The sequence below is a fragment of the Podarcis filfolensis genome (assembly GCF_964270895.1).
Source record: "Podarcis filfolensis genome assembly, chromosome: 6".
Taxonomy (NCBI): Eukaryota; Metazoa; Chordata; class Lepidosauria; order Squamata; family Lacertidae; genus Podarcis; species Podarcis filfolensis.
The window spans coordinates 93,149,717-93,221,805 of NC_139609.1; the positions used below are offsets into that span (position 1 = coordinate 93,149,717).

At 47.0% G+C, this 72,089-nt stretch overlaps 1 protein-coding gene across 1 annotated transcript; it reads left to right on the top strand.

Annotated features, from left to right (window-relative positions):
- The first annotated feature begins 28,056 nt into the window (after positions 1 to 28,056).
- On the top strand, positions 28,057 to 37,322 carry SOX18 (SRY-box transcription factor 18). The gene is made up of 2 exons (XM_083620226.1): positions 28,057 to 28,860; positions 32,543 to 37,322. The coding sequence occupies exons 1-2, from the start codon at positions 28,359 to 28,361 to the stop codon at positions 33,421 to 33,423; spliced, it is 1,383 nt and encodes a 460-aa protein (XP_083476352.1). The 5' UTR covers positions 28,057 to 28,358; the 3' UTR covers positions 33,424 to 37,322.
- Positions 37,323 to 72,089: the final 34,767 nt, after the last annotated feature.

The window sequence follows — 72,089 nt, forward strand, 5'->3', positions numbered from 1 at the left end:
GCATTTTAACAAGAAACTCCCGGATCATAGAATCATAAAGATGACCACTAGGATCATCTAGTCCAACTTCCTGCAATGCAGGAATCTTTTGCCCAACATGGGACTTGAACCCACAACCATGAGTCTCATCAACCACTGTGCGAACCAAACTACAGCTGTCCTTCAAAGTTCACACTGCTGTTCTTCAATGAGCAAGCCTGTATTAGAGGAAATCATGCATTAGAATGCACCTGTTTGTGAAAATAACATGCATTACGTTCAGGGCAGGCATAGGCAAACTTGACCCTCCAGATGTTTCGGGACTACAATTCCTTGCCAACAAAGGTCCGTATAGTTAAGGCTATGGTTTTCCCAGTAGTGATGTATGGAAGTGAGAGCTGGACCATAAGGAAGGCTGATTGCCAAAGAATTGATGCTTTTGAATTATGGTGATGGAGGAGACTCTTGAGAGTCCCATGGACTGCAAGAAGATCAAACCGATCCATTCTTAAGGAAATCAGCCCTGAGTGCTCACTGGAAGGACAGATCCTGAAGCTGAGGCTCCAATACTTTGGCCACCTCATGAGAAGAGAAGACTCCCTGGAAAAGACCCTGATGTTGGGAAAGATGGAGGGCACAAGGAGAAGGGGACGGCAGAGGATGAGATGGTTGGACAGTGTTCTCGAAGCTGCCAGCATGAGTTTGACCAAACTGTGGGAGGCAGTGGAAGACAGGAGTGCCTGGCGTGCTCTGGTCCATGGGGTCACGAAGAGTCGGACATGACTAAACAACTAAACAACAACAATACAGTAATACTTTTGATTCAATCTTAGTCATCCTTAGAGTAGACCTATTGAAATGAATGGGACTTCCTGTTCAGTCGAGTGTCTTTTATCTTGGACCCCAGTGGTCTGAAGCAATGGGTCAGTACATTTGGCTGCTAACCAGAAGGTTGGTGGTTCGAGCACACCCAGGACAGAAGTGGGCAGGATTCCTGCATTGCAGGGGGCTGGACTAGATGACCCTCAAGGTCCCTTCCAACTCTGCAATCCTATGTTTCTCTCACTCTCAGTATGACAAAATGTGGATGATGATTCACTATGGCGAGGCAGATTTCCTTTGGTGAAAACACTGCATTCGTGCAGCTGGTGGACTATAGATTGAAGGGTATCAGAATAAAATATGCTTTCATTAGAGCCCTCATTGTGGCAAATCCCTTGCATTGCAGGGGTTGGACTGGATGACCTTTGGGTTCCCTTCCAACTCTACAGTTCTATGATTCCATAACCTCTGATCTATCTTTTATCATGAGCATCAACTCCCTTTGACGTTGCAGAGAGCATTATTCATCTGCAGAGGGGTTCGACTAAACTTTAACCTACAGAACATGGTGCTTTTTTGTTCGGTGGGAAGATTCCCCCCACCCCGCTCCCATATGAAGGAGGTTTTTTGCATTTCAATGGATTTTCCTCCCTAAAGCGAACATCGAAAGAACAAACTGACAAAATATAAACCCATCCTTCCAGCTTAATATTTCTAATTAATGACTCTGCAATACGATCCGTCAGAAAGATCCTTGGTTCCATCGCATCCTTATGAGTCAGACAAAACATGGGAGAAGACAGGGTTGCGGGGAGGCAAAATTAAAGAATTAAGCCCCCTCCACCCAAAAAATGAGTTTGATGAAAGGGATGTAAGAGCCAGCCATCGTAGAATAAAGGTTTTCAGACTGCAGCCATCTGCAGTGAACCAGTGAGGTAATGGTCTGTTATAAGTTATAACACATCAAGGACCTCAAGCACTGGGGAGGAACAGAAAACCTTTCCCAGATGGAGGCATCCCAGATTATTTAGATCACACACATCTGAACAGAGGGGAGAGCTCTCCCATTCTTTCCCCCTGCAATCCTGGCTCCATTCAAACAGTGCTCCAGGCAGATGGATGACCTCCCTTTTGGCATTATTATTTTTTTGGTCAGGCCGTTGTATTTCTAAGAAAACCAATGACACGGGCACTTCTTTTTTTAACGCATGCATGCATTTTGCGTATTTCATCCAAGTTGCATGACTCTTTGTTCCATACCAAGTGGGTTGCTTGCTTTTAGCAAAATTTAGAAGGGTTTCTACCTTGGTGGGTTTTGCAAAGAGCAGTTGCAGGAAGAGTGACGATGACTTTGAGAACAGCAGAAGCAGCTGGGAAGGGAGGAGTTTGGGGGTATTTTTTTAAAAAAATATTTTATAAGTTGTGTCTCCTTGTTTCTCAGTTTGATGCTTTTACATGGTTTTGCATGCTTCATGGTATTTTATGCATTGTGCCTTGCTGTTATTTTTATTGATAACAGTTTATTAATTTTATTGTAATTGATGTGTTAACTGATTAATTATTATTGCTGATATTTAATCTTACTGTTTAGGGACGCGGGTGGCGCTGTGGGTTAAACCACAGAGCCTAGGGCTTGCTGATCAGAAGATCAGTGGTTCAAATCCCCATGAAAGGGTGGGCTCCCATTGCTTGGTCCCAGCTCCTGCCAACCTAGCAGTTCAAAAGCACGTCAAAGTGCAAGTAGATAAATAGGTACCGCTCCGGCGGGAAGGTAAACGGCATTTCCATGCACTGCTCTGGTTCGCCAGAAGTGGCTTAGTCATGCTGGCCACATGACCCGGAAGCTGTACGCCGGCTCCCTCGGCCAATAAAGCGAAATGAGCGCCTCAACCCCAGAGTCGTCCACAACTAGACCTAGTGGTCAGGGGTCCCTTTACCTTTACCTTACTCTTACTGTTTACTATTATATTGTAATGGATTATTGAATATTGCTTTATTTGATGTATTGGATCAGATTGCTATTACGTGTATGATCTTTGCTGTCTATTTTGTTGTTTCCTCAGCTTGTATATGACCTTGTGCATAGTAAGATAGAAAGGTGAATTAAAAGCGAAATGAAATGAAATGATGAAGGTGTTGGCAAGAACAGTGGCATATCGTGGGGGGCTGTGGTTTTTTTGAGAGGGCTCAATCAGGCACCCCAACAACAGACTCCCTCTTTGAGGTCAGATCCATGGGGAGGGAAGCCACGCCTTCGGGGCCTAACTCTGGCGCCCGAGGGAACTGTGGAGGCAGCTTACTCATGCAACAGATCAACATTGCCAGCCAGTCCCAGCTCCACTCTCACACCTCTCCTCTGCTGGGCTCCGGCCCACGAGGGTCTAAGTGTGCCCTTGAAGCAGTGGCCAAAAAAATACATTTTGTACATTATTTTCACTGGTACACGCATTCCCATACTGTATGTGATTTAAGCATCGTTGTACACATTTCTTGGCTGGAGAACTGCGATGCAAACTGCAGAGAAGTGTGAATGTGAAAGGAAGGCTGTGTTTCAAATCACAGATTGTTTCAGAAAGTGCAGATTGCGTAGATTCACCTTTCAATGTGAACCGAATCAAATTGCTTCCACACCCCTTGGTCCCGCCAATAAGAATAGGACAAAGAACGGGGGTGGGAAGAGTGGGTGTGAGGGAGCCCTGTTGCAGGATTACAAGAGTAGAATCATAGAACTGTAGAGCTGAAAGAGGAACGCGGGTGGCGCTCCGGTCTAAATCACTGAGCCTCTTGGGCTTGCCGATCGAAAGGTTGGCAGTTCGAATCTGCATGACGGGGTGAGCTCCTGTTGCATTGTCTCAGCCTCTGCAGTTCGAAATCACACCAGCGCAAGTAGATAAATAGGTGCTGCTGCGGGAAGGTAAATAATAATAATAATAATAATAATAATAATAATAATAATAATAATAATAAATTTGTTTATATCCCGCCCTCCCCAGCCGAAGCCGGGCTCAGAGCGGCTAACAACAATAAAAGTAACACAGTTTACATAAAATCACAATCAATTAAGTGAAATGCATTCTGAAATCAATTCAAAATCAAATTAATGGCAACCATTGGGCTAGAGTTCTGTGAGGATTACCGAAGGAGGGGGTCAGACTGTGTCTTGGCCAAAAGCCTGGTGGAACAGCTCTGTCTTGCAGGCCCTGTGGGACTTGACATCTTTCCGCAGGGCCTGCAAGACAGAGCTGTTCCACCAGATCGGGGCCACGGCTGAAAAAGCCCTGGCTCTGGTTGAGGCCAGCCTAACCTCCCTGCGGCCCGGGATCTCCAAGATGTTTTTGTTTGAAGACCGGAAGGTCCTCCATGGGACATACCAGGAGAGGCAGTCCTGTAGGTATGAGGGTCCTAGGTCTAGGTCCTAGGTCCCATGGTGTTTCCGTGTGCTCTGGCATTCGTCACGGTGTTCTGTTGCACAAGAAGCGGTTTAGTCATGCTGGCCACATGACCCAGAAAGCTGTCTGTGGATAAATGGCGGCTCCCTCGGCCTGAAAAGCGAGACGAGCGCTGCACCCCATAGTTGCCTTTGACTGGACTTAACCGTCCAACCTTTAGAGTTGGAAGGCACCCAAGGGTCATCCAGCCCAGCCCCCTGCAATGCAGGAATCTCAACACGTGGTCCCACATCCAATTTGAAGCCATTCCAGACCCTGCTATACAAGCAGAAGTGCTTGTGTGCACTTCCACTGACGGAACTCAATCCTTGATTCCTGCCCATCTTCTGGAAGCGACCAGATTCCTAATAAGATGGTGAAAATGAACCCCATTTCTACCAATATAGTCCAGGGGTGCTCCTGAATCCATCTCTGTCACTAAAGGCCCAGTGACCTCAGTGGCTAGCTGTGCATTTCGCCAGCTTTGGCCAGCAGTAAAAACCACTTTTGTGCACCCGTGGGTAACTTTCAGGCTGCAGTAGTGCATTGCACTCTGTATCACTCTGTGCATTGCATTCTGGCCTTTGACATTAGTCTGGAAGCTGCAGCTGGTGCAAAATGCATACCTTCCAACACAACATGGCCCAAATCCAAGACTCCATCTTCTGGGTCTGAAATCCTGCCTAAGTTGCGTGACCCGGGTGAGTTTGTGGACCCGGGAAAGGCATGGTGCCCCAAAACACACATTTTGGGACACCGTGTGAGATCACAGACTGAGATCTCGGCAGGAAATTGCACAAGAGCAAGGTGTTCAAAATTGCCACCATATTCTTGTGTGGAAAAACAAGATGTGTCAGTTTTTTTCTGGGGCACTTGATGGGTATGAAAATGCAGCCGCTTGATTGCTCCCTGGAGCAGACTAACCACCGTGCTACAACTGTTTGAAAGAACTGCAAGCTAAGTTCAAGGAGCTGGCATCAAGGTACAAAACCCTGATTCAGCCTGGGAGCAGAATACCTGAAAGATCATCTTACCCCTTGTATACTAAGTGGATCACTGTGCTCCTCAAAAGAAACCTGTTCCACATGGCATGAGAATAGGGCCTTTAGGGTGGGAGCACCTAGTTTTTTTAATTCCTCCCATTGCCCAGGAGACTGGTGCCATCTCCACTGCCTTTTTGGTACCTCTCTCAGAACTTGCTTTTTCGACAAGCCTTTCCAGTGGAAATCCTTTTCCCAATCTGCATCTGTATTGGATTTGAAGTTGCTTTTTTACATGCAAAATTGCTTTCAACTGTTTTTGTGCATAGAGTTGCTTTTATTGTTGATGTTTTCACTGCGGAATCGCTTCAAGATATTTTATGGGAAGTGATTCATAAACAGAACGGAATCAAGTGCCACTGTTATGCTAGCCCCTCCATGGCCCTGACTTGCGCTGCCCAATTTTGAATTTCTGCAGTTTCCAGCAAATGGTCTTCAGATGCATTACTGTCTCCAACCATGGAGGCAGAGCATGGCTATTGATGGCTACCAGTCATTATGGCCTTTTCCTCCAAGAATTTGCCCAGTCCTCTTTGAAAGCCATCCAAGTTGCTGGCCATGTGAGAGTGAGTTCCACAGTTTAACAATGTCCTGAATGAGTGTCCACGAGTTCTATTGCTACGATAGAGTGAGAAAAGCATTGCTCTACCCACTTTTATTTTTATTTTTTTATTAAAGATTTTCTTGATTTACAAAAGTGTTTGCAATGTCTCTCTCTCATATTTTTTCCCCCCATGTAACATTTTTACAAATCAGTTTCATTTGTTGAGACATTAGGAAGAAAAGGGGTGGAGGGGGGGAGATGGGGGGGTCAGGTGGCGATGTTTCTATTTTACTTACTATATGTGGGGTTTTGTGTCAGTGTTGCTTGTGCCGGTTCTCTGTTGTTCACTTGTGTTCCTTTGGTGGTGAGAGATGTTGGGGTTGGCCTAGGGTGTGGTTGTTCATTTGTGGCTGGCTGTGGTGGTCTTTGTTTTCATGTGTGAGTGGGGTGGGTGGGTGTTTTGGATCAGGTTAGCCATACTGATTTGTATGCTTTGTATGTGATATGTATGTGATTGTATGATTTGTATGTGATAAAGGGGAGCCATACCAGTGTGAAGGTGTCTTCTTCTATTTGTCCCTGTGTCAGTTTCAGTTTATTGGTTAATTTTTCTAGTAGGGCTTTTCCCCATACTATTCAGTACCATTGGTCCATGCTTACTCCTGACAGGTCTCTCCAGTGTCTGGCTATGATGCTTCTGGCTGCTGAAAGTAGGTGGGTTATGAGTTCTTTGTGGCGTAAGTGGGCATTATTGTCTTGGAAGATGTTTAGTAAGGTCAATTCTGGGGTGATTTCTAATACTTGCTTGGTTATTTTACTTATTTTTTGTATGGTTGTTGTGCAAAGTAGTTAGATTTTGGGGCACTCCCACCACATGTGGAGGTATGTGCCTGTGGAGGTGCACCCTCTCCAGCATTTTGGTGAGGTTCCTGGGCATATTAGTGCTAGTTTTCTTGGTGTTAGGTACCACCTGTAGGTGAGTTTTAGAGTGAGTTATTTTCTTTTCGTTGATATGGATTTAAAGGGGGGTTTAGACCACATTTTGGTCCATTGCGTGGGGTTAATCTCATAGCCTATGTCATCCTCCCATTGTTTTTTGATTGCGTCTAGGGACTCTACCCACTTTTATAACCTTCTGTCGGGTCTCCTCCTCCTCGCCTATTCTCAAGGAAGAACTGGTGGTTCTTTGCCAGGTTTTCATAAACCTTCTGAGTTCCAGTAGTCTAGAAGGCCAAGGACAAGGAGTTGAAGATTGCCTGCATGCTTTCAATGAGGGATGCAAAGAGGTACATTGGGGGCTGCCCACGTTTTGAGCACACAGAAGCTGTGATGGCCTGGGAATCTGATTCAGAGGCTGAACCGGAGGAATCCCAGCCTGCACAGGAGTCCCTGCCTCCAGGGCCGGCTGAGCCGGGGCAGGGGCTTGAATCTGAAGGCCCTGCACCTGTGCCGGGTCCTCAGGAACAGACACCAGATGTATCCACTCTGGCTCCAGAGGTGATTGAGGACCCATTGCCTGCAGGTGCGCCTCTCCCAACCCTGTCAGGGGAAGGTGAAGCTGCCCCTAGGTCCAGTAACCCTCCAGCCTCTCCTGAGCTGCAGAGGCTCAGGGCAGAGAGGCGGAGGGAACTAAGTTCTCTCAGGAGGAGTGCTCGCCTTAAGGCCGGGAGAGGCGGGTCACTTGTGGGCCGGGACCGCCCCTGGCCTCAGAGGAGATAATGGCCAGTCAGCCCAGTCCCAGGTTGCGGGAGCAACGTCGTTGGAAACCTGTTTCTGCCAGCACCCAGACCTGTTCTTCCGGAGTTCCTGACCACGCCCGGCTTCTTGCTTTGGACCCTGCTTCGCCCTTGGTGGACAGTCTCATGAATGAATTGCTTGTTCCACACTGTCTATTGAAGGAAAAGAAAAGGAAAAAAAGACACTGACCTGCTCATAAACTGTGAAAAAGTTTTACAAATCAAAAATATACACCAGAGCATCTGATGTAAAAAGAGTAACCAACTCCTGCTATGAGGGAACAATGAAACAATAACTGTACGGTCAGTATTGCAGATTTAATTTCCCAGGACCGGACTCTGACCACGCCTCTCGGTAAACCCCCCCCCCCAGGTCCAACACAGAAGCAGCCAGAGCCTTTGTGGATCGATTCATGCAGGGTGAAGCTCTCCCAGACCCCCTGGCAACATCTCTGCCTCAGGTTTCCATCTCAAAGGACTCGGTTTCCGCTGGAGGAAGCTTGAAGAGTCATAAAGCGGTGAGGTCAGTGTTAAAATGTCCTGACATTGTGTACGTTTCCTGAATGACCCTCTGACAATGCCGGCCGTGAGAGACCCCTCTGCTGCTGCTGCCAGGAAGAGAGCAGAGCGCTTCATGGGACAGACTCGGCGGAGGACAAAGGTTACGCTGATGCCACCAAAAATTGCCTACAGAGGCTTTGCATCTGGCAAAGAGGTCTAGTTCATCTGGCCCTTTAGCAGAAGTAAGGAAAGCATCCATTGGAAACCAGGGGGCATTAAAACATGGCACTGAAAGGATAACCATGTCAGCAGCAGTGGGGCATCCCTGCACAGAACATCCTAATCTAGGGTGCCGCTACTGGGGAGTCCCTGCATCCAGTGGCTTGAGAAGTTATTTCTGCAAATAGTAAAGGTAAAGGGACCCCTGACCATTAGGTCCAGTCATGACTGACTCTGGGGTTGCGGCGCTCATCTCGCTTTATTGGCCGAGGGAGCCAGCATACAGCTTCCGGGTCATGTGGCCAGTATGACTAAGCCGCTTCTGGTGAACCAGAGCAGCGCACGGAAACGCCATTTACCTTCCTGCCGGAGTGGTACCTATTTATCTACTTGCACTTTGACATGCTTTCGAACTGCTAGGTTGGCAGGAGCAGGGAACAAGCAACGGGAGCTCACCCCGTTGTGGGGATTCGAACCGCCGACCTTCTGATCAGCAAGTCCTAGGCTCTGTGGTTTAGCCCACAGCGCCACGGATAAAAGGTTTTGGGGTGGGGTGCAAATTGGCATCTCCTCTCTGCTGTGTTTCCAGCCAGCCACCCACCCCTCTCCTCCTGAGCTCCAGCAGACATTCACTTAGCAAGGAAATGCTCTTGAACATAGAGCTATAATCAAGACAATAAATTGCATACTGAAGCCAGCTGCTTTCCTCAGCATGGCCGGTTGAGGAGTCCTGTTCATGCCTTTGGCACGCAGGCCGCATTGCGTTGAGGTAATTCCTTAATGCTGAAACCAACAACAACAACCAAAAAAGAAAACATGCTTCTGGGCATCTGGAAATGGTTGCTGGGAGTGTAACACTCTCCTCTGGAAATGATGTGTTGTCACTGCCGTAAATCCTCTCGAGCCTTGCAATAAACAGCAAGAAAACAGGCTGGTTGAAAAGCAGGCTGATGCACACATCCAGGGCTGCCTAATACCTCCCACAGTCACGTTGAAGCGACTCCGTCCAAACCACACACACATACACACACCAAACACCCTGGGTCTATTTTTCAAAGAGGTGGTAAATCTGTGTCTGGACTGTACCATTCCAGAGTGTGCGGGGGCGGGGTGAAATATACTCGGAGTCGAGAGTGGATTTCATGCTCTTTATTCAGCTCATAGTGGTGAGGAGGAATGGAAGTTCCCCCAGGATTTCTGCTTTATATACATTATTTGCACAGTGGGCCCCATGTGATTGGCTAATTCCGGGATTCACCTGTAGGCCAATCAGGTTGCGGATTAACTTCCACCTGGTGCTGGATTGGGTGGCTCCTGTGAACCAATCAGACTGCTGCATTCTGAATCCTATTGTTCTAGGGCCAATCAGACTGCTGCATTCTGGATCCTAGTGTTCTAGGGCCAATCAGACTGCTGCATTCTGAATCCTATTGTTCTAGGGCCAACCAGACTGTTGCATTTTGGATCCTATTCAACTCAGCACATAACACCAGGAGAGAGGAACAACATGGCCGACAGGTCCTCCATGCGAGAAGATCCCTTCACATGGAAAGCTAGCTTGGGAGAAGGGCTTGAGCCTAGCCTTTGCTTGAGATGCCAGGCATTTCCAGACAGTCACTATTTTTAGTTGGATTCAACTGCAAAACTGGCAAGTCCAGGATGTGCAGCTAAAGTTTATTTTGGGGTCTTGTGCAACAAATCAACTCCCACCCCTCCCAGACTTTTTGCAATAAGGAAAGTGATGGGGAAAGGCTCTAGAAAGCATGAGATAACATTTGCTTGATGCAACGCCACCTAATCTTCCCACAAACAAATCAGAATGAGCATTCAATAGAAAACCGGTGCTGTCTAATATCCCCACAAACTTTTTGCAGACAGATCAGGATGAACGCTCAAGAAACATGTTGTCTGGGAATCGGGATGCAAGATGGCATCGTTTTCCATTCTGCCCTCTCATATGCAGTATTGTTTCCTTCCACTTCAGTTCGTTTTCTTTGCTTTATTTAACAGGATCTATATCCATCATGGGACGCGGGTGGCGCTGTGGGTTAAACCACAGAGCCTAGGACTTGCCGATCAGAAGGTCAGCGGTTTGAATCCCCGCGACGGGGTGAGATCCCATTGCTCAGTCCCTGCTCCTGCCAACCTAGCAGTTCGAAAGCACGTCAAAGTGCAAGTAGATAAATAGGTACCGCTCCAGCGGAAAGGTAAACGGCGTTTCCATGCGCTGCTCTGGTTCGCCAGAAGCGGCTTCGTCATGCTGGCCACATGACCCGGAAGCTGTACGCCGGCTCCCTCGGCCAATAAAGCGAGATGAGCGCCGCACCCCAAAGTCGGCCACGACTGGACCTAATGATCAGGGGTCCCTTTACCTTTACTATATCCATCATAATCATCGATAACCCCTGAACAGTTTCCTCCCTCCCTAACTTTCACTTGTGTACCTCCAACCTTCTTCCCATGTCCCATCTTCCCTTAGTTTATGTTCTGATTGTTAAAAAAGGGATGAAAGACTTTCTGTCTCCATCTCTCAATCACTTCCCATGTGAGACACTGCAATAGCTGCATGCCAGGTACAAAGGAGACCCGGGAAATGAAATCTTCCTAGTTCTACTCACATTTGTCGGTAGCACTGGGGAAATTGTATTTCCCAGGGCTCCTTGAACCTGCCATGCAACTGTAGGGGAGTTGGGAAATAGAGCTTACTTTCTGATAAACTCATTTGAACATCCCAGAGCTCAGCCCAGTGAGAAGTTCTCCTGAGCATGCGCTCTCAAAGGAAATGCATGGATGCCACAAACTCCCACTTAAACTACAAGCAATCCTTCATACGAAACCATCTGGTCCTATTTACCATTTTATTTTCAACGACACATAAAGCTTTCCTCTAAAACATGACCTCAAATAGCTCACAATCATTATTTTTGAAACTCATTTATAAAACAACCACCCAGAAAAAAAATGGAAGCAAAGTTGCTTTTTGGGGGCTCTGTTGCCCCTGTGCTTAAAATATCTTGAACCTTGAGGCCAGAGCAGCCATCTGGCTGGGATGAAGGCTGCCTGGCAGAGGCTGTGTTGTTCTTTATTTCCTTGCTTGCTTGCTTGCTTTTCCTTCCTTTCATTTTGTCCGAGAGCCACAGCCCATAGCTTGTGCGCCTTTTTCATAAACTACACAGAAGGCCGCACAACACACGACCCCAGCAAATGCAAACATGAATGTGGTGTCTGGGGCATTTTCAGGGACATTCAGCTGGTTGATGAGAGAAGGAAGGGATACGTTTATCAATTTTGATTTTAATTAATTTTTATAATGTTTTTAGAATGTTGCACTATTTTAGTGTTGTTAGCCGCCCTGAGCCCGGCTTCGGCTGGGGAGGGCGGGATATAAATAAAATGTATTATTATTATTATTATTATTATTATTATTATTATTATTATTATGTCTTTACCCACCCAGAAATCCCCCTCCATGACACTACTCTGCAAGCTGTTCCTCATCCCAGGCTTACTTCAGGCCTTAGAGCCCGGATCAGCCACATAGAGAGTCGTGGTTAAAGTGCCGGACTAGGACCTTTGGTAGGGTTGCCGCATGTCCGGATTATCCTGGACGAACCTGGAATACTGCAGTCGGAAGCAGTTTCTGGGCAGAAATCAGGGGAAATGTCCTGGAAAATCCGGGTGTATGGCAGCCCATGTCGGCAATGCCATTTTTGCCATTTTCCACTGTTTGAAATATGGCAACCCTACCTTAGGAGACCAGGTTCAAATCCCCCATTTGGTCATGAAGAAGAGGAAGAGTTTGGATTTGATATCCCGCTTTATCACTACCCAAAGGAGTCTCAAACGGCTAACGTTCTCCTTTCCCTTCCTCCTCCACAACAAACATTCTGTGAGGTGAGTGGGGCTGAGAGACTTCAAAGAAGTGTGACTGGCCCAAGGTCACCCAGCAGCTGCAAGTGGAGGAGTGGGGAAGTGAACCCAGTTCACCAGATTACAAGTCTACTGCTCTTAACCACTACATCACACTGGCTATCTCATAGGGCGTGGATAAAACAGAGAGGAGGGGGACTGTGCATGTCACTTTGAGCTCTTTGCAGGAAAGGTGAGACATCTTATAATCACTGAATTGTAGAGTTCAAAGGGGCCTCAAGGTTCATCCAGTCCAACCCCCTGCAGTGCAGGAATCTCAGCTAAAGCATCCAGGACAGATGGCCAGCCAACCTCTGCATGGAAGGAGAGTCCATCACCTTTCGATAGAGACTGTTCCACTGTTAAACAGCTCTTACTGTCAGAAAGTTTTTCTGTATATTTTAGTCGGAATCTCTTTTCTTGTATCTATTAATGAGTGTGATTAATAAAATTAATATTATTTAGACTCTATCTTTTTAAAAGGGCCATTCTATATAGTTAACTGCAGGCAGTTCTACTATCCTTCTCTTTCCAACTTCTTTCTAATCCAAAGTGGCCACAACTGAGCGGAATGACTAACTGGGATTTGAAAAAAAATCATTTATTAGGTATTATTATTTTGCTGTTTCTCGTGGCCTGACTCAGCTGCCTTGAGAAACAATCCGGAGCTCAGGAGAGATGGAGGAGAAGGGGGCAAGTGTGTGTGTTTTTGTGTGTGAGAGAGAGCACACACCGCACCATAAAGCATTTTTTGTTTCAAAGAGCGCTAAGCCATCGAGTCTACCTCCTGGGCAGCCACACTTCCTCTAGCCAAGGCGTGGCCCTGGCTCTCGGAGACACAAGAGTCTATAAAGAGAAACGCGGTGTGCGCTCATGGAGTGTTTGTTGGAGGGGGGGCAAGAAAGAAAGGCGAAGCGGGATCGGCGACCCCAATAAAAAAACCTGTGTATATTATGCAGATTGAGAGAGGGAGAGCAACAGGCCCCTGGGCGGCCGTCCAGCTTGCCAGACGCCAGCTCTGCTGAGGAGGGTGATGGGAGAGGTCACCCAGATGGCTTTTACAGTGATCTTATCTCTGCCCAGGGATATCCAACATTTCCTCCCTCTGTGGAACGCTGCAAATACAAAGGGTGAGAAGCTCAGGGTCGGAGGCAGACGGCTTGCTTCCCTGCCCCCAACGCTTCCCTGTGTCCCGTCCTCCTCCACCGCCGCCAGATTTCGCCGCCCGTCTGCCTTTTCTCGCTCTCGCCCACCTGTCTTTGTTCGCTGGCTTCCCTTTGTCCAAAGTGGGCTCCCAGTGTGTGTGGACAGCATCGAGCGCGGCTTGTGTGTCTAGACACTGGGGGTTGGAGTGGAGCGCAGCGGAGCTCAGTCCCCAGTGAAAGTTAAGAGGTCGGCCTGCTGAGCTAATTGTTAAGACACGGGGCTGTGTGTTTATGTCACGCCCCGAGCTCACTGTCCGAGAAACTTGGACCGCTTTCCCTCTCTCTCGGGGCGGAAGGCCACGTCGGACGAGGGCGGAGGCCGCTTCGGGGGCCATTCACGTAGCCAGCCCCACTGGGCTAAACAATCACTGACCTTTCGACCTGCGACTATTTCGGCTCATTTGGGTGGGCCTGAGATAGTCGCTTTGGGCGGTCAAAGGCCTGAAAATGCTCGGGTTTGCATAAATGCGAGTTTATGTGGCACAAGCACATCACATCGCATGTGGCCAGCATGACTAAACCGCTTCTGGTGCATGGGCAACCCAGCCAGATCGGCGGCATACAAATAATAAAATTATTATTATTATTCAAAGTGTTGGTGCTGACCTTTAAAGCCCTAAACGGCCTCAGTCCAGTATACCTGAAGGAGCATCTCCACCCCCATCGTACTGCCCGGACACTGAGGTCCAGTGCTGAGCGCCTTCTTGGTAGTGGCACCCGCCCTGTGGAACGCCCTCCCACCAGATGTCAAAGAGAAGACCAGACTTTTAGAAGACATCTGAAGGCAGCCCTGTTTAGGGAAGCTTTTAATGTTTAATAGACTATTGTATTTTAATATTCTGTTGGAAGCTGCCCAGAGTGGCTGGGGAAACCCAGCCAAATGGGCGGGGTATAAATAATATATCCTTATTATTATTCTTATTATTCTTATTATTATTATTACCCAAGGGTATGCACCGGGAAAGGGAAAACGACTTCCGAAATGCTGTTGCACCAGGACCTGATGGAAGACAAAGATTCATAGAATTGTAAAGTTGGAAGCGATTCAAGGGTCCTCTAGTCCAACCCCCTGCAAAGCAGGAATTTTAGCTAAAGCATCCATGGCAGATGGCCATCCAACTTCAGCTCAAAAATCTCCAAGGAAGGAGAGCCCACAACCTCCCAAGGGAGACCGTTCCACTGGTGAACAGCTCTTACTGTCAGAAAGTTCTTCCTGACGTTTATTCGGAATCTCCTTCCTTGTAACTTCAAGCCATTGGCTGGAGTCCTACCCTCCAGAGCAGGAGAAAACAAGCTTGTTCCTTCTTCCATATGACAGCCCTTCAGATATTTGAAGATAGCTGTCATATCTTCCCTCTGCCCCACTTCCTGTTGCGTACCCTCCAACACTGGGGTCAAATGGAATGGAACTGATGCGTTTTCACACCATATAAGCTGAGAAGCTATCATTAACAGCCTTCAGTTTCTGGAACAGACCCCACCAAAATGGCCAGATTCAAGATCTGACCCTCGAAACTGGTTCACTTTAACCAGAACCTGGGAAACCACCCCAAACCCTCAGTGAATCAGAATCCAGCAGCAGCCTCAGCAATTATAGATCTACATATTGGAGTTTTGGGCACCCGAAGGAAATAAAGGGAAGTAACTGAGGACCAGTGTGATACAATGTACTGGTTGGCAAAAAGATGGGAAACTTGCAACCCTCAAACCTTTGTCAGACTCCAGATCCCATCATCCCCAGCCAGCATAGGCAATTGTGAGGGGTGAGGGGGTTGTGGTCTAGCAATGTCTGGCAAATCACAGGCAAGGCCCAAACATAAAATCCCAACTCAGCCACAAAGCTGACATAGTGGCTTTGGATCATGTCTTAGCTGATATGGTGCCTCTCAAGGTTACTGGACTCCAACTCCCATCATCCATCAGCATTGGCAATTTTGGCTGGGGATGATGGGAGTTGTAGTCTGACAGCATCTGGAGACCACCACATGGACTACTCCTATCTTAGTCCAATCTACCTCACAGGGTTGTTGTGCTAGGATAAAATTGGGGATGGAGGGAGAACATGGTGTGCTGCTTTGAACTCTTTGGTGGAAATGCAGGATGTATATGCAATTAACAAAAACTAAAGTAGGGCAGAGATATCTTTGGATCTGAATTTATGGATCACATTCCCAGTGACTGGCAAATGTCCCATCTTCATGTGGTTTGCAACATTCCTCTCTGTGACTCAGATTACTTTTTTTTCCCTGGAGGGATTTGCCAGATATCTGTGACATTCAGTGGACAGAGCATGATTCAGTCTGCTTTTTACACTCACTCATGTTCTGGAGCTGTCTAAGTCATCTCCTTGCTGAAATAGGAGAGGCCCCATCAGTATTGGCATTCGGCCGGCTCTCAAAAACGCTATTTAGACAAGCATTCCCCTGTTCTCTGGACTTGAACCTCCTGTTTTAATTGCTGTTTTAATTGTTGCGCTGCATTAATGAGCTTGTTTTATTGCAAATTGTGGGTATTTATTTTAACATTTCAATTAAATGGTTTTATTGGGTATTTTAATTATATGCATTTCTGGTAACTGCTTTTATTTTCTTAATTAATTATTCTTAATATACTGCTTGCTTTGGCAAATAAGCAGCATATTAAGAAGAAGAAGAAGAAAAAGAACAACAACAATTTTTCCTTATGTTCAGCATTATGATATACAGTCATACCTCATGTTACGTTTGCTTCATGTTATGTTTTTTCAGGTTGCGTCCCGCAGCAACCTGGAAGTACCAGAAAGGGTTACTTCCGGGTTTCACCGCTTGCGCATGCGCAGACATGCTAAATCACTCTTTGCGCATGTGCACAAGCACCAAATCGCACTGCACACCTGCACAGATACGGCACTTCAGGTTGTGGGCTTTTCATGTTGTGAATGGGCCTCCGGAACGGATTCTGTTCGCAACCAGAGGTACCACTGTAATTCTATTGCTGTGTTCTGTCTGTGTAAGGTTTATTTTTATGTAAACTGCTTAGAAATGCTAATGATTAAGTGGTATATAAATTCTTTAAATCAAAGAATTTACCATGGTTCTCTGTGGCAGCTCTAGAGTCTGTGGTCTGCTATTCCTATCCCTAGTGATGTATGGAAGTGAAAGCTGGACCATAAAGAAGGCTGATCGCTGAAGAATCGATGCTTTTGAATTCTGGTGCTGGAGGAGACTCTTGAGAGTCCCATGGACTGCAAGAAGATCAAACCGATCCATTCTGAAGGAAATCAGCCCTGAGTGCTCACTGGAAGGACAGATCCTGAAGCTGAGGCTCCAATACTTTGGCCACCTCATGAGAAGAGAAGACTCCCTGGAAAAGACCCTGATGATGGGAAAGATGGAGGGCACAAGGAGAAGGGGACGACAGAGGACGAGATGGTTGGACAGTGTTTTCGAAGCTACCAGCATGAGTTTGACCAAACTGTGGGAGGCAGTGGAAGACAGAAGTGCCTGGCGTGCTCTGGTCCATGGGGTCACGAAGAGTCGGACACGACTAAACAACAAAAACAACAACAACAACAACAACAACAACATTCCTATCCCAGACCTTGGCATTGGCCTCATAGTGTCTCTCTGCAGTCACCTAATCATTTACCTCCCATGCTCCCATCAAGGCACTGTCTTTTCAGGGGTCTGGCAAAGAGCAAAGGTACTGCAACACAGTGAAACACAGAAGCTGACCATCTCCATGAGAAAACTACAGCATGGTAGAGTGATAAGGAAAAGTCGCTACACAGTGAGCTTTTCACTATTAAATATGGTGTGATCTTGAGTTCCCTTCATTCCTTCTCCCCATCTTGGAAAGTAACCTGATTTACTGATCCCCTGCCCTTCACCAGCAAGTCCCAGGGAGGGTTACAACAATTTAAAATTCAGAATTAAAAACCATTAGAACAGTTGGCAGTCACAGGAATAGGGTGGGCTCTGAAAATACACATCTCAGGGGCCAAAGGCCAGAAAAATAAGTGCATCATCAGCCTTTGCTGAAAACTGTACCGTGATGAAGCCAGATGCTCCTCTGTGCAGAGGAAGTTCCACAAAGCTAGCTTTCTGAAGAGCTCAGTCCGGTAGAGCGTGAGACTTAATCTCAGGGCTACGGGTTCAAGCCCCACCTTGGGCATTGCAGGGGGCTGGGCTAAATGACCTTCGTGGTCCCTTCCAACTTTACAGTTCTATGATTCTAAGAACTTAGGTTCTTGGGAGAAAAGCAATGACAAACCTAGACAGCATCTTAAAAAGCAGAGACATCACCTTGCCAACAAAGGTCCGTATAGTTAAAGCCATGGTTTTCCCAGTAGTGATGTATGGAAGTGAGAACTGGGCCATAAAGGATGATTGCCGAAGATGCTTTTGAATTCTGGTGCTGGAGGAGACTCTTGAGAGTCCCATGGACTGCAAGAAGATCAAACCTATCCATTCTGAAGGAAATCAGCCCTGAGGACAGATCCTGAAGCTGAGGCTCCAATACTTTGGCCACCTCATGAGAAGAGAAGACTCCCTGGAAAAGACCCTGATGCTGGGAAAGATTGAGGGCACAAGGAGAAGGGGACGACAGAGGACGAGATGGTTGGACAGTGTTCTCGAAGCTACCAGCATGAGTTTGACCAAACTGCGGGAGGCAGTGGAAGACAGAAGTGCCTGGCGTGCTCTGGTCCAGGGGGTCACGAAGAATCAGACACGACTAAATCACTAAACAACAACAACAAAGAACTTAGGTGCTTCCAGAGAAAATATCCTCTTTGGGGCAACCACTACCTGAACTTGGTGAAACTACCAAGACAGTCCCCAGAAAGGTCTGTAGGGAAGGAGTCAGTCTTTCAGATATTTGGGATCTAAGTCATTGGCTAGACCAGGGGTAGTCAATCTTTCTATACCTACCGCCCACTAATGCATCTTTCTTGATGGTAAAATTTCCTTACCGCCCACCAGTGCTCGATGGAAGGAGGATTCAGCTTGTGCCATAGAACCCCTTCCCGCCCACCTAGAATCCTGAAACACCCACTAGTGGGCAGTAGCGACCACATTGACAACCCCTGGGCTAGACCTACCCAAGTGGGCATAGTTCTCTTCCATTGTCCTTTAGGGGTAGAATTTTCCTGCCTATCCGCATCGGCTACTGTTTTTTATTGCTTTCCAGATCTCACAAGGAAAAGCACAGCTACAACTTTTGCTGGAGCAGCACAACTGCATAAGCTCATGATGGCCAATGCGTGGCACTCCCACCCCCACCCCCAAGGTGAACCCTTCGGGGGGTCTTTTCCTGTCCCGCTTTCTAAATTTGCAAAAAGACATCCTGCTTTTATCGGCATAGACCTTCAGCTGCGATTAAACGAGTGGAGTGAGACAGATATAAACATTCCCATGAAATGGCCTTTGCATGCCGCCATGCCTCATCTGCAAGGTTTCCCTCCCAAATCTACATCTTTCTATATTTATACCACCTTGTCCTTTGGTCAGCAAAAAACACTTCCATGGCGTGGAAAGGAAATAAGGAGTCGATAGGAGATTAGAGCTCTCTGCTCTTCAAGGATGAATCGCCACCTAGAGGCACGAAAATTGACTACCAGTTCTTGGAGACCTCACTCAACGCTGACGGCCGACTTCTAGTGTTTTCCCCTACATTCAGAGAATGAATGAATCAGCAAATTAATATTTATCGTGCCTACAGTTTATTAAGCCCTGCATTCTATACAGTCCTGCGGCTTACAATAAAAATACATTGTGCAAAAGGAAACGGGGAGGAGGAGGGGAGAGGAAAACAAGTAAAACAACGTTGATGTAGGTAAACACACCCAAGCACACATCTAAATGCAATCATTTTGATCATTGTTGCGCTGTGCCAATTTTTGCTGCAAAAGATGCCCATCTGAAATGACATCTTTTGCTCTCCTGCTCTCCCTTCCTGAACCAAAACTGAGCTGCACAAAGGCTTGTTCTCTTTAAAGCAGGACAGCTTTGATCCACCTAGTTCAGAACTGCCTACAATGACTGGCAGCTGCTGTCTGGGGTTTCAGACGGGACATTTCCAGCCCTACCTGAGGATGCTGGGGATTGAACCTGGGACCTTCTGCATGCAAAGCAGGTGCTCTGCCACTCGACCACAAGAGGCCCCTTTCCCAACACGGACACTTGATGCCATAGAACCAGGCAGAGGGCCTTCTCGGTGGTGGCGCCCTCCCATCAGATGTCAAGGAAATAAAGCACTATCTGACTTTTAGAAGACATCTGAAGGCAACCCTGTTTGGGGAAGTTTTTAATGTTTGATGTTTTATTCTGTTTTTAATTTGTTGGGAGCCACCCAGAGTGGCTGGGGAAACCCAGCCAGATGGGCGGGGTATAAATATATTCCTACTAATATTGTTGTTGTTGTTGTTGTTGAATGATAGAATTGTAATAATAATAATAATATTAATAATAATAGTAGTATATTATTTGTACCCCGCCCATCTGGCTGGGTTTCTCCAGCCACTCTGAGTGGCTTCCAACAAAGATTAACAATTGTAAGGTTTGGAAGGGACAAAGGGTCATCTAGTCCAACCCCCGCTATGCAGGAATTACAGCTAAAGAATCCCTGACAGATGGACATCCAACCTCTCCTTTTAAGCAGCAGCGAAAGGTAAAGGTACCCCTGACCGTTAGGTTCAGTCGCGGACAACTCTGGGGTTGCAGCGCTCATCTCGCTTTATTGGCCGAGGGAGCCAGCGTACAGCTTCCGGGTCATGTGGCCAGCATGACTAAGCCACTTCTGGCGAACCAGAGCAGCGCACGGAAACGCCGTTTACCTTCCCGCTGGAGTGGTACCTATTTATCTACTTGCACTTTGACGTGCTTTTGAACTGCTAGGTTGGCAGGAGCAGGGACCGAGCAACGGGAGCTCACCCCATCACAGGGATTCGAACCTCCGACCTTCTGATCGGCAAGCCCTAGGCTCTGTGGTTTAACTCAGGACTGAACCACCAACCTCGTGGATGCAAACGTGCTCTACATCTCCCTACCGACCAGATAGGATCTGAAGCAGGAGAGGGAGAGCGCATCCTGTGCGCTCCAACCAACATTTAGAACTCCCAAGACAGCAAAGAAATGCAGAGAGAGAGAGAGAGAGAGAGAGAGAGAGAGAGAGAGAGAGAGAGAGAGAGAGGCAGGCTATTGTTTTGTTTAGGGTTAAATGCAGATCGGATTTTCCCAAATCAGTTCCAGACATAACACACACTCGCGCTCCCCAAACCATAGCGTGCAATCTCCCACCGCCAGTCTCTTGCACAACCCAGTGCCCCCATTCCAGCCAATGCAAAGTTTCAGATTTCAAGCTGGGATCTGGGGTGTGTTTGCAGACATTGGTGTGGGGCGGGGGGGAGCTATTTTTTGGAAGGAACTGGAGAAGAGAACCTTTGCTTGCGAAAGGCATCCTTCGACTGCCTCTCCGAAGGGAAACTCCGAGGCAATGCAGATTTAACCCGTTCCCTTGCAGTCTGGAGGTGAACCGCGGCAACGGCTGCAATAACACCCCGCTCTTCAAAAATCCCAGATGCTTTTCCTTCGACACCATTCCCTTGCTATCAGCGAGGGTGGCAACACGCGCAAAAACACCCCTTGCCGAACTGCCATACATTGCTATAATGGCAACTATTTGACACAGCTGATTAGTTTTATGATACCGGCTCTTTTGGGTAGACCTGTTTATCTGATCGGGCCATTTCCACGGGGCAAAAGAGATCTGAAGTTTGGAAGTCTTTAAGAACCCAAGCAGTGACATGCTAGATCACATCAGCCCAGCCTCCGGCATCCTGTTTTGAAGAGTGCCAGCCAGATGCTTCTGGGAACCCGCAAGTAGAGCATGAAAGCGGCAACAAAAAAAACTCCCCGTTGTTTGCTCCCCTGCAGCTGCAATCCCAGAGTTATGTTGCTTCTGAAGTTGGGGCTCCGTTTAGCTAGAATTCATTTAGCTCCATGACTCTGGCTCCCTTTAAAAGCCATCTAAATTCTGCAAAACCATCACAATCTATGCCAGACGATATCTCTACGCACTCTTATCACAGGGAGCCCCCGCCCCGCCCGAAGCTAATTTTCTCTGCCTTTCACAAGAGCAATTGGGTTTGGAAAGTTTAAGCAGCACATTACTTGATTTTTAAACCACACCAGGGGATTTTGTTTCGCTTTTAATCCTAGGCACGTAGGGAGGGGGATTGTGAGGAGGGACACACTGAATCTTTGATACATGAGGAATGGAATCACAGAACCATAAAACTATAAAGTTGGAAGGGATCACAAGGGTCATCTAGTTCAACCCCCTGCAATGCGGGATTTTTTTGCCCAGTGTGGGGCTCAAACCCACAACCATGAAATTAAAAGTATCAAGCTCTGCCGACTAAGCTACTAGAAGCTTTTTTAAAAAATAAAATTAAATTAAATAAAGCTTTGTAGTTTGAATTCTGTGCACTTCCTGCCTTCCAATGGAAACACAACACATAGTCAGAGACATGAGTGCCAGCTTGGCCACACGACTGTGGGTCCCCAGGGCTGTGGATGCCATGCAATGTGCATGGCCCTAGCACCATAATCTGTGGGTGCCTGGCTCCTTCATGGGGAATTTTGTAGGTGCTCAGGTGCCCGGGGCCCCAGGGAGTTGGCACCTTTGGTCAGAGAAAACGTGGTGGGTTGAGGAGGCAGCAAGAGCTATTGCACTACACAAATGGCATCTCTCCTGTCATTTGGCAGTGAGAGAAAAGGCATTCCGCACATGCCCAGATGCACATTGTTATGATCAAGGCTGCAACCTTTAATTGATTACTTGGTTAAGCAATTTTCGAATTTATTTATGAATCAACTGAAAATGCATCCCCCCAAAGTAGGAAGCATGGTTTTGTTTCTTTTCGTTTAAAAAAGATTATTTTTAATATAAACTTTTAAAATTTGTAGGTGGCAAGCACTTTTGCAGAAAAGGCATCATTCCGCCCCCCCCCCTCACTCTGACACAGGAGGTGATGCCTCTACCGAAGGCAGCTCCAGCTGCTACATAAACCTGGGCCACGAACAGCAACACCTTTTTCTGTCAATGCAATTTTAGGCAAACGTATCTAGTCGATTAAGCAATTGACTTTAATTTTTGTATCTGGGCCCAGAGCCCTGATCAAACATGGTGGCATGATGGGATCAAGAAATAATAATAATAATAATAATAAATTTTTATTTATACCCCGCCCTTCCCGGTTCAAAAACTGGGCTCAGGGTGGCTAACAACAAATTTAAAACACTTAATTATAAAAGCAGCATAAAATACAGTATAAAAACATGAATAACAATAAAATTCAAAATTCAAAAATCAGTTTAGGGGAAATAAGCTTTAGATAATCCCCAGGGCTAGCTGGCTGAATTGGTCCTACTTGGGCCAGCGAGGAGGCCAGGGAAGAATTAGCTGTGGGGTCTCAGAGTGGGTCATCTTCATAAAAGGGGAGGGGGAGGGAAGAGAAGATAAATAAAAGATCAGGCTGAATTCAAATTAAAGGCCAGGTGGAATATCTCTGTCTTACAGGCCCTGCGGAAGGAGGTTAAATCCTGCAGGGCCCTGGTCTCATGGGACAGAGCATTCCACCAGGTCGGAGCCATCACTGAGAAGGCCCTGGCCCTGGTGGAAGATAGTCTGACTTCCTTAGGGCCTGGGACCTCTAAACTATGGTTGTTCATGGACCTTAAGGTCCTCTGTGGGGCAGACCAGGAGGATTCCCACGCAGTCATTACATTTTAGCTTCTTCCTTTTGATCTCTGGGTGTCAGCAGCCATCCTGCACTCCCTTCTTGCAGGCACAATCGGATGCATGTTCATTCCGAAGTGGGTCCTGCTGAATTCAGTGGGACTTGCTCCCAGGAAAGCATGCATTCCAAGGGTTCCCGTGCAGATGAGCGCAAGCGCCATCATGACCCACCAAGATCAATGGGGCTTTTGGCCCTGACCTCAAATGGAGGCAGGCAGCTTCCTGCAGCACACTTCAGCTGATAAGGATATCCTGGCTTCTTTTTCTCTGTCCTGAAACAGCAATCCATTTCCAGAACAAGGGGCCCAGAGGTGAAAGTCTGGAAAAGGGACATAGCTCTGTGGCAGAACTGGGCTGGGCGTGCAGGAGGTCCCAAGTCCAAACCCCGACCCACACCCACCCCCTGTTGATCTACCCACACGTAGGTGAGGAATCATATGATTATATGCTGCCTTAGAGTTTTTAATTTGATTCAACACATGTAGCTATTATTAATATTGATTATTTTCAGTTGTTATCCTTGAGAAACGTAGAAAATAACAGGATATATTTATCCGAAAGTCTTCAAACTCACACGGCCCTTTAAAAATTAGGTAAGGAACCAAATGTTATATAATACAGTTTTATAAATTATAATGTATGATAATTTAGAGTTTAAATGTATTTTCATGTAATATTTGATACTTCCAGCTGATGAAGGTGAATACACTGAAACAGGGCCCTGTCCTGGTTTCTAATCCATAACTGACTTCTGACTTCTGCTCAATGATTGAAACTAAGACCTGCACGACGAATTTGGACTAACATTAACTTATCTCTACTCATAAATTCTTATCTCTAATACATATTTTTATGAAGGGACACAGGTGGCGCTGTAGGTTAAACCACAGAGCCTAGGACTTGCTGATCCGAAGGTTGGCGGTTCAAATCCCCGTGACGGGGTGAGCTCCCGTTATTTGGTCCCTGCTCCTGCCAACCTAGCAGTTCAAAAGCACATCAAAGTGCAAGTAGATAAATAGGTACCGTTCCAGCGGGAAGGTAAACGACGCTTCCGTGCGCTGCTCTGGTTCGCCAGAAGCGGCTTAGTCATGCTGGCCACATGACCCGGAAGCTGTACACTGGCTCCCTCGGCCAATAAAGTGAGATGAGCGCCGCAACCCCAGAGTCGTCCGCGACTGGACCTAATGGTCAGGGGTCCCTTTACCCCTACATATTTTTATGAGTTTGAGTTTGTAATCTCTATTTGAGTTTGTAATCCTTGTCAGAATACATACTTTTGAATGGATTAGTTTTTGTTACTATTGACTATTGATTTGCGAATAGGGACCACTCCCACCGCTGAAACTTACATTGGCCTGAGTTCTTGGTGTGCTTTTTTCCTGATTTAAAGAAGCCATCCCGGTTTCTGATTTGATCCTGGAATGTCCCACTTTGCCTTAGGATGTCCCTATTTTCATCAGAGAAATATTGGAGGCTATGGAGTTATCCAACCCCTGAGCCGTCTGAAGGCAATCTTGTACAAGGAAGGTTTTTTAAAAATATATATTTAATGTTTTATTATGTTTTTATATATGTTGGAAGCTGCCCAGAGTGGCTGAGGCAACCCAGTGAGATGTGTGGGGTATAAATAGTAAAACTATCATTATGGAATGGGACGTCCCTATTTTCATCAGAGTAATGTTGGAGGGTATGTGGGTCCAACCCTCAGCATCTGTGGAACTCCCTGCCTGTTGACAGGCAGGCGCCATCACTGTGTCCGTTTAGACAGCTGCTGAAAACTTCCTTGTTTCAGCAGGCCTATGGATTTGGTTACATCTTCTTTTTAAAAATAAAAAAATGAGTGTTTTATTGTGTTTCTGTTCAAGTGTTTTAAACACACTTTTATTTTTAATTATTTTTAATCAAAGATGTGCTTGGGCTATACATTTAATAGTAATAAGAGAGTGTTAAGGGAGCACCTGTGTAAGACAGCCAGTATAGAGAAATGGTTAGTGTGCTGGACTAGGACTTGAGAGATCAGGGTTCAAATCTCCACTTCCCCAATCTCCATCTGTCAACCTAATCTACTTCACAGGGTTGCTGTGAAGATATAATGGGGAGACAAAGAATTGTGTACACCAACTTGAGCTGCTTGGAGGAAATATGGGGTATAAATATAAATATTGTATAATGGGCTGGTCCCTTGCTGGTCAGTGTAAGGTAAAGGTAAAGGGACCCCTGACCATTAGGTCCAGTCGTGACCGACTCTGGGGTTGCGGCGCTCATCTTGCTTTATTGGCCGAGGGAGCCAGCGTACAGCTTCCGGGTCATGTGGCCAGCATGACTAAGCCACTTCTGGCGAACCAGAGCAGCGCACGGAAACGCCGTTTACCTTCCCGCTGGAGTGGTACCTATTTATCTACTTGCACTTTGACGTGCTTTCGAACCGCTAGGTTGGCAGGAGCAGGGACCAAGCCACAGGAGCTCACCCCGTCATGGGGATTTGAACCGCCGACCTTCTGATCGGCAAGTCCAAGGCTCTGTGGTTTAACCAACAGCGCCACCCGCATCCCTGCTGGTCAATGTAGCCAGCACTGAATGGTATAAAAATACTCAGGATAATGCAGCTTTCTGTGTTCCTGTACAACCTCACCTCTTAACCTGGAAGCCCTTCCCCTTTAATTCACCAGCTGCACACCAATTTTCTGGGAGCCTCTGACATTCGGAGGCCCACTGCCTTCGACAGTGGAAGCAGAACAAGCCATTGTGTCTAGTTGCCAATGATGGCCTGGCCCTCCTTGAACTTGTCCAATCCTCCTTCAAAGCCATCCAAGTCGTTGGCCATCACCAAATCATGTGGGAGTGAGTTCCACAGTTTCACCATGTCCTGGGTTTTGAGGGACTGCAGTGCTGGAAGGAGGCACATTCTGACCAAGGGATGAAGGACCATAGAGAAACTCCAGGGAGAACATCACTCAAAGGAGGAAAACCAGCTTGGCCTCATCCATCAACCGGGGGATCAGGGGCTGCAGGCTTGCACATCTCTTAGCATTCCTGCAATCTGGTGTAAACTGAGCTCGGAATCATTTGACTGAAAGGCGGGATATAAATAAATAAATTCAACAAATAAATAATAAACATGGGGGGTTGGGGGGATATCGGGTTGTTGTTTTTATTTTGATTATATATTTTGTGGTTTGGTATTTTGATTTTGTTGTGTGAACCACCCTGAGATCTATGGGTATAGGGCGGTATATACAGTGGTACCTCCGGTTAAGTACTTAATTCGTTCCGGAGGTCCATTCTTAACCTGAAACTGTTCTTAACCTGAAGCACCACTTTAGCTAATGGGGCCGCCCGCTGCTGCCGCACTGCCACCGCACGATTTCTGTTCTCCTCCTGAAGCAAAGTTCTTAACCCGAGGTACTATTTCTGGGTTAGCGGAGTCTGTAACCTGAAGCGTATGTAACCTGAAGCGTATGTATCCCGAGGTACCACTGTAAATTCAATCAATCAATCAATCAACCAATCAATTCCAGGTAGAGCTTCACCCAGCAGCTCCGGAAATTTACAGTACAGTCCTGAGCATCTCCAGGAAAGGAAAGGGGGAGCAGCCCCCTCCAAAAAAGATTGTGAGATTCCCAGTTTTCATTTTTTAAAAAAGTGTTTTTATCATTTGTAGTTCCTGAGACACGAGATAGATTGTCCAGGTACTATTCTTCTCACTTTGGTGGGGCTTGCTGTCTTCTCTTCCCGTTTTATTTTGACACCTATGAGCATAATCCTAAAGCAAGTCCCACTCTCACTTAGTAGGCGCATTAAGACCCATTTATCCCCTTGCACTGAATTGCAGCGTAAGCGTACATTACAAGGACTATCCATCAGCACTTAACGCGATTTGCTTTACAGCAGAGGTGGGGAACATCAGGCCCCGCCCCCTCCGAGGCCACACCTCCTACTAGCCCCTCCCCCTCCCTGGCTAACATTCGCCCTTGATCTGTGACACTGCCTGAATGGAACCTGCCTGCTTGTCTGGATGGAGGGGTGTGTCTGTGTACAAACGAGCCTACCATACAAAGGTAACATTTAGATTCGTGGCCTCGCCCACTTTTGCCTCTGGCTCCGCCCACTATTCGCATGTGGCCCCCTCCAGAAGGAAATGCGGCCCTCGGGCCGGAAAGAAAAGATTCTGCGGCCCTGCTTAACTAACGGAGGTTCTGTCCCCTGTCTAACGGACCTGCCCCGAAGAGCTTACAATCTAACTTTGCTTCCAGCAAGGAACCGCGTCTGCGCGCACCGAACCACCGTGAAAAGACAGCACTTTTCAAACCGTTTCCAGACCCCCTTTCAAAGAGGGGTTTCGGCTCCTCCACCTCCTCTCCCCCCCCCCCACCTGCACTGAGAATCACCCCCACCCAAGCGAGGCTTTCTCCACGCAAAGCGACCTCTCCCGACGCTCTCTTGCAGCGTTTGCCTCGACCACGTGCGCCTAGGAGCCAACTTTATTTGGCTGCGGCTTTTCTTCTTTTCCAAAGGGTGTGCGTGCACAAAGGGATTATACACATACAAAAGAGGGGGGGTGTTAGGAAATCAAAGCAAGGCTAAACAAACCACCCCCTCTCTCCCCACCCCCCGGCCAGCGGCACCCAAAAAAATCCCTGTCGCCCACTTCGCAGGGGGACATTTGCGTCTGGCTAGCTCGGAGGAGGCGCTGCTGCGCGCCTGAGGTTTGCGCAAACGGAATTGCCTCGCCAGGACTTAATCCGACAGGAGGGAGAGGAAAGTCGGGGGAGCGGGGGGAGCAATTTCCCCGATTTCCTTTGCCGAGAGGGGGGAGCGCAGAATGAAACGGCGCGTCCATCGCCCTCCTCCGTCGGGGGTGTTCCTAGCGGGCCCGTCTAACCCCTCCTCCTTTCCCGTCGCCCTCCCTCGGATGGGAAGCGCAGCCTTTATAATGTGGCCCCTCCGACGGGAGCATCCTTTCCAGCGCGTGCGTCTTGTCCTCCTTTTTTTGGAGGGGGCGAACCAAGCCACAGCCCTTAGCTCGGGCCGAATCCTGCCTTCTTCTCTGGTTCCTTTGCGCATTTCGAGCCGCTGATTCCTTCGCTCGCGTCGTCTTCTTTCCTCGGAGAAGGGAACCCGATTCTCTTCTTGTTGTCCGTTTTTTCCTTCTTTTTCTGCTCGCCTTGTGATCCCAAAAGGTCCGTCTAGCTGGAATGAATATATCTGAGCCTAGTTTCTGTAGAGAGGAGATACCCCAAGCCAGAGGCGACTTTTCATGGGGAGCCGTCGCGGGAGCAGCCGCTGCGCCACCGCCGCCTCCGCCTCCGCCGCCTCCACCTCCTCCCGCCGCCGCTGCCTCTGATCCCGGGCGCGCCTTCGCGCAGCACAGCCGGGCCGCCGAGCCCGCCGTCTCCAGCCGGACCCCCAGCCCGGAGCCGGCCTTCGGATTTCGCCCAGGCGCAGCGGCGCCCATCGGGGGAGGCGACCCCGGCGGCGCGCTCTTGGGCACCTCGGCTGCCTCGAGCCGTTCTCCCAGCCCCGACGCCGGCTATGGCTACGGCGCCGGCTCGGGCCGTCCGTCCGACGGCAAGAGCGCAGAGGATTCCCGCATCCGGCGCCCCATGAACGCCTTCATGGTGTGGGCCAAGGACGAGAGGAAGCGGCTGGCCCAGCAGAATCCGGACCTGCACAACGCGGTGCTGAGCAAGATGCTGGGTAAGCGGGGAGTGTGAGTGCACTGTGGGACTCATTGCCACCAGATGTAGGGATGATGACCACCAGGAGCTAAGGTGGCTTTCGACAGATTCACAGGGAAGCGGAATGTTAGGGGAACAGAACCTCTGTTAGTTAAGTATTTTTGTTGATTTTTATTGATTTAGGGGGGCAGCCTCCCCCCCCCTTAGTCAGGCTTGAAAGGCTTCTCCCTCCCTCTGAGAGCACACTCAGGTGTTGAAGGGAGACCTGGGGTTTGCAGAAATCCTTTTTAGCAACCTATAATGGGGGCCCTCCAGAAAAGACCCTGCAAAGACCAAGCATGCTCAGTAGCAATGGGGTGATGAGGGTTTTGGGGTGGGGGGGTTGACAACTGGAGTGGAAACTATCCTAGAGGAAGACGTAACTAGTAATCTAGACTCCTGAGCAGAGGCGCCTCTCTCTATCTCACACACACACACTGCAAAATTTTATTGCAGGTTCCACTTATTAGCCATACCTGAGAAATGGAGCTTGCATGTTCCAAGGCAGTTTACCTTGGAGTAAGATTGGATGCTGGGGGCAAACAGGAACGGAGGTGGCCACTGCCTTTTGTTCTGCTGGTGGGCTCTGTGGGGGCATCTGTCTGAACAGTGCAGTTCTTATAAGGGTCAAAAAGGAGTTTGGGAGAGGGGAGAGTAGCAGCCATGAGGAAGGAAGCTCTCTCTCTCTCTCTTTTTAAATTTATTTTGAGGAAGCTGTCTCTTATGGTGCAACCTTTCTCATGAGCCCCTCTCTGCAGGTCATTCGCGGTACAATCCTGCACATGTGTACCCAGAAGTCAATTGCAGTGTGGCTCGTTCCCAGATAAAGGGCGATAGGATTGTGACTTTAATCCAGAACCATCCGTTGCACCTACAACAAGGGAAGCACTAGGGCAGATCACTTCCCTCTTGCACTATTACTGCACACGCTTGCAAATGTTTCTCACAAAGCTGAGAAAGCAGCCAAAGACAGTCATTTTTACATCAAATGTGCATTCTGGCCAAGCGTGTGGTTTTAAAACTGAAATGCATTGGGTGTTATTCTATGAAACGTTGCTCTCAGTCCCCTCTTCTCCCGAAAGGATACAGTTCAAAGACTAGAAGAATATTTTCCCTTTGCACCCCTTTACTAATTTCACTTCTTTGGGATAAAAAGATCCACTGTCAGTGAGTGATAAGAGACCCTGAAAGATGAACACATTTAGAAGCTTTTTGGCTTCTGTCGCTTCGTCTGATGATGCAGGACATTTCATCTTCATTTGGGAGGTGTGTATGGGGAGGGATGCAGGGACACACACATAAGCAGAGAGTGGGAAGAAGATTGCACATAGAAGGGTCCCCAAGAACCCGAGATACAAAAGGTAACGGTCCGTCTATCACATTTCTATCACAAACCCAAATTTATACAACGTAGGAAGCTGCCATATCCTGAATCATTGGTCCATCTATCTCAGTACTGTCTACACAGACTGGCAGCAGCTCTCCAGGACTTGGGGGGGGGGTCTCTCCCAGCCCTATCTGGAAATGCCAGGAATTGAACCTGGGACATTCTGCATGCGAGGCAGATGCTCTATCATTGAGCTATGCCCCCACCACTCATTCACAACAACAAACCGCAAGCTTCTTGTGCTAATTTTATTGAAGGATAGGCTATTAGGAGGAATAGAGAGAGAGTGCAGCATTCATGTGTCGGCATGCATTTGTTTGACTTGGTTGAAATAAAATATCTAGAGGGACGCAAAAGGGCTGTAGGGTTCATTGGGGGAAGTGTTTGTGACATCACAAGCACTGGGCAATCAGCACTATGCGCTGCAGCTTCTATTGCAGAAAGCCAGAACTGGTTTCTTCTGAGCTCAGCCCTGGGCAGGGAGTTCTGCATCTGTACTGAGTTCAGTACAAAGCTAAACAGCAGTCGCTACATCCGCAGTAAAACCATGGTCAAATCCACCAAAATTTCTTATTACATAGGATAAAAAGTGATTATCAAATTTGCAACAAATAGAATGGAAAGGGGTTAAGTAACTTGTTCCATTTGTGCAAGCATGTATGCTTTCACAATGGAACTTCCTCCCTCAAATTTGTTTTGGGGGTTCTCCCAATCCACTGGGGCAGATTTGGAGAGGGCACAGGATGTGCACTGAGGGGACAGGATAGGGGAGTTCTGTTGCATAAGCAAAAATCCTTGCACTAACAGACTAAGCACATTGGATACCGCCCAGACAAAATGCCATTTCCCCTTGTCCTTGGAAGCGGTCAAGGAAAAAAGAACTCATTAGTTCTCTTATTCCCCCACCCTTTCCTGAACACCTATCTAGAAACGAGAGACACAGACTCCTAAATAAGAATTTCATATATTATATACCTTAGCTACCCATCCCCTTGCAAAGTGTCCAGGGTCCTCTATCCTATGCATGGATGTTAATTACTATGGGATAGAATGTGGGAGAGAGCCCTTTCTAAACTGAAAGCCTATTGTTCTGCAATGTGGGTATCACATTTGCATTTCAGAGTAAACAAGAGAAATACAAAAAATCACTTGCAAAGAAGCTGCCATCACTATGGTTGTGTGAAAGCACCATAATGCACTCTTATCAAAAATCTGCACTTTGGTTTCCCCACTCTTTAACTACCTTGTTATTGTGTGTGTGTGTGTGTGTGTGTGTGTAAGGAAGAGCAAGGGAGAGAGAGAGATGTTTCTAGTCAAAGTGGAATCTCCATCACATCAAAAATCACAGCAGGGTAGGAACTTTATCAGAACCCATGAAAACGTTCCAAAATAGTGAATGCACTCTCAGGTTCTCCAAAACACTCCATCGGACTGGATGATAAGCTTGATCGCCTTCCCCACACCCTATTTTACTTGGCATCCAGGCTGATGAGATAGTTCACCATCTTGTGACATCTTGGATGGTCTTAATAATGTTTTTGTGGATTTTGGGGTTCTTCTCATGGATCATACCAAGAGATCACGAACATATCAGGGACTTGGAGCTATGATCTCCCAGAGGATCTACTGTACCTTCTTGGCATAGTCTCTCTCTCTCTCTGTTTGTTTGTTTGTTTCTCTCTCTCTCTCTCTCTCTCTCGGGTCTGCCAGGGTTAAGACACATGGTGAAAAAATTGGAATCTAATGTCCCCAAGGTGGACAGGGGCTGACGAGATGCCCTTTTGGTGATTGGACATATATGGTTTATAAACAACAACAGCATCCTACTTCACAATGTGAGATACGTTAATGCAAACATTTTCAGCAGGAGGCCGGTCCACTGTCCCTCAGACATTGTGGGGGGCCAGACTATATTTTGAAGGGGGGGAAATGAACAAATTCCTATGCCCCACAAATAACCCAGAGATGCATTTTAAATTAAAGCACACATTCTACTTAGGTAAAAACACGCTGATTCCCGGACTGTCTGCAGGCCGGATTGAGAAGCCAATTGGGCCGAATCCGGCCCCCACGCCTTAGTTTGCCTACCCATGCATTAATGCGAATACTGCCTATTGTTTAACGGCCTTTGTATGCTGCAATTATTACGTGAGCAATAGTTTGGGCTTCTGAAGCAGGTGAAGGACTCGAACCCCTGATCTGCTGGAGCCCTTAATTCTCCCCCGTTTCTGCTGTAGCTTCATGCCTTTGTTTTTCCTTTCTGGACCCCCTCCAGGCCAGTCGTGGAAAGCGCTCAGCGCCAACGACAAGCGCCCCTTTGTGGAAGAGGCAGAGAGGCTGAGGATCCAGCACCTGCAGGACCACCCAAACTACAAGTACCGCCCCAGGAGGAAGAAGCAAGCCAAGAAAATCAAGAGGATGGAGCCCAACATCCTCCTGCACAACCTCTCCCAGCCTTGCGGCGACGGCTTTGCCATGAACCACCGGGCTGGTGGTGCCATCGGGCACCCGGGCCATGCCCAGCCTCCTCCGCTCAACCACTTCAGAGAACTCCGCTCGGTGAGCTCTGATATGGAGAACTACGGCTTGCCAACCCCTGAGATGTCTCCTCTGGACGTCTTGGAGCAGACAGAGCCTGCCTTTTTCCCTCCACACATGCAGGACGACTGTGGCGTGATGTCTTTCCGAGGCTACCACCACCACCCTCCTCCTCCTCCTCCACCTCCCCAGATGGACTTTACCCCGGAGAAAAACCTGGGGAGGAACATGCCCATGGGCTACCCGCAGAACCCACCTCACCTGGCTGATGCCATGAGGACTCCCCACCCACCTGGTATGTACTACAACCAACTATGCGCTGGAGCCACCAACGGGCTTTCTGCACACCTGGGCCAGCTCTCCCCGCCGCCCGAATCTCACCACCTTGACGGCGTGGAGCACTTGAACCCCAACGAGCTCTGGACAGAAGTGGACCGCAACGAGTTTGACCAGTATTTGAATATGAGCAGGACTCGTCCCGATCCTTCGGGGTTTGCCTACCATGTCTCCGTGTCCAAAGTGACTCCACGGAGCCTCTCCTGCGAGGAGAGCAGCTTGATATCGGCCCTGTCCGATGCCAGCAGCGCTGTCTATTACAGCACCTGTATCACTGGGTAGGGCTGCACTTGTATGTTCAGCAAGGGGAGAGGGGTTCAAGGCTGAGCCCAGTTTAACCGTCATTTCCCTTCCCCCAGGGAACCCTGGGAACCTGCAAGGGGGAACCATGGGATCTTGTACCTGAATTCCGTCTCCTAACCACAATTCCCAGGACCCTTTGAGCGAAGCTGTGCCGGTTAAACCAGTATGAATTTGACGGAAGCTCAAAACCTACACATACCCTTAGGAAAGGCATGATGCGCAGGTGCTAACCTCTTTTTTCGTTTGCTCCAAATGAGAGCAGCTTGGTTTCCCATCCCTGTGGGGCACCTTGTCCTTCTAACAAATTTATTCTTACCTGCTGAGAGACAGCCCAGCTCAGCTAATGTGCCCGTCCTTTGAGAAACAAGGGCCAATCTGCCAAGGAGTGAGCGAAAAACATCTGCAGGAACTTTGAAACTGTTGCTGCGGAGATTTACTGCAGAGAAACTATTTGCCCTTCTACTGTTGCGTCCCAAGCAGGGCTTGGGAACCTCACCCCTGAAGCTTGTGGAGTTTTCTGCATTTAAGGCCCTCTTCAAACTTAAACAGATTTTTTAATTATTATTTTTAGTGTCCACTGAAGGTCATTCAGCATAAACCCATGAGTGTCACTGTCAGGATTTTTCATTCTCTCCCGTGCCGCAGAGCATGTGTGACGTGTGCATGTCACAAATGTGTTTGCAGAGCAGACATGTGTTCATCGTACTCATCTGGGACTGGATGTGGCCGGCTCGACTTTGCTCTGTGTGAAAGAGCCCTTAGATCCCCTGCCTAGCACATTTTGAGCTGAAGTTGGGGGGCCAAAACACAGGACCCTGCCCTCTTCCTTGTTCAGCGTAATGTGCAAATCATCTCAGAGTCCCACTGCAAGACCCGACATTCATCTAGCTGAGATATATATCCCCACAAGTGCCTTCTGTTGCATCAGCCTTCCAAACCCTCTCCCCTTGCCTGTCAACATTGCAATATTTAGATTATCTCATTAAATGCATTGCTGGGGGTTTTTTTGTTTTTAAAAATAATTATGCTGAACCACTGATATACTGTATTGCTATGTAGCACAACGAGATAGACTGTTGCAAAGCAGAAGGAAACTGAATTCATAGGGTGCCGAAATGTGTGAGGGCAGACAGTTTTTCTGGACCTTTTATTGCCCCGGAGGGAATTACCGTGGGTGCAGCTTTTCCTCACGCCTGCAGCATTATAAAATGACAAGCCGCAAGTTGCTGAAGTCCTTTCCCTCTGGATTGTTGGAAAAAGTTCAGGAGCCTGGTTCTCTGGTGCATTTGATCTCTTCCAGTGTTTAAGATGTCTGTACTGTAAGTTTGCGTAACTGGGGAAGCAGGGTGGGGAGGCAGTGGCTCTCGACATCTGGGGTTTTTCTTAGCAGTGAAGCAAGGTTTGTCGTTCTTCAAAAGCAGGCTAGCCGCCTGACCCGGAGCTGAATTGCAAGCTGTCCGATTTGAAGTCCTAGAACATGCTGGGATCTGGTGGCGAGTGAGCAGTCTGCAACCCAACAGAGCACATGGCAAAATAAATAAATAACTCCTTTCACTGTCATGCTTCTGCGTTGCACCCCGAGGGCACCGTCGTGGGGTAAAGCTATAGTCATGCCTAAAACAGGTTGGATTGAACTGGCTTTTGCAGGAGGGGAAGCACTGACGGCAGTGCTGTTTGTGCATCAAGGCAGGGAAGTAGCCAAATTGTGACGAGGGAGGGTTTTAAGCCTGGTTAAAGTGGTATGAAGGGAAAGGCTTGAAAAAGCCGTAAAAAGTAAAATAAAATTGACAGATGGTCCTTTTAGGCTGGCATAACTTTACCCAGATTGTGCCCGTTCACTTCAAAGCCGGCCCACTGATTTCAGTAGCTTCCAAGTATTTTAGAAATCCATTCTCGAGTTAATTTCCCCCGGATGCTTTTTCATATAATTTCATGTAATTCCAAGCATCCCTATCAGAAAGCTCACAGAACCTGCTTCGACTCAGCTTCCCTGTGAACCTCTGCGTAAATCCCATGGAAGCAGCTCTGCTAAGCTTTGCCCATGTAAACCCGTCATCTTTGCAATCACACTGATGGAAGCGTTGGGGTGGAGGTGCATTTGAAGCTGCCATGTGAGATCCGAGCCACTAACCCACTGCTGTCTCTGGTGGCCGTAATTCAAGGGCTCAGGGCAAGAATCTTTCCCCACTCCTCTGGGATCCTGTAAGCTGGTGGCACCCAGGACTGAAACTGGGACCATCGTCTTGCAAAGCAGATGTTCTGCCACTGGCCTACGGCCCTTCCTGAAACATAGGCAGCTGTTGCAGACCAAGTCAGACTACTGGTCCATCTCGCTCAGTATCGCCCATGTTGACTGGGTTTCAGAGGGGAAGCCTCTGCTGGGAATGCAGGCAATTGCACCTGGGACCTTTTTTCATGCAAGCAGATGCTTTGCTGCTGAGCCACTGCAGCCCCTGTTTTCAGGATGGAGGTGTAACTTCCAGCCTTCCACTTTCCCCAAGGTCTACGCCATGCCTGGAGAACCAGCATTTGCAGAGTTAGGTTATTAAGGCTTAAGGAGAAGCGAGTCAGGGCTTATCCACACTGACCTACGCTCCGCATTCCTAGGCACAGGTCCACACTTTCCAGGTCTGTGTCCAACAGCTTTTTATTAATATTATTTTTGCTTTCCCTGCGAAAACCCGGTCTTTACCACCGAATCAGAGCAAATGGCAATTTGCAGAAAACCTGAATTGCCATTTGCTCCTAATCAGCAGTATGGATCCAATTTTTGGGGGGAAAGCAGATGGGAGAAAGAAAGAGAAAGAAAGAAAGAAAGAAAGAAAGAAAGAAAGAAAGAAAGAAAGAAAGAAAGAAAGAAAGAAGCACTCTGAAATGGACTGGGAAAGTTCAACCCTATGCCTAGAAAGTGTGGGGTGTGTGTGTGAGTAAGGATGAGCCCTAATAAGGTGTTCAAAACCGGGAGTGATTCTTTTGCAAATGATTGTTATGGGACAGAGACTAGTTTAGGGGTGCCAAACAGGCACATTTTTCACTGTATCAAGATTATTATCTTTCATTTGAATCATAGGACTATATTTTTACTAAGTCTTTTTTTATATCTTATCTATCTATAAATGATATTTAATTTGTTCAGGCATTTTATACTACCGAATGTCTTTTCTGTCTCTTTTGGTAATAAATCAAAGGGTATCTGTGTCACGGAAAGTATTTATGTAGCAACCGAATTAAAACAAATCTAAAGAGCAGAAGAGAGAGGGGCAGTTTTAAGTCGTAAAATCGTGTGCAACAATTTTCTGGAATTTTGGGGGGATAAGGAGAGCATTTTCAAAAGCCACGAGACCAAGGAGACTCGATCCCATGGTGTGTGTGTGGGGGGGGAGAATCTGTGTAAAACCCCGTTGAAATGAATTGGCAGCTACACAAGGACCCTGCTGGAGTTTGTGCAGAAGACCGTCCCAAATAATGTTGCTGGCTGGTTAATTGTTAAGACATATTTTCCTAATTTCTTGGCTCTCGTGTGCTTGCTATGTGAACACATGTTTCTCCCCCCCAATAAATGTTGTCCCCAACCATTTCCAGATTTCTCTGGCACTCGATTCCTGTTTAGACTGTGCATTGGTTTCAAGGGAACACCTCCCACTAAGCACTGGGCAAGGGTGTGTTTGTGTGAGAGAGGAAAGGCCTTCTCTATAGGAAAGATAGGAGAGAGTGGGTTTGATCCAGGCTCAGTTGCCAATGCAATCCAGCGTACGTGCCTATTTTCCCAATGTTGTGTAAGCTGCCGATGTGTTTGGTCAGACGTGCCATCTGTTCTCAGATTTGAGGAGGCGGGGGACGACCCTCAGTCCTCTAATAAAACGACGTGATATCCTTTTCTTGACATGTCTGTGTGTGGTTTTTTGGGTTTCGTTAACACAAGCTGCGCACAAGCTGCACTAAAGGTTCTGCATTTGCACGTTGGAGCCTGCAGAAATTGGGAATAATATTAAAAGCCTGCTTAGCTCTGTTGATTTCGCCGTGCTAATATGGCTCCTCGCATGTGTTCTGATGCTTTGTTTACAGCCTGACACATAAGACGGTGACGTCAAAGGGCTTGGGTCGCAGCCAGTTGGTTTCCCACCCAGCCTCTTCCCTGTCCTAAACATTATTGTGATTGTCTGCAGTGCTAGCTTAAGATCTCATCACATCATCTTTTGTTATGTTGCTGATGCACCAGAGGACGCATGTCCCCCGTTTCAAGCACATTGTTTCTCTGGCACAGAAATGTCTTTGAGCATTATTATTAATTTTTGCACCAGGAATGCCTTTCAGTCTCCTGTGCTTCACTTGCTCATCATCACCGCTCATGCTGTATATGGAGAAGAAAGCTCTTTTTGAAAAATCAGCTGTAGATTCTTGGTTCATGTGGTGCTTTCATCCAGTTTCCAAAGACAGGGAATTCAAGGAACAGGGCTTGCTGTTGCTCATGAAAACACTCTGGGGAATGGGCAATTAAGTTCCGATCAATAGAACTTAATTCCATAGCAGTGCAAACTTAATTTCACTTGGGCTACGCTGTCTTTGATGTTGCAAGATGTTTCCCAAGACAGCTCTCTGTCACCTGATGGGCGGTTTGCCTGGCAGATTTCTTTTGGCGCTTCCATTGGGCAAAGCAGTTAGCCAATTTTACCTTGTGAATTTTTCACAACGACCTTATTAGTTATTACTAATCCTCGCTCTGTTCTCTGCCTCCATATTTCTGCTGTGTTTTTGTACACAATGTATGCTAAAACTCCGGTTCCAAAACAGCCCCTTGAAGTAGATTCTCTTTCTTTCTTTCTTTCTTTCTTTCTTTCTTTCTTTCTTTCTTCCTTTCTTCTTTTGCCCAAAATATTTCCACTCCTTCTTTGTCATATTTTAACCCCATCCAATTAATCAAGCTACACATTGGCTTTTTTTATATATAAAAAAAGCCCCCGTGAATGTGCTTAGAATATATCTAGAAAGGAAAATGTCAGTCCATTGCAGAAAAATGCTAATGACATCTGTTCATTGAATGATGGCGATGATTTAAAACAGATTTTTTCTTCGCCAAGGAAGGTTTTTATTTTATTTTTTATGAGTCCCCTTTCTTTCTTTCTCTTTCTCTCTTATTGTTGCTGTTGGCAAAAAGATGTTGAGTGGCGGGGTGGGTGTGTGTGTCTTTAAACCAACCGTACTCACTTTAGAGTTTTAAAAGGAAAACTCCATCGGTGTAAAGGATTGGGTTTTCAACACTTGCAAAGCACACTTTAGTTTTAAAATACCAATTTGGAGGCAGGTTCCAGTCAAAATGACGGGTGACAAATTTCGTTTCCATTTGCAGCCCGTTAACAAGGCCAAGGGAGGTAAAGGATTGAGAAGGGGAAAGTTACATCACCAGCAAAACAGGAGGACTGGCCCTTTGCCATGGTTGGGGCATCCAATTGGAGCCAGAAAGGTTGGCGTTTGCTCCCCCCTCCCACCCCCAGCTTTGTAAAGAAATAGGAAACATCCTGTGTATATCCCTGCAAATGACTATGTCAGGAAATGGCCTTATAAAGGCCGAATGACATTATAGTCCCCAGAAACAAATCTGGAAGGAAGGAGGTGGGTTTTGGGACCAGGAGGGGGAAATACCAGCTCTTGACTTCTCTTGCAGGTTATTGCTATGCGATCACTTCCTGAGGTACAAAGGAGAAACGCACACATGTCCATTTGTTCCCCTTCTCGGCCACTCACAGGAAAGGCGATCGTCTTGAACGATCGCTGAGGAAACCATGCCCCTAGTCCCTTTCACCAACTAGAATTCCCAGCCCCATTAGGTGGGTTCTTCGGAGAAGGAGAAGCGCCTGGGCTCTCCCCTTTGCGGGGAAGCCCCGCCCTGGAACCAGAAGCCCCGCCCTCTCCAATACGTATTAAAGAGGCCCGTGGCTCCTTGCCACTGCCGGGGCCTCCCTGAGCCTTGCTCTCATCTATGTCAAGTTGCCAACTTCCCAGAGGGAAAGGAAGTTGATTACTGGCATGCCTCCATTGGCATGTAATTACATCTAAAAATCAAGAGTGGGACGCCAAACTCCTGTACAGCCTAATGGACTTCTTGGCGGTTTGTCAAGTCCTGCATATATTTTTCTCTCTCTTGGACCAGCTGCAGAACTGAGCAACCTGGCTTTATCTGGCTCTGTTCCTACCCATCTGGCTGGCACCATGCAGTATATATGTTTGTGTGTGTGTGGAGAGAGAGAGAGAGAGAGAGAGAGAGAGAGAGAGAGAGCCACTGAGTGAGATCATCTAGTGATGTGAAGAACAAAGTGTCATCAATATAAGGCAGATGAGTTGGTCCGTGTTTGCGAACTCCAAGATCCAACACCTCTGTTGGAACCAACCAAATTGTTGCAAAACAAGTTTTTCAGATCTCCAGAACACTTCATGAGATGAGATGTCTTCTGGTGAAGAGTTTTCGAGCTCTCTAGATGGCTCAGAACCCAGTCTAGAAGCTCTAGATCAGAGGTCGGCAACCTAAGGCCCATGGGGCACAAGCGGCCCATGGGGGTCGTTTAACCGGCCCATGGGGGCCATTTAGGGAAGTTTAGGGAAGTTTTTAATATTTAATGCTGTATTGTTTTTAACACTTGATTGGAAGCTGCCCAGAGTGGCTGGGGAAACTCAGCCAGATGGGCGGGGTATAAATAAATAAATAATAATAATAATTATTATTATTATTATTTAACCAGCCTGGGGACACACCCCCCCGCCCGCTCGGTTGGCTCCCATGCGCCACACTAAACCGGCGTGGAGCAGAGCGGGGACCGCCTTCCGTGACACTGGCCAGCTTCCCATTGGCTGCAGGAAGCTCCTGCAGCCAATGGGAAGCTGCGTACGCCTCCTCTGCACCGGAAGGAGTGTCGGAAATAGCGTTTGCGCGCACACACACATACTCCGGCCCACCGTGGCATCTGCGGGACCATGAACCAACCCAAGCCACAACTTTGCTGACCCCTGCTCTAGATGGCTGAAGACTCAGAAACCTAAAAGACCTTCTGCTCCCTTATATACCTGCCTGGATTTGGAGAGCAGCAGAGGGCGACTTCTCATGACTAGATATGGGCAACTCATGCCATTTTGGTTCCTCTCAGCTCCTCGTTGTTTCCAGTGTTAAGTTTGGTTCTTAACATCAGTTTGCATTTCCCCCCCAAAGTCCTCATATAAATTTAGCAGCGTTTTGGTGCAAATCTGTCATTGTATCACCAGGGCTGTCTTAAGCATATCCGGCACCGTGGTGTAAAAATCCTTCCTGTGCCCCCCTTTCCCTTCTGTGGGGATCACTCTCCTCACGAGGAGGCTTGGGAGGCAAGCTGCACACCCACCAGCCATATACAGTGGTACCTCAAGTTAAGAACTTAATTCGTTCTGGAGGTCCGTTCTTAACCTGAAACTGTTCTTAACCTGAAGCACCATGTTAGCTAATGGGGCCTCCTGCTGCTGCTGCGCAGTTGCCACGTGATTTCTGTTCTCAGCCTGAAGCAAAGTTCTTAACCTGAGGTACGATTTCTGGGTTAGTGGAGTCTGTAACCTGAAGCGTCTGTAACCTGAAGCATCTGTAACCCGAGGTACCACTGTATATGGCTTCCATCCTAAACCTCTGCAGGGATCACTCTCCTCCCATGGAGGCTTGGGAGGCAAGCTGCACGCACGCCAGTAAAAGAAGAAGAAGAAGAAGAAGAAGAAGAAGAAGAAGAAGAAGAAGAAGAAGAAGAAGAAGAAGAAGAGGAGGAGGAGGAGGAGGAGGAGGAGTTTGGATTTGATATCCCGCTTTATCACTACCCGAAGGAGTCTCAAAGCGGCTAACATTCTCCTTTCCCTTCCTCCCCACAACAAACACTCTGTGAGGTGAGTGGGGCTGAGAGACTTCAGAGAAGTGTGACTGGCCCAAGGTCACCCAGCAGCTGCAGGTGGAGGAGCGGGGAAGCGAACCCGGTTCACCAGATTATGAGTCTACCATTCTTAACCACTACACCACACTGGCTCTCATCACATTTTTCAATCCGCTTTTGCGCAATCCGTACTTTTTTTGCAAAGCAATTTCTCTCTGTTTTCTCTAATCGGTACATATTTATGCAGGCTTTACCCCGGCACGTGCATTTTTCTATACATTATTTGGCTGGGAAATGGCATCACAACATGTAGAGAAGTGTGGATTTTGAAGGATGGGTGTATTTCAGTTCCCTGTGTTGTAGGTAGGTTCACTTTTCAATGCAAACGGAACCGAATTTCTCCTGCATCTCTACTCCTGGTCCACAGTCCTCTGAGTTAAGGCGTGTCGCAACTGTGACACTCCAACTCTGTACAGTGGTACCTCGGGTTAAGTACTTAATTCATTCCGGAGGTCCGTTCTTAACCTGAAACTGTTCTTAACCTGAAGCACCACTTTAGCTAATGGGGCCTCCTGCTGCTACTGCGCCGCCAGAGCACAATTTCTGTTCTCAACCTGAAGCAAAGTTCTTAACCCGAGGTACTATTTCTGGGTTAGCGGAGTCTGTAACCTGAAGCGTCTGTAACCTGAAGCGTATGTAACCCGAGGTACCACTGTATTTGCCCTCCCCACCCGCAGGTACAAAGTGCACTGGCATAGACAGAATTTTGACACCAGGTGAAAATGGCTGCTCATTCCATGCATTTGCAAAAAAAAACCCCAGTTCCCTCGCATATTGTCTGTTTTTATTATAAATTGCCCTTTTGGTTTTAAACACAGTATAAGGAGTCTCTATGGGAGTATATTGTATTTAAAAATGGGGTTTCAGAATTTTTAGGGGGCTAACTAGGTTGGGATAGCTGAGATAGCAGGCTGCTTGCTGGTTTTTGTTGGTTTTTGAATGTCTTATGTAGATTTTTCAATTTCGTTGTTCTGTATGGGACAACGACAATAAAGATATCGTATCGTAAAGATCCTTTTACTGTATTTTAATGCCGATCCTTGCTCTGGAAAGCGTGTTCGATGAAGAGCAGGTTGTAAATAATTTCAAACACATGCATAAAACTCGAAAAGCTTTTGTATTGTTATTTTGCAACTTTGGGGTTGGCTCTGATAAAGTTAGTACTGTAAATGACACCAGTGGCTTCTGGAGAAGGAAATCCCTGATTCACAGAGCAACCAATCTCATGTAAATCCACTCACTTGGACAGCTGTAAGAAGATTAGATAAATTCATGGAGGATAACGCTATCATTGGCTGCTGAACGTGCTGGCTATATTGTCCTTCCAGGCTCTGAAGCACATGCCACTAAACTAAACTAAACGAAACGAAACGAAACTAAACTACCAGCTTCCTGAATCTATCCTCATATCTGGATTTTAGTTCTTGCAGGAAAAAAATAACACACAAGTTATGGGTCTCTAAGGGGCAATGCCAACAAAGGTCCTTGCCAACAAAGGTCCGTATAGTTAAAGCTATGGTTTTCCCAGTAGTGATGTATGGAACTGAGAGCTGGACCATAAAGAAGGCTGATTGCCGAAGAATTGATGCTTTTGAGTTATGGTGCTGGAGGAGACTCTTGAGAGTCCCATGGACTGCAAGAAGATCAAACGTATCCATTCTTAAGGAAATCAGCCCTGAGTGCTCACTGGAAGGACAGATCGTGAAGCTGAGGCTCCAATACTTTGGCCACCTCATGAGAAGAGAAGACTCCCTGGAAAAGACCCTGATGATGGGAAAGATGGAGGGCACAAGGAGAAGGGGACGACAGAGGATGAGATGGTTGGACAGTGTTCTCGAAGCTACCAACATGAGTTTGACCAAACTGCGGGAGGCAGTGGAAGACAGGAGTGCCTGGCGTGCTCTGGTCCAGGGGGTCACGAAGAGTCGGACACGACTAAACGACTAAACTACAACAACAAAAAGGGGCAATGCAATTCCGATCATTTCTATTCAGTCTAGTGGGGTTTTATTTCATGCAGCATAGTTTCGAATTTACAAGTATCTCTCCCCACGACACCTACAGAAATTTAATAGAATCATAGGATTGTAGATTTGGAAGGGACCCCAAGGATCATCTAGTCTAACTCCTTGCAATGCAGGAATATTTTGCCCAACGTGGGACTCGAACCCACAAACCTAAGATTAAGAATCTCATGCTCTACCGACTGGGTTTTGCATGCCCTGCCTTCAACTGGACATGTTATTGAATTTTTGTGATTGTTTACTGATTTCTGTGGTTTCATAGTCATTTTAAAACTAATAAAAATAAAAATTTAAAAACCTACTAGCTTCCTGAAGCCATCTAGTTGGTGGATGCTATGCAGGGGGCTAAATGACCCTTGGAATCTCTTCTGGCATAAATTCTTAGGGTGCGCACACATAGCAGACATACACTCCACAGAAAATCAATCCTTCGCCCTTCACGATTTGGGAAATGTTCCCTGAGAAAATTACACATTATTTTAGCACTCAGAACAAACAGGATAGTGTGCACCCTGGAAATGATCTCTTTCAGCTTCTGCCTTCTGGAAGAAGGTCCAGGGTTATAAAGACTAGGACTAGCCGCCTGAGAAACAGTTTCTACCCAAATGCGATTTTGGTTTTAAACGCAGTGTAAGGAGTCTCTATGGGAGTATACTGTATTTAAAAACGGGGTGTCAGAGTTTTTAGGGGGCTAACCAGGTTGGGATAGCTGGGATAGCAGGCTTGTTGGGTTTTGAATGTCTTATGTAGATTTTTTTCAATTTCGTTGTTCTGTATGGGACAATGACAATAAAGATTATCGTACTGTATCGTATCGTAGTATCCCGAACTTAGATTTTCTAAATATTTCCTCTGCAGAAGGAGGTATCTTGGAGAAACCTTTCCCAGTCATTCTTTTCACTTACAAATCCTTCAAATCCTGTCTTAAGGGCATATTTGTGTCTGCATAGGGTGGGCCTGGGACCTATATCCAAGAACTAAAGTATTTACCATCTCAAAAGAATGGCCAGACCGCCCAGGTAATGCAATCAGTAAAACATTATCAGGCATCTTGGCAGACAGGAGAGACGCCACACTCAAATTTCTGATGTACACCACCTCTTGTGATGTATAGATGATGTTTTTAGGGTGGTCTTTGGGTGAGGGGTTGGGCAATGTCAAAAGCCTTTAGAGGGGCTTTGCATATCTTTGTTCTGGGTCTCTCTGACCTCCTTGCAACAGAAAAATAAAGACCTGCCTTGCTTTTGCACAAGAGCCTCAGCTTCAGGATCTGTCCTTCTGGTGAGCACTCAGGGCTGATTTCCTTCAGAATGGAGAGGTTTACTGAATAAATATGATTAAAAAAAAAAAAGAATGGAGAGGTTTGATCTTCTTGCAGTCCATGGGACTCTCAAGAGTCTCCTCTGGCACCATAATTCAAAAGCATCCATTCTTTGGCGATCAGCCTTCTTTATGGTCCAGCTCTCACTTCCACACATCGCTACTGGGAAAACCATAGTTTTAACACAGAAAATATAGCAGTCCACAAATGGGTTTGCGTGGGAATCCCTTGCTTTGGATGGAAGAGATGGCTTGGAGAATTGAATCCCTTCTGGGGTTTCCAGTACTGGAAATGAAATAATGACTGTAAAAAGCATTACAGTTGGTTAGAGTGTGGTGCTGATAAAACCAAGGTTGCAGGTTTGATCCCCATACGGGACGGCTGCATTGCGGGGGTTGGACTAGATGACCCACAGGGTCCCTTCCGATTCTATGATCGGGAAATGGGGTGTGTGTGTGTGTGAAGAAGAATGGCCAAAACAGCTCACACAGAGGCATGTTTTAGACAAGACTGAAGTAAGCCTCTGAGACGCCCCCTCCTTCCCAGTTCTTATGACCCTGGGTCTTTTTATAGCTTCTTGGCAATGACTCACTTTTGTAGTTAATCGCTTGATGGGGGGGACTCTCTCTTTGTGAACCATTTCTGCAGCATTGTATTACTGCTCGTAACATGTGCTCCTGCGCTTTTAATGGGCACTTGAGGTTTAAGACGCCAACAGCCCCTGCTAAAATACTTAGCAGAGATATCAAACTCAGGGACCTTCAGCTCTCGCAAGTGAAGCGATTAACTGGTCTTTGCATATACCGCCAGCCCCCACGATGGACATGAAAAGCAGAGATTCCAGGCTAAGTGGCAGAGACAATCCATAGGGGGAAAAGGATGTCCCATTTGCCCAGGGGGCAGCAACCTAAGGCCCATGGCCCGGACGCGGCCCTTGGAGGCCGTTTAACTGGCCCACAAATCACCCCTGAACCGAGCCACCTGCTTGGTGAGTCCCCGCACGCTGCGCTAAACCAGCGCAACATAGCGTAGGGACTCTGTTCCGCGACCCCGGAAATTGCTTCTGCACATGCCCAAACGCCAAAAATTGCTTCTGCGCAGGCGCGATTTTTGGCATCCAGGCATGTGCAGAAGATTTTTGGCTCTGTGGACATGTTGTTGTTGTTTAGTTGTTTAGTCATGTCAGACTCTTTGTGACCCCATGGACCAGAGTATGCCAGTCACTCCTGTCTTCCACTGCCTCCCGCAGTTTGGTCAAACTCATGCTGGTAGCTTTGAGAACACTGTCCAACCATCTCGTCCTCTGTCGTCCCCTTCTCCTTGTGCCCTCCATCTTTTCCAACATCAGGGTCTTTTCCAGGGGGTGGCCAAAGTATTGGATCCTCAGCTTCACGATCTGTCCTTCCAGTGAGCACTCAGGGCTGATTTCCTTCAGAATGGATACATTTGATCTTCTTGCAGTCCATGGGACTCTCAAGAGTCTCCTCCAGCACCAGAATTCAAAAGCATCCATTCTTCCACGATCAGCCTTCTTTATGGTCCAGCTCTCACTTCCATACATCACTACAGGGAAAACCATAGCTTTAACTATACGGACCTTTGTCAGCAAGGTGATGTCTTTGCTTTTTAAGAGTCTAGGTTTGTCATTGCTTTTCTCCAAAGAAGCAGGGATCTTTTAATTTTGTGACTGCTGTCACCATCTGCAGTGATCATGGAGCCCAAGAAAGTAAAATCTCTCACTGCCTCCGTTTCTTCCCCTTCTATTTGCCAGGAGGTGATGGAACCAGTGGCCATGATCTTAGGTTTTTTTTTATGTTGAGCTTCAGACCATATTTTGGGCTCTCCTCTTTCACCCTCATTAAGAGGTTCTTTAATTCCTCCTCACTTTCTGCCATCGAGGTTGTGTCATATCTGAGGTTGTTGATATTTCTTCCGGCAATCTTAATTCCGGCTTGGGATTCATCCAGCCCAGCCGCAGATGCGATTCCCGGTGTCGCGCTGCGCCGGCCTGGCCAATGGAGGATTTCTGCGGGAGTGATCCGGCCCATGCCCGGTAAGCTTTGCTGACCCCTGCAGTTGCCCATCAAAGCTCTGTGGGATTGACTGAAAGCAGAGTCTTGGGGCAAGAATCGCAGGGTGGTACACATGATTTCCCCCCCTCCTCATTTAACCCCACAGCAGCCCTGTGAGGTAGAGATTAAACTGAGAGGCAGTGACTGGCCCAAGATCACACAGTGAATTTTGTGGCCAAGTGGAGATTCGAACCCTGACCTCCCAGGCCCTAGTCTGACTCTCTATTTCCCCCCAAAAATTTTTTATTAGTTTTCCACATTTTTAAACAAACAAACACAAATCATAACTGAACTTGATCCAATATTAATATCATAGTTAAATGACTTCCTCAAATTCCCTTGACTGAATTTCATTATATATCATTGTAACGGTTTTCCAAAACAATATCTCATAAAATTTACTTAATCCTCTTAACATCTTTATCTCTTTTCATCTTAGCTTTAAACATATTCTTTTATAATTTCACATATTCAGATCCTTAGCTTAACTATTGTATTGCAAGTATTTCTATTTAATTTATCTTAGCATATTTAGATAAATAGTCTTTGAATTTCTTCCTGATGCTCCTCCTCCTTCTGGTCGCGGATTCTTCCGGTCAGGTTGGCTAGCTCCAAAAAGTCCATCATCTTCCTAGTCTGACACTCTAACCACTGTGCCACGCTGCTGCTCTGTGGGAAAACTCCCCTCTTTCAACAAACCTTCTGGGTGGAATTTCTCTCTCTTTTTTTGCAATTATTTTTTATTAGTTTTCCAATTTTTAAAGAAATTAACAACAAGTTAATTCAAATTTAACACCAATGTAAAACTTGACTTTCAACTCCCCCCTTCCAAATTTCTTCTTTTCCCTCCCTCCTTTGCTGCTTACAATAAAATACATTTTCTTAGTTTTTAAATGTTTTCCATCCATTCCTATTTCCATCAACTGCACATGTTCGGTGCCTGTTTAGACATTTACTTAACCATTTCCCCAGTTAATCATATAGGATTAATATTCCTTTATCGATCCATTAATCGTAATTTTAAGTTGTATTTCCTTTGAGATGCTTTCTGGGAAGCGATTCATAAATGAAATAAATGACCATATTGCAGAAATGGGCACTGCATTTTGATCCATCGCATAGCGGAAGGCACCACTGGTTTACATCTCACCTTGGGCCATGAACTTAAGCAAACGGAAAACTCCTGTTTTGAACAGAGTTGAACACAGAAGCATTTCCTGCAACTATTCCTTTCGTTTTTTTTTTTAATAAGATTTTTATTAAGATTTTTACATTACAGAAAATAAAAGCAAAACAAAAAAGAAAAAAGAAAAAAAATCTTTCCATCACATTAATTTCCATTTACTTATTCCTTTCGTCTGGGGGTGGGGCCCAATTCAAAGTGCTGGTTTTGACCTATAAAGCCTTAAACAGCTCAGGACCGCAATACCTCAAGGACTGCCTCTTTCTAAATTAACCTACCCGGACCCTGAGATCATCTTCTGAGGCCCTCCTTCGTGTGCCTCCTCCTCAAGAGGTCCTGAGGGTGGCAACACGAGAACGGGGCCTTCTCTGCAGTGGCTCCCCGTCTGTGGAATGTTCTCCCCAGAGAAGTTCGCCTGGCACCTTCATTATAAACCTTTAGGCGCCAGGCAAAAACGTTCCTTTTCAACCAGGCCTTTGGCTGATTTGATTTACCGGTATATCATATGCCCTTTAAAATGTGTTTTTTGGGGGGCTATTGGGCTGTTGTTTTATTTTTATTCGGTATCGTGGTTTTATTTCTTGATTTTATTCTGTGAGCCGCTCTGAGACCCCCGGGTAAAGGGCGGTATATTAAATCAATCAATCAGTCAATCAATCAATCAATCAATCAATCAGTCAATCAATCAATCAATCAATCAATCTTTGGCCCTCCAGATGTTGTTGAACTGCAGCTGCCATCAAGCTCAGTCAGAACGGCCAGTGGCCATGGCTGGGAATGGGGGGAGTGGCATTCAATTTCACTTACATTCAAAGGCAAATCTATCAAATCCACACTTTCTGAAACAATACGTTACTGAAACGTAGCTATCCTTTGAAATTTGCACTCATCTGAATTTAGCAATGCAGTTTTCCAACCGAAAGATATTTTATACTGGGGGGAAAGTGCGCATAAAAATGAATATCTTAGTGACAAAAAGGCATACAAAAGACATATCTGGGGAAACTGCTTGCAAAATTGTGTGTATTGTTAGTCAGAAGTGAATACCAAAATGTGTTTATTAGGCGAAATGAGTGCTAAAACCCTGGTGAATTTTCATGAGTAGGAATCACAGAGTTGTAGAGTTGGAAGGGACCACAAGGGTCATCTAGTCCAACCCCCTGCGACTTCCAAAAAAGTCATAAATTGTTGCAGAAATCTGGAAGTAAGAATTGTTGGAGGAAATGTGGAGTGATGGGAACGTACAGTCATATGTGGTGGGATTGTCCGTTAGTTAATGAATTTTGGAAACAGATTGGTATAGAACTATCGGGAATTGTGGGTAGGAAGGTGGGAATATCTAAATTAATGGTTCTTAATTGCCTGAGTAGCACAGAGTTAAAAACAAAAGAGGACTGTGAATGGGTAAAATTGATGGTAACTGCAGCCAGACAGGTTATAGCAAGTAACTGGAAAAATGCAGAAGAGTTAGGGGTGAACCAACGGAGGAAAAAACTGAATAATATTATTATCTAACTGTGAAGATACACAGAATGAAAGGGTTTAAGGTCAGTGAGAAAGAGGAGGATTGGTTTGAGAAGATATTGAATTATTTGGGCAGGTTTGAACAATTTGGGGCAATTAAAATGTTAAAAGTTAAATAAACCTTGTGGATGGAGGCGTGTTAACGTATATAAAATTGTACATACAGTTGATTTGAATATGTTATTATTGATTATGTATACCCAATGTATCAGCCGCCTGGGGGGGGGGTTTCACTGTTTGTGTTTTGGTTGTCGGTAAAAATTAAAAATGTTAAACATTAAAAAAACAAAAAACAAATTGTTGCAGAAATGTGAAGCGCTGAATTCAAGATTGGACGAGAGAACCAGATTGGCTGAGAGTACCAGAATTGCGTCCATCCTAAATCAGGGACTATGGGATTTGTAGTCTGGCAAGAGCTGAAGAGTCACAAATGTTCCTCTGTAGGTCCCCTCTTTTCCAAACAACTTTGGCAGGCTTTTGAAACAGAGATCTGAGCAATATAGGAAAGCCTGCTGTTTCTCCATCCGGCTCCATATTGTCTACTCTGGCTGGCAATGGCTCTCTGGAGTGCCTGGGAGGGAAAAAAGGAGGTTTTTCCCACCACCTGCTACCTGACCCTTTTAACGAGAGATGCTGGGAACTGAACCCGGGACCTTCGGCTCACAAAACCTCGCCCTTTGCCACTGAGCTATAGTTCTCCCCCCCCCAAAAAAACCCCCATAGATGGAGTCTTGACACTCTGCAAGATGGATCTCACACGCCACACGTTGCTATGGGGTTCCATTAACGTGGGACCTGAGGTATGGGAGGAACGAAACATTCCAGAGACCTTTTATCGCGCCCTCCGCAATCACAGCCCCAATCGGTTTGATTTGCCCCTAGAGACGGAGTCAGTTCCCTTTTGGGTTTGCTTAACCTATAAAGGATGCCATGTCAGGATGGAGGTTTAACACTTCCTGTTTTCCTGGAGGACAGGATGTTCTGCTGCAGCGATGGCTTTTGTGTGGAGGCTGCTGTTCCCAGTTGCTAAAATAATTTCATTTCCCTCCCCGTTGTGTCTCATGTAATGATCTCATGCTTTGTACTAGGGTTGAGGGAGACCCCCCCTTCCCCACCCCCCTACCCCGCTTTGGGTAATATCTCTCACTTTTCTTAGGTACGGACGGATCTTTCCATTTTGGTTTCTCTCTGTTTCTCATCTTTCCCAGTTATCCACATTCCAGCATCAGTTTGCAATTTCGTTTTCCAATTGCCGCTTTCCCCTAATAGACAACCCCCCACGCAATTCTGCCAAACATGCGTGTCTGCAAAACATTTTCCCCAATGCAATGCATTTTTGTATTCTGTTTCCACCAATGCATGCACCGTACGCAGACTTTCCCTGATCTTACACCTTTTTGGGTCAGAGAGCTACGTCACAAAATTCGGAGCAGTACACCTTTCGAAGGCTAGCTGTGTTTTAGTTCATGTGTAGCTTCAGGAAGTGTAAATGAAAGGGATCCAAATTTCTCTCTCGTGACTACTTTCCACTGAAGAAAGATCAAAAGCTCAATAAATTCATGTTCCGGAAACACAAAGAACTCTTCCTATTCCCAGATCATTGATCTGTCTCTGGGCTAGGAACTGATGTCTCATTTTCCCAGGGTTAAATTTGGTTTTCCATGTTTTGCAGCAATTTCCTGTTTGTTTTTTAAAAAATCATTGTGAAAACTCACCAGGATTTTGGTGCAAATTTCTCCAAATAAACCCAATTTTATATGCAGTTTTAATTAGCCCTCAGATTTTTGCAAGCATTTTCCCCTAATGAAATGCATTTTTCTATGTTCTTTTCACCCACCTCTCCAGTTTTATGCACACTAAACAGATGCATTTTTGCGCACGTTACTTGGCCGGAGAACTGCATTGCAAAATTTGAAGAAATGTAAATTCTGAAACCAACCTGCGTTTTGGTTCTCATGTTGTTTTGGAAGGTGCAAGTTGGATAGGTTCTCTATTAAATGTGAATGGAATTCACCCATCCCTACGCCCTTAGAGATAAAACCTTCTCTAGGTGCTTGATCTGTCAGAATCAGTGGCATACATTGGGGTCTCAAATTTCAGCGGCACCTCTGCTTGAAACCAAAATTTAATGCCTTCCCACACCTCTCACTTCCCATTCTGCATCATAGTTGTGGCGCCCCCTATGGCGCCTCTAAAGCTCTGCACCCAGTGTGTTTGAACCAGTCACCCCGCCCTCCCCCCCCCCAAATCCACCTCTGGTCTGAATCAGCAGGTTAAAAGTTTAGTTTAATGGTTTATTATTTATACCCTGGGACGCTGGTGGTGCTGTGGTCTAAATCACAGAGCCTAGGGCTTGCCGATCAGAAGGTTGGCGATTCAAATCCCTGCAACGGGGTGAGCTCCCGTTGCTCAGTCCCAGCTCCTGCCAACCTAGCAGTTCAAAAGCACGTCAAAGTGCAAGTAGATAAATTGGTACCGCTCCGGCAGGAAGGTAAACGGCGTTTCCATGCGCTGCTCTGGTTTCACCAGAAGTGGCTTAGTCATGCTGGCCACATGACACAGAAGCTGTACGCCGGCTCCCTCGGCCAATAAAACAAGATGAGCGCCGCAAACCCAGAGTCGTCCGTGACTGGACCTAACGGTCAGGGGTCCCTTTACCTTTATTTATACCCTACCCATCTGGCTGGGTTTCCCCAGCCACTCTGGGCGGCTCCCAAGCGAATATTAAAAACCCGATAAAACATCAAACATTAAAAACTTCTCCAAACAGGGTTGCCTTCAGATGTCATCTAAAAGTCAGATAGTTGTTTGTTTCCTTGACATCTGCTGGGAGGGCATTCCACAGGGCGGGTGTCACTACCGAGAAGGCCCTCTGCCTGGTTCCCTGCAACCTCACTTCTCACAGGGAGGGAACCACCAGAAGGCCCTTGGCACTGGACCTCAGCGTCTGGGCAAAACGATGGGGGTGGAGACGCTCCTTCAGATATAGTGGGCCAAGGCTGTTTAGAGTTTTAAAGGTCAGCACCAACACTTAGAATTGAGCTCAGAAACGTACTGGGTTCCTGCCTATCAAAGCACAGGGCAGGCGAAGACTTCTCCCACTGATAAGTTGGCAACTAGAAAGAACGTGGGGGAAGGGGTCCCTTCTGGAAATAAATGGAGGGAGGGAGAAAGCAGGCAGGCAGGTGCGGAGGAGAGACTGTTAAACAGGAAAACCCATTTTATGACAGTGCCTGGGATTCTGGGAACAGGCCTTCCTTTTTTTGGTATTATTATTGTTATTGTTTTCTGTAATAACTTGAGTGGTGATCAGGTGCAAAGAGGGGACGTGTGGAAAGGGATGGGGCAGAATAGTTTGCGGGCGATTTAACTGCCATTACGGTCCTACCTGCAGCTGTTATGGGACAGCATCTCTCCTGGTTTTATGACTTGAGTACTCTGAAGCTGAGCACCTGATCGGCTAATGCAGGCAGTATGACTGCATGCAGCTCTTAACAGGTCGTTACTGCCGAAAGATGGAGAAGGTATTTGACAGGTACCTTTTTTATAAAAAAAGCACAGATCCATTCTGTCAACTGTTTTAGGGGATGGCTAAGGCGCAGGCTTAAAAAGAGTGGATGGATGGAAATCTATTTGGCTGAAAGGGCATCTGGTTCTTCTCAGAACTTCCTTGTTGACAACCCAGAAAGCCTTTGCAATAGCATCCAAAAAGGTGAGCTATCTTTTCTCCGTAAATGATGACCACACCTGCCTGGCTTCATCTCTTGATGCCTGCTTTCAAAGCACTTCAAACACTGTGCTTTTCACCCAATGGGCTGGCACAATGGATTAGCAAAAACCCAGCAAGCCCTGATTTGGAGAGGGATTGGTTGCACCATCGCACTTCCGCCTGGGAATTCCAAACTGCAGCCGATCCCCGAGAGGCTTGCCGGAAGCATCGGTCAACTGATCTGCGCTTACAGCAAGCCCTGCTTTCGGCAGAGGTCAGCTTCACGATGGAGTTAGGGCAGACGATTCCAGCAGGGCTTGCTGTCAACCTTGCTTGCCAAAGAGCAACCAGGAGTGCATTTCAGTGCTACCGTGTCCTGGCTTCAGGTGTGGGGCAGGTCAGTGTCATCTGACCTGTGAAATGGGTGAAATGGCCCTGTTGACAGGAGCGAGTCAGCAGTAGATCACTCCGAGCAAGTCGGAGTTAACTCTTCATTGGCAAAAACGAGATCGGCACAGGAGTGTCACGCCTAATGAGAACGGCAACACTTCTTCAGCAGGTCTTGCCAGCATGAAGCAGTTGCTGAGATTGAAGGTCTCTGCCAAGTCCCCTCCTTGCCCAGGGTTTCCCCCAACGAATCTGAGACTATGCCTGTGTGACACTAACGTCTCCTACGCCCTCTTCATACCTCTCCTGGTTCTGAGAGACCAGGGGAGAGGAAAGCTTGTCACAGCAGGACTGAGAGACACCCATTCCTCTTCACCAGCCAGTGGGAAGCCAGCCAGCGTTGCAGAAGGCAGTCCCCGCTCTGCTCCATGCTGGTTTAGCGCGGCGCACAGGAGCCGACCTAGCAGGTGGTGGGGGTCCCCAAGTGGGTGGCAGAGGTCCATGGGCTGGTTAAATGCCCCCCATGGGCCTTAGGTTGTTGACCCCTGAAGAAGAGCGTCCAAAAATGCTTATAGTAGGGTAAAGTCTTGATATAAAAAATGCATGTATTGGGGGAGGGGATACAAAATTGCATTATATCAGGGAAAAGAGCTTTGCATATATTTGCAAATTTAGAAAAAAACTGCATACAAAAATGTGAAAAATGCATATATTATGAGAAATTAAAAGGCTAGTGAATATTTAAAGCAATATTGCAAAGTCATATAAAAATGTGGAGAACTGAATGAAAGGTTGGAAAATTGAGACAATGAGAGAAACTGAAATTTACCGATCAATCCATCCTTAGTTCAGGCACCTTAGTTGTGGAAATGCCACATCGTCTGCTCTTTCCGTAGGAACAAATAAGTGCTGGTCTCTTCATCTTTTATCTGGTGGATTCTTGGAAAGGAGAGGGCTTTCATTAGTCCACTGCAACCAGAAGACCCCCTTCTCCTCCCTGTCCTCACGTCTATTATAGGCCCATTACTCTGGCATCTGGCAGGGAAGGTTTTCCATGAAATGCACACTGATGGGGACCTCCCAGCTACTTCGCTGGGTCTGAAAATAAAATGCACGCACGCACATCCATGCGTGCACATGGGTTGGATTCCTTGAGGAGCTGCGGTGATTTTAATGGGGTCTGCTGAGACTGAGGGTGCCTGCCTGCCTGCCTGCCTGCCTCTCCAGAGGGCCAGGGAGGTTTCATTGCACCTGCACAATGGCTGTAGGTGAGAGCATGGTGGTATCAGCTGAGGCTGCAAAGCCGCTACCGCCTAAGGAGGAGGTGGGGTTGCAGCCCCTTGCGATTGGGGGGATTCCCGGCCGTGTTACCCTCTGGCCGGCCAATCGGCTGGCTCGGGGGTGTGGCCTGCCATATTTAAGGCAGGACACGGCCGGGGATCTCCCTCTTTGCTGCCTGCCAACTGTTCCTGCACTAGAACTTGTGAAACTGAACGTCAGGAGGTGCAGGGTAGATAAATGTAAAAGTAAAGGGACCCCTGACCATTACGTCCAGTCGCGGACGACTCTGGGGTTGCAGACTTTTAGAAGACATCTGAAGGCAACCCTGTTTGGGGAAGTTTTTAATGTTTGATGTTTTATCGTATTTTTAATATTCTGTTGGGAGCCACCCAGAGTGGCTGGGGAAACCCAGCCAGATGGGTGGGGTATAAATAAAGGTAAAGGGACCCCTGACCGTCAGGTCCAGTCGCGGATGACTCTGGGGTTGCGGTGCTCATCTCGCTTTACTGGCCGATGGAGCTGGCGTACAGCTTCTGGGTCATGTGGCCAGCATGACTAAGCCGCTTCTGGCGAACCAGAGCAGCGCACGGAAACGCCGTTTACCTTCCCGCCAGAGCGCAACCTATTTATCTACTTGCACTTTGACGTGCTTTCGAACTGCTAGGTTGGCAGGAGCAGGGATCGAGCAACGGGAGCTCACCCCGTCACGGGGATTTGAACCGCTGACCTTCTGATCGGCAAGCCCTAGGCTCTGTGGTTCAACCCACAGCACCACCCGCGTCCCGCAAGAAGGAATAGTAACATGCAAATATTAAATCAAATCAAGTCCCCCTGGTATTTTGCATTGTGCTTTTGAGGGTCAATGTCTTCATCCCCTCCAACATTTCTCCGATGAAAATAGGGGCGTGCTATTCCATCATCATCATCATCATCATCATTTTCTTATTTAAACCCCACCCATCTGACTGGGTTGCCGCAGCCACTCTGGGCAGCTTCCAACATATACAAAAACATAATAAAACATTAAACTTAAAAAAAAACAACTTTCCTATATGGGGCTGTTGTCTTTGTTCATGGAGTTTTCTTGGCAGAGATACTGGAGTGGCTTGCTGGTTCCTGCTCCAGGTGGATCACGTTTGGTCAAAACTCTCCACTATGACCTGTCCATCTTGGGTGGCCCTGCACGGCATAGCTCATAGCTTCTCTGAGTTATTCAAGCCCTTTCACCACAGCAAGGGGCGGGACCAAACTGCAGGAGGCAGTGGAAGACAGGAGTGCCTGGCGTGCTCTGGCCCATGGGGTCACAAAGAGTTGGACACAACTAAACAACAACAATACCGGCTGCTTTCAGTTGTCCTCTAGAGGTTGCACAGTTTCTTATTTCCTTGACTCAGAGGTCACATAACTCCATACCCTCCAACATTTCTCCAGTGAAAATAGGGAAATCCTAAGGAAAAGCAGGACATTCTGGGAGCAAAACAGAAACTGGGACGGCTTCTGTAAATCCGGGACTGTCCCTGGAAAAGAGGGACACCTGGAGGGTCTGTGTCTCCCCCCTTGCCCTAGGCACATCACTCCTGGTGGTGATCTTGAGAGGATGTGGGATCTGGCTGGGGCAACATGACCTTCTCTTCTTTGAGCGCTGTGGGGGTAAGCCCTGGCAAAGGTTTGTGTTCCTGCTGGAGCCGAAACCTTGCCGACTGCCTAAAACCTATCAAGGAAAGCTGGTCGAGGCTACAATGGGACCATTCTGGGAAGAGATCCAGCCAACAGTTTTGAGGAACGTGGCTTAAAAAAAATAATAACCCCCCCTCTCTCTTTCTCACTTTGGCTGCTGTCCACTGGCCAAACCTCCCATATGGAACACATGTACATTTTCCACCCGTTGTTTGTGTGTGCGTTTTTGCGCTTTCGAAATATCCCCCTTTCATTAAATTAAAAAAGAAAACCAATTTTGTGCTATGCGGACGCAGGAGATACTCATCGCGGAGGCGTCGCGGCCGTCGGAGAGAAGGGATCGGCCTTTGGCATTCAAGGTGCTCGGACGTATGGTATGCGGCAAATAAATGTGAAGTGTTTTGACATATCTGGTGGTCCCGGCCTCACTCGTCGCAAATGTTTGTCTACATTACACAATAACCGCACAGCTCGAGAGTCTTGGCAAACACCAGCCGGGGTGGGGGGGAGTGATAGGAACTTGGCGGTCCTGGGCCAAGACGCATGTGTGTAGACAGAAAAGGGTGTGATCCAAGGCTGGAAGAACAAGGAAATGATGACACATGTGCCAGAAGTTGAGGCTCTCGCAGTTGGGGCTCTGCTATTATTAATCATTTCAATAGCACCATCAACTCACAGAGCAATTAAAAACAAGCATTCACTACCCCGTTTAGCCGTGCAACAGCTGTGCGCGCCGGGTCACTACAGGCCCACCAGCCATGGCCTGGCATCTGCTCAGTTGCCAGACATGGGGTCCACTCTGCGAATTGTAGAGTTGGAAGGCACCCCGAGGGTCATCTAGTCCAGCCCCCTACAATGCAGGAATCTCAGCTAAAGCATCCCTGACAGATGCCACCCAACCTCTGCTTAAAACCTCCAATGAAGGAGATTCTGCAACCTCCCGAGGGAGTCCTTTCCACTGTCGAACAGCTCTTACACTGGGATCCAGTGTGGTGTAGTGGTAAAGAGTGGTGGACTTCTAATCTGGTGAACCAGGTTCACATCTCCGCTCCTCCACATGCAGCTGCTAGGTGACCTTGGGCTAGACACACTTCTTTGAAGTCTCTCAGCCCCACTCACCTCACAGAGTGTTCGTTGTGGGGGAGGAAGGGAAAGGAGAATGTTAGCCGCTTTGAGACTCCTTCGGATTGTGAGAAAGTGGGATATCAAATCCAAATTCTTCTTCTTCTTCTTCTTCTTCTTCTTCTTCTTCTTCTTCTTCTTCTTCTTCTTCCTCCTCCTCCTCCTCCTCCTCCTCCTCTTCTTCTTCTTCTTCTTCTTCTTCTTCTTCTTCTTCTTCTTCCTGTCAAAAAGTTCTTCCTGGTGTTTAGTCAGAATATCCTTCCTTGTAATTTGAAGCCATGGGTTCGAGTCATACCCTCCAGAGCAGGGGAAAACAAGCTTGCTCCATCTTCCATCTGACAGCCCTTGAGATATTTGAAGATGACTATCATATCTCCTCTCAGTCTCTTCTTCTCCAGATGAAACATACCCAGCTCCTTCAACCATACCTCATAAGGCTTGGTTTCCAGACCCATGATTATCTTGGCTTCCCTCCTCTGCAAATTATCAACATCCTTCTTAAATTGTGGTGCCCAGAATTGGACACAGTATTCCAGGTGTGGTCTGGCCAACGCAGGTTTGTTGTTTAGTCGTTTAGTCGTGTCCGACTCTTCGTGACCCCGTGGACCAGAGCACGCCAGGCACTCGTGTCTTCCACTGCCTCCCGCAGTTTGGTCAAACTCATGTTGGTAGCTTCGAGAACACTGCCCAACCATCTCATCCTCTGTCCTCCCCTTCTCCTTGTGCCCTCCATCTTTCCCAACATCAGGGTCTTTTCCAGGGAGTCTTCTCTTCTCATGAGGGGGCCAAAGTATTGGAGCCTCAGCTTCAGGATCTGTCCTTCCAGTGAGCACTCAGGGCTGATTTCCTTCAGAATGGAGAGGTTTGATCTTCTTGCAGTCCATGGGACTCTCAAGAGTCTCCTCCAGCACCATAATTCAAAAGCATCCATTCTTCGATGATCAGCCTTCTTTATGGTCCAGCTCTCACTTCCATACATCACTACTCGGAAATCCATGGCTATAACTATAGGGACCTTTGTTGGCAAGGTGATGTCTCTGCTTTTTAAGATGCTGTCTAGGTTAAAGTGGGACTATTACTTCCCTTGATCTTCTGTTGATGCAGCCTAGAATAGCATCAGCTTCTTCTCTTTTGCTGCTGTTACTGCTGAGATTGGGGCTGGCTGGACAACCTCTTGAAATCCCTTACAACTTGTGTGTGTGTGAAAGTAAGGAGGGGGTGGGAGGGTAGAGAAGGGGATGCACCTGCCACGCAGTGAGTCTAGGGTGAGCTGTGGGTGACAGGGGTGTGGGGAGAAAGAAGTGGGTGCAAAGGCAGGGAAGCTAAATAATAATAATAATAATAATAATAATAATAATAATAATTTATTATTTATATCCCGCCCATCTGCCTGGGTTTCCCCAGCCACTCTGGGCAGCTTCCAACAAAACGCTAAAATACAATAACCTATTAAGCATTAAAAGCTTCCCTAAACAGGGCTGCCTTCAGCTGTCGTCTAAAAGTCTGGTAGTTGTTCTCTTTGACATCTGGTGGGAGGGCGTTCCACAGGGCGGGCGCCACTACCAAGAAGGCCCTCTGCCTGGTTCCCTGTAACTTGGCTTCTCGCAGCGAGGGAACCACTAGAAGTCCTTCGCCGCTGTACCTCAGTGTCCGGGCAGAACGAGGGTGGTGGAGACACTCCTTCAGATATACTGGACTGAGGTTGTTTAGGGCTTTAAAGGTGAGCACCAACACTTTGAATTGTGCTCGGAAACGTACTGGGAGCCAGTGTAGGTCTTTCAAGACCAGTGTTATATAGTCTCGGGGGCCGCTCCCAGTCACCAGTCTAGCTGCCGCATTCTGGATTAGTTGTAGTTTCCGTGTCACCTTCAAAGGTAGCCCCACGTAGAGCGCATTGCAGTAGTCCAAGCAGGAGATAACCAGAACAAGCACCACTCTGGCGAGGCAGTCTGCGGGCAAGTAGGGTCTCAGCCTATGTACCAGATGGAGCTGGTAGACAGCCGCCCTGGACACAGAATAGACCTGCGCCTCCATGGACAGCTGTGAGTCCAAAATGACTCCCAGGCTGTGCACCTGGTCCTTCAGGGGCACAGTTACCCCAATCAGGACCAGGGAGTCCTCCACACCTGCCCGCCCCCTGTCTCCCAAGAACAGTACTTCTACTAATTACAAAACACGCTGATTCCTGGACCGTCTGCGGGCTGGATTGAGAAGGCGATTGGGCCAGATCCAGCCCCCGGGCCTTAGATTGCCTACACATGGTCTACCCCAAGGACTTTGCACTCCATGTTCCAGCATCCCTTCTCAGGCCACTGAGACATGTGGGGTGGCAAATGCGAGAAGCTCACGTTTGCTACAGGGAGGGCCATACGTCAAAGCTTCAAAGCGGGAGACGGGGGGGGGGAGGCATCTTTCAGACCCCCCTGGATGCGGCTCGCTCAGTCTCTCCACGGCTCTTATGAGCTGCAGGCATTCTTAAATAAGACACGAAGGGAATGCAGCCTCGCCACACTCATTCATTAGCATTATTACAATGATGAAACATTTATGTGGAACTCATCGTATTCCAAGCCCCGCTTCTATGAAAGCCTCAGCATGTGTTTCAGGGTTCTACGGGAGTGACGTCGCTTGGCCCCGCTCCACAGGACAGGGTGGTTTAGAAACAGATCAGTGCGAGGGGGGTCTGCAACAAAATGTTGCAGCGTATTCTTCCTCCTTAGATAGATAATTTATTACGGTCAAAGACCAGCTCACATAACATAACACAATAATAACACCGTTCGTAAAGATAAAATATACAACCGGAGCAGATTGCAGCAATAGCTCATGAGTTAAAATTGAGATATATACATACACCCATACAACTGAGATTTGGGCTACCATAAAAATTGACCCTGAGGCACCCCAAAGGGCAACCTCAGCATTTCCCTAGTAAGCTATTTTATTCTAGAGGATGATCTGTGCCTACAAATCTGGGCGCAGAATCTGGCTACCAGCCAGGTCTTCTTATGATCTTTGCCTAAGAGGAGAGAATTCAGTTTAGACTTGTCTGAAAGATCGGCGAGCCTCTTCAGCAAAGGATCAGTGGTGTCTCTACGAATCTCAAAATAAAAAGGACATCTAAAAAATATATGTTTGAGGCTTTCTATTTCCCCTATAGGAGCCTTCCAGAACCGGTGAGGGCAAGGCCGAGCTTCTAGCAAGAGTAAAAGCCCTTCTTGTGTTTCTGGACGTAAGGAAATAGAGATATGCTGCTGGAGAGGCTACGTATCTCCCGTTTTCTATGATTTTATAATCGGGGATCCTTGTACAGCCCTGTTGTCTCTCTATGTCCATGATTCTTTGCCTAACCACGGATCTAGCTTGGCCCAGGCCCATAGTTATGAGGGTTTGGAGAGCAAGAACCCCCTTTTCTGGATTCCAGCCAGCCATTTTTTGCCCCAAGCAGGGTATTTGAAATATACTCGGAGTCGAGTGTGGATTTCATGCTCTTTATTCAGCTCAGAGTAGTGAGGAATGGAAATTCCCCCCAAATGTCTGCTTTATATACATTATTTACACAATGGGCCCCACGTGATTGGCTAATTCCAGGATTCACCTGTTGGCCAATCAGGTTGCGGATTCACTTCCACCCGGAGTTGGATTGGGTGGCTCCTGCAGACCAATCAGACTGCTGCATTCTGGATCCTATTGTTCTAGGACCAATCAGACTGCTAATTTCTGAATCCTATTGTTCTAGGACCAATCAGACTGCTGCATTCTGAATCCTATTGTTCTAGAACCAATCAGACTGCTGCATCCTGAATCCTACTGTTCTAGGACCAATCAGACTGCTGCATTTTGGACCCTATTCAACTCAGTACATAACAGTATTCCACTGTGATACTCGTTCCTCCATTTTTCTGTTCCTACTGCCACTCTGTTTTACACGGCTACTGAGGATATACACCAAGTTGTCTTTTTTTCGGGGGGGGGGTGTCCCCTTGGTTTTTATTCTGTTTTGTAGTTAAACAAACTCCAGAGCCCGCCTCCTGGCCAGGCTGCTGAGTCTCCCCTCTTGATTCCCAGTGCCCATGTTTTGGCTACAAGCCCCGGCGTCACTCACCAGCTGAGTTCGCTATGAGGAGAGGAGTGGCGCCTTGTTCCACATCTGAAAGTCTCACTGGGCTGCCTGCTTCCTCTGCAACCACTTCACTGAGCTGAATTTGAAAGCCATTGTTGGGGGACTTAAAAGGGGTGTGTGATGGGGGAGGTCGTATCCTGTCTTTGCTGCAGTCGTCACCACCCAGAGATGGGAAGGTCCCTCCCAAATGACTGGTACCCACTGGAACTACAAAGTGTGGGGGGGTGGACCGTGGGGGGCCCAGTCTTCCTCCCCTTGCTTTCCACAATGGGGAGAAGGAACTTGAAATATACTCGGAGTCGAGAGCGGATTTCATGCTCTTTATTCAGCTCATAGTGGTGAGGAGGAATGGATGTTCACCCAGAATGTCTGCTTTATACACATTATTTACACAGTGGGCCCCACGTGATTGGCTAATTCCGGGATTCTCCTGTAGGCCAATCAGGTTGCGGATTCACTTCCACCTGGAGCTGGATTGGGTGGCTCCTGTGGACCAATCAGACTGCTGCATTCTGGAGCCTACTATTCTAGGACCAATCAGACTGCTGCATTCTGAATCCTATTGTTCTAGGACCAATCAGACTGCTGCATTCTGAATCCTATTGTTCTAGGACCAATCAGACTGCTGCATTTTGGATCCTATTCAACTCAGTACATAACAGAACTTAAAGAACCTTTTGCTTGTGACTTGACCTCAGAGAGTGTCAGGCTAGGACTTGGGTTCAAATCCCCACTCACACTGGGCAACCTTGGGCCAGTCGCTGCCTCTTTGCCTAACCTACCTCACAGGGTTGTTTGGGAGATGAAATGAGGAAGGGAAGAAAACTGGGTAGGCCACCTTGAGGTCCTTGGAGGAAAAAGGTGGGGAAGGATCAGAATCTTTGCTGGGGGCCGTGAAAGGAACCCCCGAGGCTCATACAAGACCTTGGGGCTGCCAGTTTTATATCTCTATCTCTGTCTATGTCTATATCTGGCATTCATCTGTCTCAGGCAGGACCGGATTTAGGTTTGATGAGGCCCTAAGCTACTGAAGGTAATGGGGCCCTTTATATGTCCAGCTGTCCTTTGTCAACAACAAATTGTGGCTGCTTTTTGTGCTGAATATATGCTATATGGTGATTTATGGACCTAATAGGTCCATACACAACACAAAACACTGTTGGTGTGTGTAGGTTTTATTTTATTTGTTTTTTTATCTTATATTTTGGAGATGTACATCCAGGTGTTGTTTTTTCCTTTAAATTTTTTGGGGGCCCCCAAGAGAGTGGGGCCCTAAGCTATAGCTTGTTTAGCTTATACGTAAATCTGGCACTGGTCTCAGGAGACAATGGGTGAGTGTGCCTTGTGGGGTGAGGTCCAGCTGTTGGGAAGCTTCCCTGCTGCGGCTGTAGAGTCAAATACAGGAGAGACATGTTTTGTTGCAGCTGGGGCAGAGGAAGGTGTCCGGTTGTGATGCTGCTGATGTACCATGGCCTTTCTTCTCTCTGTGCTCCTCCTGGCAGTCATTCCTCCTCTGGCCATTGCTATGGATGCACAACCTGACTGTCCATCTCCTGGCACTGCAGTCATCCACAAGGGATCCCCGCGTGGCAGGGCTGATGTTGGCAGCCTTCATTTATACCCCGTCCTCCCCGGCCAGAGCCGGGCTCAGGGCGGCTAACACCAATAAGATCACAGTAAAAACATAGTGGCGGGGGGACCAATTTAAAATACAGGTTAAAATGCAATTTAAAATGCAGCCTCATTTTAAAAGTAGCCGATAAATCAAGACCATAAGGGGAGGGGAACATAGGGGTCAGACTGAGTCCAAACCAAAGGCCAGGCGGAACAGCTCTGTCTTTCAGGCCCTGCAGAAAGATGTCAAGTCCTGCAGGGCCCTAATCTCTTGTGACAGAGCATTCCACCAAGTCGGGGCCAGTACTGAAAAGGCCCTGGCCCTAGTTGAGACCAATCTAACCACCTTGCGACTTGGGACATCCAAAATGTTGTCATTTGTGGACCTTCAGCTCCTTCGCGGGGCATACCAGGAGTGGCGGTCCCATAGGTACGTGGGTCCTAGGCCGCATAGGGCTTTAAAGGTCAAAACCAGCAACTTAAACCTGACCCTGTACTCCACCAGGAGCCAGTGCAGTTGGTAAAGCACTGGATGAATGTGATCCCGCGGCAAGGACCCCGTAAGGTCCACTTTGCAATGACGGTTTAGCTCCCAGAGCAAAGAGCAACTTCTGGGAGTAGGTGTGTGATTTTTCACCCCACGGTGCAAGGAGAAGTTTAATCCCCCATTCTCCCCTATCCCTTGTGGTCCCGATCCTGATTGCCCCCGTCCCCACACGTGGCTGCTGTCAAAAGAACAAAATAAAGCAACCCTACTGTGGGTTAAACCACAGAGCCTAGGACTTGCCGATCAGAAGGTCGGCGGTTCAAATCCCCGCAACGGGGTGAGCCTCCGGTTGTTCGGTCCCTGTTCCTTCCAACCTAGCAGTTCGAAAGCACATCAAAGTGCAAGTAGATAAATAGGTACCGTTCCAGCGGGAAGGTAAATGGCATTTCCGTGCGCTGCTCTGGTTCGCCAGAAGTGGCTTAGTCATGCTGGCCAGATGACCCGGAAGCTGTACGCCGGCTCCCTCAGCCAATAAAGCGAGATGAGTGCCGCAACACCAGAGTCGGTCACGACTGGACCTAATGGTCAGGGGTCCCTTTACCTTTACCTTTACCAAACCACAGCGATCTGTTGAATGGAGTCATGCATTTAACATAAAATGTCTCTTATCTTTCGAAATGGGCAGCCTCTGGGAGCCGGTGTACTACTAATCCTGTCCCTTTAGAAATCCCAGAAATTTACAAGCACAGTACCCTTTAATAAAGCAAAGCAGAGAAGGAGTTGATGGGGGCGATATCTGCCGTTTGGAGGCTCCGGCTATCAAAGCCACCACCACATGGCCCTCCTAAGTGAAACCTCGTAGACCGGGTATACACTATGGTGCCGCTGTTTGCCTGCTCTCCCATTATTAATCTGCAGCATTTCTGCAATCCTCTCCCCCCACCCCCCAAACCCCAAACCCTTGCTATTTCTTTAGCTGCAATGGGAACCCGAGATCTCTGGTGTCCTGGCACTGGGAAGAGAGACAGAGTGTAACCATTCCAGATTGCAAAGGGGGCCTCGGAGGCCCCCCGTCCATCTTTCTCCTAGCTTGGCTGTTCCTGCTGAGCTCTCCCCGCCCCCCCACATAAAAAAAAATGTAAAGCAGACCTAGCAGGATCCAAAAGATGGACAGAAATATGGTGTTTTGGCTATGTACTCTCCCACTCGCCCCCCTTCCTTCTGAACATTCAGAACCGATTAAGTGTGGTGGGGTATAACAAAGCAGCTGGTTTTAATATCGTGCTCTTCTAGTTGTATTTTTTATATATATTATTCCTTCTCTTGAGCCCTTTAAGTGACATGGTTACATGTATTTGATTAAAAAGCTGTAATTCAGCAAGTGCATTCCCTCGTACTGTACGGAACATCTTAAAGACGCAGGGTTCCTCTGTGGCGGCCTGCCACGGTTTGCGCGATGCGGTGGCGCGGCTTCGAGGGAGGCCGGGGGCCCGTCTGAGGGGGACCTCAGGGGTCATGTAGCTCAACTCCCCTGCGGGATGGAACGTCAGCATCCCTGAAAGATGGACGCTCTGCCACCGCTATTTACCTGGGAATCCCCCACCCAAGCCGGGGCAGAGAAATTGGAAGGAACATCTCACCAAATTTCACTGGGGAGAGGACAAATTCTCCAGCCAGGGGTGCCAACTTGGAAAAAATATTGGGGAATAAGTCTCTCCCCACATAATCAGTCACATGATGCTGTGCACACAGACCATTTGAATGGCAATTCCCATTCACTTTGGGGAGGCCCGGTCCCCTCAAATATTTTATATTTGATCCCGTAGCCCCTAGGAGTTGGCTCCTATGTCTCCAGCAGTGTCTCGAGGGTGGGGCTTACCGTTGGTAATGGCAGCAGAACAGATTGTTTCATTTTCCCCCGATGGCTTTTTTTAAACTTTAAAAAAACAAAATAAAACACTGTTGAAATGGCAACTGTGTTGGCAGATCGGCCGCCATTTTGCCTCCTCCTCCAACAGGCCCCCAAACCCTGGCGCAGTTCTTGGGCATTTTACATATCTCATTTCACCGATGAATCACTTCCCCTACAACATCCCATAGCGATTTAACAATAAAAATGTCCACAATGTTTACTATTGATTTAATGTATTTTTATCGCCCCCCTGACCCAAGTTGGGTTCGAGGCAGGCTTGGAGCATTTAAAAACAGCCTCATGAAATACAAAGTAATAAAAGCAATAGTTAAAATACCATTTAAAACCAGCTTCAAAATCCCGTTTGCCCTGACAGCAGCCTAGTAATCGGAACAGGAAATTCCACAATATGGGGGCCACCACAGAAAAGGCTCTCTCTTGTATCACCACCAACCATACCTCCGGTGTTTATGAGGCGAGGGAAGGTGCTCACCTGAGGATCTTAACACCTAGGTAGGTAGGTAGGTAGGTAGGTGTGTTTGTGTGTCACCACCACCTTTATTCTGGATTCACTGTTTCCGTGGGGGTCTTTACTTATCATATTTTCCATGGAAACAGTTAATCCAGATTAAATAATAATATGAGACACAATACTGTAATATGAGGCAGCAACTCAACGCAGACAATATCACAACAGATGCCCTGAAAAACATGCCTGCCTGGGCAAGGCTCCACATCCAATGTATGAGTTATTTATTTCATAAAATTTACATACCACTTGATTGTAAAAAAGAAAAGAAAGAAAAGAAACCCTCAAAGCAGTTTGCAAAAAAGATTTTAAAAAAGTAAAATCAAGGGGGAAATGCAACAGTACTGTAAATCACATAGAAGATAAAAATACAAAAAAAAAGATTTAAATTGCCTCAACTTTCTAAGCATCATCTAGGTAGGCTTGTCTAATCAAACATGTTTTTAGCAGGCACTGAAATGAGTACAATGAAGGTAGGGTTGCCATATGTCCTCTTTTTCCAGGACATGTCCTCTGTTTTAGGGTTAACATTTCTGTCCAGGTAGATTTTTAAAATTTGGCAAAATGTCCGGGGTTTTTTGTTTATAGTAACCCAATAATTTTTTTTCTAGCACATTAGACTCAGATCTAAGGCACCCAGCTAAGCTAGTCTGCAGCAGAGAATCGCAACAGAGCAGCATCTTAAACTAGCTACATGCTGCATAAATCCCTTCTCTTGTGGCTGAACTAAAAAGACGCTGGCTCCGTTACAAGATCTTGGAGAAGAAGCCTGGGAGGGCGAGAGTTAACACCCCCCTGCCCTTAAGAAGAGTCCATATGTACATGTTAAACAGTTTAATGAATTGTTCTATGCACACTTATGTTCACAAAGATATGAACAGGAGCCCAAATACTTTCATGTGGCAAGCGAGGGAGCAATATGTATTTTTATTTTGTTGAAAGTTAAGAACATTGCTATTAGCGATACAGTGGTTAAGTACTTAATTCGTTCCGGAGGTCCGTTCTTAACCTGAAACTGTTCTTAATCTGAAGCACCACTTTAGCTAATGGGGCCCCCCGCTGCTGCCGCGCCGCCGGAGCACGATTTCTGTTCTCATCCTGAAGCAAAGTTCTTAACCCGAGGTACTATTTCTGGGTTAGCGGAGTCTGTAACCTGAAGCGTATGTAACCTGAAGCATATGTAACCCGAGGTACCACTGTATATCACAGCTTCTATAGCTTACATAGAGTTGGGGTATTTTAAATGAGAGTCGTCATAGCGATCTGTAGTTAAAAGCAGAAGTCGGCACATGTGTCCTCTTTTTTGCTCTTCCAAATATGGCAACCCTAAGGAGGCTCCGTGTGATATCATCATCATCATCACCATCATTTTATTTGTAACATGACAAGATTTACATAATTACAAACATAACAGAAGTCATGATCAATAAATAAAAACACGTCAAAAAGTACACAACCAAATGGAAACAATTTCCACGTAAATTGTAAGATCTAAAACTAAAGATACAACAATAATAACAATAACAGCAACAAGCTCTCTCAATCCTCCGTAAACAATGCTCCAGCCCAAAAATCTGTTCAACAGCCTCAGATTTTGTAGCTGGAGTCAGTCCGCACTCCACTCTCCCAGGCCAGATGGGAAAAGGACCAGCCAGACAGGGTGCACGTCTTCCGGGGCTAACAGCCAAGATGGTCTCATTTAAAACGACACAGATAAAAATTAAAAACAATTTAAAAGCAGCTGCAGTCCTTGTGAAGCCTATCAAGCCCCGCCCACAGCCAGGTGGATAGAGGCAAGGGCAGGGCCCTTCAGGCCCTCAGCAGGCAGTCTTCCTATCAATAGGCAGGGAGTTCCAAAGTGCCACACTAAATGATCAAGTTCTTACCAATGTGGAACTGGTATTAAGTGGTACCTGCATGTTGTTGTTTAGTCGTTTAGTCGTTTAGTCGTGTCCGACTCTTTGTGACCCCATGGACCAGAGCACGCCAGGCCCTCCTGTCTTCCACTGCCTCCCGCAGTTTGGTCAAACTCATGCTGGTAGCTTCGAGAACACTGTCCAACCACCTCGTCCTCTGTCATCTCCTTCTCCTTGTGCCCTCCATCTTTCCCAACACCAGGGTCTTTTCCAGGGAGTCTTCTCTTCTCACGAGGCGGCCAAAGTCTTGGAGCCTCAGCTTCACGATCTGTCCTTCCAGGGAGCACTCAGGGCTGATTTCCTTTAGAATGGAGAGGTTTGATCTTCTTGCAGTCCATGGGACTCTCAAGAGTCTCCTCCAGCACCATAATTCAAAAGCAACAATTCTTCGGTGATCAGTCTTCTTTATGGTCCAGCTCTCACTTCCATACATCACTACTGGGAAAACCATAGCTTTAACTATACGGACCTTTACCACAGTGCTCTCTGGAAGGACAGATCCTGAAGCTGAGGCTCCAATACTTTGGCCACCTCATGAGAAGAGAAGACTCCCTGGAAAAGAACCTGATGTTGGGAAAGATGGAGGGCACAAGGAGAAGGGGACGACAGAGGACGAGATGGTTGGACAGTGTTCTCGAAGCTACCAGCATGAGTTTGACCAAACTGCAGGAGGCAGTGGAAGACAGGAGTGCCTGGCATGCTCTGGTCCATGGGGTCACGAAGAGTCGGACACGACTAAACGACTAAACAACAACAAATACAGGATTTCATTGAGACAGGATTTCCTTGAGAAAGCTTGGGGGTCGGATAACTCCATACCCTCAGAGGAAGAAGGTTATTTTTATCATATGTGGTGGTTTTGCAGGAAGGTTGAAGCTTACTGGGAAATGATAGATAATGAATTGAAAAAGATGTTTCAAATAATGTTTGTAAAAAAACAAACCCAGAAGCTTTCCTTTTGGGAATTATAGGGACAAAACTACTCAAACTGTATAGAAATTTATTCATGTACATGACTACAGTGGCAAGAATGTTATGGAAAGAAAATGGAAAGAAGAAGAACTCCCAGCGAAAAAAGAATGGGTACAAAAACTTACAGAATATGCAGAAATGGCAAAATTGGTCTGAAAAATAAGAAATGAAGATAACAAACTTTTTATAAAAGAATGGAAATGGTTTATTGAATATTTACAAATAAACTGTAAACAGATAAGAACATTGGCAGGATTATTGTAGTAGCCTGGAGTTTTATAAGAGTATATATTTAAAGTAGATGGATAAATGAGTAAATTAATTTAATTTTGGAATATGCAGAAAACATAAAAAACAAATTTAAGGAAGTGCAGAAAGAAGGGGAAGGAAGTCGAGTTTTGGAATGTTAAAATGATTGTAAAATTAATGAAATGTATACAACTGAAAATCATAAATAAAATAAACAACTCCACACCCTCTAAGATTTCTCCAATGAAAATAGGGACATCCTAAGGAAAAGCAGGACGTTCAGGGATCAAATCAGAAACCTGGACGGCTTCTCTGAATCAGGGACATCTCTGGAAAATAGAAACAATTGGGGGGTCTGAATTTCTTGTATTAAAAAAACAAATTTCAGTCCATTGTTTCCATGACCCCTGAAATATACTCGGAGTCGAGTGTGGATTTCATGCTCTTTATTCAGCTCATAGTAGTGAGGAATGGAAGTTCCCCCAGAATGCCTGCTTTATATACATTATTTACACAATGGGCCCCACGTGAATGGCTAATTCCGGGATTCTCCTGTAGGCCCATCAGGTTGCGGGTTCACTTCCACCTGGAGCTGGATTGTGTGGCTCCTGTGAACCAATCAGACTGCTGCATTCTGGATCCTATTGTTCTAGGACCAATCAGACTCCTGCATTCTGAATCCTATTGTTCTAGGACCAATCAGACTGCTGCATTCTGAATCCTATTCACTCAGTATATAACAATCCCCTTCCTCCCCACTATAGGAGCCAACTCTTAGGAGCCAAGGTCTCTTTGTTGTTGTGGTTTAGTTGTTTAGTTGTGTCTGACTCTTCGTGACCCCCTGGACCAGAGCACGCCAGGCACTCCTGTCTTCCACTGCCTCCCACAGTTTGGTCAAACCCATGCTGGTAGCTTCGAGAACACTGTCCAACCATTTTGTCCTCTGTCCTCCCCTTCTCCTTGTGCCCTCCATCTTTCCCATCATCAGGGTCTTTCCCAGGGAGTCTTCTCTTCTCATGAGGTGGCCAAAGTATTGGAGCCTCAGCTTCACGATCTGTCCTTCCAGTGAGCACTCAGGGCTGATTTCCTTCAGAAAGGAGAGGTTTGATCTTCTTGCAGTCCATGGGACTCTCAAGAGTCTCCTCCAGCACCATAATTCAAAAGCATCAATTCTTTGGCGATCAGCCTTCCTTATGGTCCAGCTCTCACTTCCATACATCACTACTGGGAAAACCATAGCTTTAACTATACGGACCTTTGTTGGCAAGGTGATGTCTCTGCTTTTTAAGATGCTGTCTAGGTTTGTCATTGCTTTTCTCCCAAGAAGCAGGCGTCTTTTAATTTCGTGACTGCTGTCACAAGGTCTCTTTAGTCCCCTCAATTAAATAGTTGAGCCCCCCCCCAAGCTGATGGCCATTACCATTCGAGTGGTGTTTATGCACCGCAACTTGTGATCGATTATTCAGGGCAGGGCTTACTTGCCCCCCAATATTTTATTCAAGTTGCCATCCCTGTACTCCACCCCACAATGATTCTGAAATGTTCAAAAAGGCATATGGGGAGACTTGGGGACGTGGGTGGTGTGTGGCACTTCTCTTGCAGCCGGGATTGCGACTGTGTCAAGCGCACGTTGCGCATGAGCCAAATTGTCCCCTCATGGGGGAGAAATCCAGGCAGGAGAGCCTTCTGTTCATCGTCCCGAAGCCATTTGGTAATTAACTAGTTTCCCACCCACAACACAAGGAGAAGATCCTCATGTTATGCTGGGAAGAGAGAGAGAGAGAGAGCCTGTGGAACAGATGAGGAATTGCCCAGGCAGACAAAAATAAAATAAAATAAAATTGAGCAACCCCACAAGCACTGGAGCCGCGACCTCAATTGCACCAGACCTCATGCTAACTGAGCCACATCAAGAAACCGTCACTGGGAATGCTGAGCCCAGCAGATTCAGGGTAGGAGCAGGGAAATTTGCAAACTCCCCTCTGTACTCCTGACTCCGTTGGGGATCATTTTATAATCTCATTTATAATCTGGAATTCTGAGAACATCAGCATCTCAATTGAATTGTTTTATATTTTTAAAAAGGTTTCAAGTTTCTAGCCTTTATCTTTGGGGACCTTATTACCTCAAGGACCGCCCCTCTCCATATCAACCGACCCGGATCCTGTGAACATCCTCAGAGGCCTTCCTTTGTGTACCTCCTCCACGTGAGGTCCAGAGGGTGGCAACATGAGAACAGGGCCTTTTCAGTTGTGGCTCCCTGTTTGTGGAATGTTTTCCCCTGGGAGACTCGCCTGGCGCCTCCGTTACATATCTTTAGCCGCCAAGCAAAAACGTTCCTATGGCTGATTGTCATTCTATGGCCTTTTAAATGTGTTGTAGGAATGGGGTGGGAATTGGGTTTGTTTTGTTCTTGTTCTTGCTTTTATTGTGTGTTTTGTGTTTTCATTTTGTGTATTTATGCTGTGATCTTTGGATGAAGTGCAGTATAGAAACAAATAAACATTGAGGAGGAAAAACTGAAAACTGGGGCAATTTGGTAGTCAATTTACACCGATCTAGTGATTCACTTCTTACACTTCTATAAATACGCATTTATCACTCTTTTG

Bases quoted from the DNA above. Each gene is read 5' to 3' on its own strand.
- SOX18 (XM_083620226.1), top strand. From the start codon at position 28,359: ATGAATATATCTGAGCCTAGTTTCTGTAGAGAGGAGATACCCCAAGCC. The intron at 28,861-32,542 runs GTAAGCGGGGAG...GACCCCCTCCAG, and splicing joins GGTGCTGAGCAAGATGCTGG to GCCAGTCGTGGAAAGCGCTC.